The sequence below is a fragment of the Adiantum capillus-veneris genome, chromosome 11 (genome assembly GCF_014529385.1).
Source record: "Adiantum capillus-veneris isolate H3 chromosome 11, ASM1452938v2, whole genome shotgun sequence".
In the NCBI taxonomy this organism is placed as follows: domain Eukaryota; kingdom Viridiplantae; phylum Streptophyta; class Polypodiopsida; order Polypodiales; family Pteridaceae; genus Adiantum; species Adiantum capillus-veneris.
The window spans coordinates 151015695-151087783 of record NC_140941.1 but is presented as its reverse complement, the minus strand read 5'-3'; the positions used below and the strand labels follow the sequence as shown (position 1 = coordinate 151087783).

Genomic DNA, 72089 nt, shown 5'->3' with positions numbered 1-72089 from the left:
CAACTTGAAGACCCTATCCCTCCAATACCAAAAATCTCCCGTATATAAAATCTTTGTCTTTTTTTAATATACTAGTATGTAATGAGGGTGAAGGAATATGAGCTTGATAACATGCAAGTAAGTTGGATAATTATATGGCCTCATAGCCTCAATGCCAATATTGCCTTGACAGAAAGATCATAGCCATATGCATGTGTGGCAGAGAATTCTGGCATCATACTATTAAACAACTTTCGTTTGCAAGCCTTCTCATTTTGAAAGAACCATTTAAGCACATGCCAGGCAACATATTTGGTACTACCTTTTGTGAACAAGTTTAGAGCAGGGTCACACTATCAATTACTTCGTGTAATAATTATGTCTTGGTGGTTATGTGAGAAAAGGATTTGAGCATAATAGAATTGTGCAATGGCTTTTGGAACTATGCATTGCAATTAAATGGATTTGAGTGGTGCAGCTTTCATAAGATGTCAAATGCTGCGAGCATGATCTGGATTCCTAGAATTGGCTACAACATCACCTCCTTGCTCTCCTGTGTGCAGGCCAAGCCCCTCTCTCTCTCTCTCTCTCTCTCTCTCTCTCTCTCTCTCTCTCTCTCTCTCTCTCTCTCTCTCTCTCTCTCTCTCTCTCTCTCTCCATGTTAGTGTGAAGTCATGGAGAGTCCATTTTTTGCAAGAACAAAAATTTGATCAACTTGCCTCTTGCATTACTCAATTACATCCCACTTGGCTCCTCTCTCTCTCTCTCTCTCTCTCTCTCTCTCTCTCTCTCTCTCTCTCTCTCTCTCTCTCTCTCTCTCTCTCTCTCTCTCTCTCTCTCTCTCTCTCTCTCTCTCTCTCTACATTAGTGTGAAGTGCTAGAGAGGCCAATTTTTTTTATGAAAAACAACTTGATTGACCCGCCTCTTGCATTACTCAATTATATCCCGCTTGGCTCCTCTCTCTCTCTCTCTCTCTCTCTCTCTCTCTCTCTCTCTCTCTCTCTCTCTCTCTCTCTCTCTCTCTCTCTCTCTCTCTCTCTCTCTCTCTCTCTAAGAAGTTAGAGTTTCTCTTTTTTTTCTTTGGAGTCTTCTTCTCTCTCAATGAGTTAATGATCTTGAAACATCAAAAGCTAAACTTTCTCTAGCAGCACACACCAACGTGGATTGCTATAGAGAATGTTAACCTCTTCTCTCTCTCTTTCCCTCTACCCCTCAGGACTAGAAAAATACATTTTTCCTAACTAGTGAAAATAAGGGAAAACTTGAAATTCTCCTGGTTTTTAGGTCAAAATTTCAAGCTTTTAGCCATAATTACACTAAGACGTGTAAATTCCTCGATTTTCTCAAATGCAACCTCAAAATCTAACTAAGAGTGCCCACTACGCCTTAATAATCTTAGATTTCATACATAACTTGCCTACTATTTCTTCATACATCACCATTGTCAAGCCTGCAACATGCCACCATTGTCGGGTTGCAAGGGGACAAACAAAGAAATTGAGGGTTGCCCTCGTCATTTACACCAGCCTGATCAGAGATGAGGGTTGGCCCAGAGAGAGAGAGAGAGGAGGGGGGGGGGGCGGAGATTGTGAGGCTGCACTAGATGGATGCATGCATAGATCACCATGTAAATAGCGATGCATGCAAGGGATGATGTGGTAGTATGATCTTGCAAGATCGGGGGTGAGAGGCTTGTGGGGCAACGATAGCGCCGCCACACTCCCTGCTCCCGGAAGAATGCGCCTCAAAGCAAATACCTTGAAAGCAGCATCCTCTGCATAACCCTTCAGCAATACATTTTTCGTTGCCTCGTAGTATTGTGCTCATAGTGCCCTCGAGGTCCTATCCGCCCTTACGCAAGCCATCCACCATCACCCACAAATCTCTCTCTCTCTCTCTCTCTCTCTCTCTCTCTCTCTCTCTCTCTCTCTCTCTCTCTCTCTCTCTCTCTCTCTCTCTCTCTCTCTCTCTCTCTCTCTCTCTCTCTCTCTCTCTCTCTCTCTCTCTCTCCTGGTACCACAAGAAGTTTTAGACAAATTCTCACAATAATTCCCATATTGTGACTTACCTCAACGTCAATAGGGGACTGCCGGCCCAGTGGGGGGGCGACGGTCCTCTGACACCAATTGTACCTAGCTAGGTATGCGGTGCCTCTCGAGCAGAAGCTCATCATGTTATGTTTTGTATGAAAACACTGAAAAAGAGCTTAACCACATTAGTCAAAGACACTATTGAAGTATCATGCACATTCTTGTCCTCTAGTCTCACCTACATGAGAAAATCGCAATTTTCTCTCACAGATGTTGGTTAAGAGTTTTTTTGAGAATTTTGATGATGGCTGAGTAATCACACTATTTTTCATGCAAAGCATGCCCAAAATCTTTCAGTTCCTTGGATGCACTATCATTCCTCAAGCTTTCCCTACCTTTGGCAACAAGATCCCTTTAGTGACATGCAGATCCAGTGAGATGTAGAGATAACTTGTCAGGCTTGCTTACTTACTCTACTCCTAAAACAAACGAAATCAACCAAAAATGGATTCAAAATGCTTGACCTACAAATCCCTAATTGAACTCTAATTTTTTTCTATTTTCTTGCATTTTTCTCTCCTAGTGCAAGCTTTACCACTCTACCTATCGATAAAGCCTTGCACTAAGCTCCAATCATATCTAAAACATTGATCTTAACTTGTCAAACACTTTGGCATCAAGAAATTCACCACAATCACACATGAAACACAAAACATGGAAACCCCGGTCTCCTTTTCTAACCTATTTGACCTAAAAGTTTACTTGAGGCAACTCATCAGGCTCGGCTGTGTTCACTCTAGTCTAGGTACTCGTTCCCCAACAACGACGCCAATGTTTGGGTGTCCACACAGGGCAACACCTATCACATCTCTGAAAGAGACAGAATCAAGACGAAATGTCAATCTTGGGAAACAAGTGACTCGACAAGGGCATGGAGGCACACCAAATGGTTTTCAGGCTCTTGTTTGAACACAACACACTCCACTATCACACTCGATGTGCACTCAATCTACTAAAATATGTGATCCTCTTTTTTGGATCTCTCACCTATCCATATGCAAATCCTTGAGCAAATCCACTCCGATTGACTCCAAACTTCATAGGCATCATATTGGGACTCTATAGAACATCTCTTGGTTGTCAGACTTGCAATTTGACTCCAAACAAAATGCATTTTTCTTTTGGTATCCTGATGTAGGTTGGTTTTTTTAAACTCATACATGCCTAATTGGTTCTCCTAAGTGCCGCAAAACAAGTGCAATTGATGAAATCTCAAAACGGCCCTCGGATAGAGAGAAATGCCACTTGGAAGGTCGTAGACATAGTTGCTCCATTTTTGTGTGATGCTTGCAATGTCGATATCCACACAGAGATCTTGACAAGACAAACACAATGGTGCCCTTGGAATTCCAATATGGCAACCGTGGGTGCGATGTGAGCAATTCAAAAGCATAGTAGAAGAGAAGACACATGACGTATAGCGCAAAACATTATATGTTCATTCATTCATAATAATGATCATTCAAAAGAATTTACAAGGTTTCCTTTTATACCCTGGCTCCAGGTTTTATGATACAAAAGCGAGATTTTCCATAATCTCATCAATAATTACATTCTCGGCTTCACATTACATTCGGGTACAAACATAGATTGTGGGAGAAGTCAACATCACTTGAGATTACAATTACAGTGACATGAGAGATAGAATAAAAGGGAATCTGTGTTGGAATCTTCCAACAATCGTGAAAATCAAGTCACACGTATAGTAGATCAATCTATCGAGCCAAAAATCTCCCAAGGTCGTGATAGAATGCTCCAAGTGCTTCAGGAATTCCATGAGACCAACAATGCAATTCTCACTTTATAGCATCAAACCATCTTTGAGGAGATATCAAGGTTGAACAAAGGTCTACATATCATAACAGGTGCACTAGGGTGTGAAAAGATGTTCCTCATCAAATACTTGACTTCAACTCTGGTATGAGATAATAAAAATGTTATCCTCACTACATCCACATGCGTAGCAGCTACTCGCCTTAGTAGCATGGCAACACCGGTTCACTACCAATTCAAAATTCCATCATCAAAACAACATTTTCCACAAGCAATAGATCCCACCAATGATAGATTTACAGCCATACATGATGCCAACATCATTATCATTGATGAAATATCGATGTTGACAAGTACATTTTTTAGCATGATCGTTTGCCAGATAGTGAACATACATAAGCAATGGAACACTACTTGATCCATTCTATCAAAAGCTCATTCTATTGTTCCGTAATCTTGCAAAATTACCCTAGTATGCCACCACCTGTCACCATTGTGCCATGTATGCAACATTTAAATTTTGGCATACATTGCTACAACCACCGCACACAAACATGACTTTCTTAGTTCACCATGTAGTAGACCCCATTTACGTCTAGTTCTTGGACATAATCCGTGTTAATCAACCAACTAAGCAGCAAATAGTCGATATGTGATCACACTACATAATTGACGAGCATGAACTCCTCGGGACTGTTGATGAATCAAGTAAAATAATACATAAATACAACAACTTGATCTACAAAAATATTTCCCAACATGCAATTTGGTGATTGTTGCACCTAAGAACAATGTCTTTGACCAGGAATTGTTGCAACATTGGCTACATGATAAGGATTTTAATGAGTCGAACAAAGATTGCGATTGGTGCTAAGTGTACAATTACAGAGAACATTAACTTGACTATAGGTGTAACAAACAGCTCAATCTACTGAATACTATCTATATCATGTGATAGTACCAATCACATTGCTACAATACAAGTGCAAATACTTCCACTAGTGCCACCATGACCGTTCGAAGGACAAAGAATTCTATTTGGAAAAAGCAATCAACATCAAATAATACCACAAAAGAATATTTCCTCTGATGCTAGTACTCGCCACAAATAAAAAGGGGCCATGATATTGAGGAAAGCCATCCTCATCATAAAACAAGAATTTGCCCTAGGCTTGTCATACGTCACGTTCTCTCCTGTGACGGAAAGATGCCACCTCAAAATACTCAATATGCCAACCCCAAGAATGTTATGGGCTGCCAAGAGCATTCTCTCCCCATGGTCAGATATCTCCGCATGACTTCAATAAATAGATTTTGTATATTGTGCACGTTTGCCTTATATTGGCTACAGATTATGTAAATAGCCTATCAAGCCACCCGCATAATCTCACCTTATTTCATGTAGATTACATTGTCACTAGCCAAGTAGCCTTGAACAATTTATCATGGACACATAGAAGGTAAACAAAATTTGCACGCTATGAATTCATCACTTTGTTTCATAACTTTTAATGTATTGAATCCACTCTCACAATATACCTCCATCGTACACCAATTTAATATGGTCATGAAGAACGTCGTTGCCTCAAAAGCAACTAGCTCAAGACATGGTACATGTGTATACCCAACTTCAAATCAAATGAGACTAGCAAATATTGATGGTGAGTCCCCAAGTGCATTCATTGAGGGCTTCCGCACTACTCAACTTCTCCACTCATATATCAACAAATGCAACGACCAAAACAAAGAATACAAAGATAATGAATTGAAGTTGGCAACAGGTACTCCAACTTGTATGGTTTCTTACAACATTTTTCTACTTTATTGCCGCTCAATATTCAATCTAATAACTCTTACTTGCAGAACAAGATAGTAATGAATTTGAGCATTGACTTTGATGAGTCAACTAACAAAGTATTGGACATAGAACATAGGAATTGTTGACAACTAAGACCATTGGAATCTCAATGTATGCAATCAAGATGCTACACTATGGTTACATGATTATGCTTGACAAGTTGGCCTTCCTAGACAATACTATGTAAGGTGTGAGCTTTGTCCTAGAGTATTATGAAGTATGAATCATGGAGAGAAAAGAAGGAATTATCCCACATGTAGTGGTGGAAGGCTACAGAGCTACTTAAAGCTCATTTCATGAATGAGTAAACACAAGTCTACTGTGCATTACATCTCCCTTGTTTATGGTGAGCTTGTGATGGCTTAGCAAATGCTCAAGATCGTGTTTTTGAGTCCAAGTTAAGTGATCTTGGAACCTAAAATGCTTGAGTGATAATCTAGCCAACACACTCTCACTTGTGTGCACGATGTTTCTCTTTCATCCACCCTAGCTAGCACGATCGCATTCCCATCAAGTGGTATCAGAGCTTTAGGTTATGCTAGCTAGAGATGCCGTTATGCATTAGTGTATTACTGATTATCGTTACGGTCCATTGGCGTTTTCATAACTAGTTGCATATCTCACTAATTAACACTAGTTTGGTACCAAAAAGGACACCTTAGTGTCTTTTTTTTTGCGAATTTAAATGAAATGGTACATGAAATCTAGAACACATCTCAAGAAATGATTTTGCAAACTTATAAAATGTTATTCAAAGTACTCATAGAAATTATAATCACTCACTTTTGATCATAACCTCAATAGTAACTACATTCATGGAAAGAACTTACGTAAAACAGCATTCAATGTTTCATTAAAACTCGTACTCTAGCCTAAGAAAAAAATGAGTAGGGTGCATTCAATAATCCGTGGTAACAACTTTTATATGTGTTTGATATTTTTGCAATTGTCATGTGAGAAAAAAATCCTTTGTGACTAGAATTAAATATAGAAAGTCCTGTGGGTCAAATATGCAACATTCACAAATTTAATTAACCATCACAAAAAACATCTATTTTATCTAAATTTACAATGTCTTATGATGCATATATACTAGATCTATGACTCCATTACATAAGGTGATAATTTTTAATGGTTATGGAAGCCACATTTGGTGATTTATGGTGTATTTAAAATACTACGCATGTTGTAATTTTGATTTTTTATTTATAAAAGATAAGCCTTAAAATAAAGTCTACTTTTCGATTTTTTCTTTTATCTCACTTGTTTGTATACAAATACCTCATATGGACACAATTGGGAGATTCATAAACACACTTTCATTAGTTTTTCATAGCAATGCTTTTTTTGCAAAACATTCTGCACTACAATTTTTTTAAATGAGCTTAAATTACAAGATGCCTATAAGTTTGAACCCTTGAAAAATGCTTAGTTGATGGGTATTGACCTATAGATACATTATACACCTTAGGTTTTGTCCCATAACCTCATCATGTTAATGAAAGAGACCTTGAAAGACCAAAATTTTCCTCTTTGTCAGCATGTTCGAGATTTTGGTCTTTTGATTATAACAAAAATTTTCTTGCTATAATAAGTTTTTTCCTATCCATACACCTTGAAATCTATGCAAAATCCTACTTTGATGAGAAGTTATATTCAATTTGTGAAAATTTTATTAAAACTGCACTAAATTTCTATGATTTTTTCATCTTAAAACTTATCATTATAATCTTAATTTGGTATTAATTTTGGCAAAAGTAAAATTTGGCTATGTTCTTCACCTCATAGTTGACCTAAGATATGAACGTGACCTATGAATGTTATTTCAAGATTCACCAAATAATTATGACAAGTTGCTAGAAAAACAAGACACTTTAATGTCTCAGGACATTTGAGTGTCCGATTACAGGACTAGTGTTAAGTCCTAATCTAGCTATGTGTGGGCATGTCCTAGGAACACCCAAGAGGCCACTACCCTCCATGGCTAGGTAGGCTTGATTAGGGAGAGGTTTAGCACCCATTATAGCATTTTTATTCATTTTTTGTGTCAATGTTCTACTTGCTTGCATCTCCAATTAATCTCCGCAATTTTGCAATTACCATGCATTGCTCTCCTCATTCCGTAGTGCTCCTCACAAGGTTTCCATAGATCCTTGAAGCTTTGAAATCCGAGCTCAGGAGCTCCATTAATCCTATCTTTAATTTTCACCTATTATTATGGGGGGGTGTGTGTGTTTGAATTTAAAAATCCCATCATGCAGAACCATATACTGATAAACTTAAATACTGTTTGCAAAAGCACACTGTGTATAGAACAATTTCTAGATAATAAGTACATTACAAGATACTTTGATACATGACAAAGTAGGAGTTAAAGCCGGAACTCCTACCAGATGAGAGCAGGGATCTTTACCTGCCAACCAACCACAAGTACAATTAATTAGAATTAATTTTCACTAAATGGGTGACAAGTATATCAAGCAATCCCCACTTCTTGTTATTGTTGTCACACCCTGAACCCCAACCTTACTCCTATACATATTTTATGTTTTCTTTTGCTCGTCTATGTAAGTAGGGTCGATTGCAGTATGTGAAAGTTTTTATGGGTTTACATGGCTTAGAGATAGGGTCCCTAATTTCTATTAGCTTGGTTTTCTTTTTTCCATTATGTGCCACCATGAGCTTGTCCCGAATCTGCTGTAGCTTAAATATGTCCTGAGTGATGCTCATCCTAGCCGTCTGCCTGTATCCCTGTTTTCCAGCAATAATTACACACATGTGGTATATACTTATAGCTTTGTTTTTATGAGAAGGGTTTCTTTTAAAAAATTCGGCAGCATTTTGTTTGTAATAACACCCATTTTTCCAAAAAAAAAACCTTTTGTTTACCTCTGACTTATGCCCTCACAGGAGGTAGTCATAGACACTCTTTCATATCTTGCCTCATAATAAAATCCCTTCGGTACAATTAGAGGGAGATCTTTTTACTTCAAAAATTACTTTACTGGACCTTCATATACCAACTTGTTTGTAAACTGCTTTAAAAAAGGTAACTCTTAAGCCATTTATGTATCATTTTACCCGTTTACTGTTTTCCGTCGCTAATGTTATTTCTAAAACTTAAAAGTGTTTACTCTCTTATGTTGATACGTATTGCCATTCTAACTTGTGAAAAATTCGCAAGCATTTCCTTTGTACTATTACTCTTTTTTCAAAAAAATCTCAATAACTAGTCATTGTATCTTTTACCCTCACATGAGGTTTTCACAGCCCAATTGATATATCTTAATCCCTTATGTCTGCTATTCCTTCTATAATATATATCACAATGCTACCTTTTATTGAGAAATTAGCCTATATAGAGAACTTATGCATATACTCAAAGCAATGAGTGTCTTGTTACCTGAACCAAATTAGCCGTCGTCATTTGTATACGTGTACGCCTGTTTTATCACGGGAATGATTTCAACTTCGTTTCTGGACTGAAACTGGTAGCAATTATAGTACGTTGATTAGTAATGATGTGTTTAGCAGTACTCTATGCATATTATGCATATGGTTGTATCTACTTGGATATATGATATTGTGGTGTTTTTTCTTGCATTCCCTCTTTTTTGTAGTGATGGCTTGTATGCCCATGTGTATTTATACAGAAGCTATAATATGACCATGTTTTAGTCTACGATAAAAAACGGTTTTTGTGAGCCTTCATATGCTTGTACATATTGCTTTAAACTATACCTCTATGGAAGGAATATAGACTACAGAGAGTTCTTGATGCCTAGGACAAAGCCATCTATCTCAGCCACTCTTGGCGTATAGTCTTAAAACATGTAATTATGCGTAAGTGTGTATTAAATAAGTCATGCATTATGTAACCCAAAAAACAATTTTACCTTCTATATTTGCACAACCAGGTAGTCGGTTGTTAGCTTTGGCAATCCCCGAGTTTGTATTGCTTCCGTTGCTGTGGGTTTGTGAATATACGCCCGGCGTCACCCGAGGCTTAGTGTTGTTGCTTGTGCTGAGAGTTGTGTAGAGATGGAAACCATGCTTTAATTATTGCCTATGAGCACGAGGTGCTATGGAAACTCACACTATGTGTGTGTGTATGTGTTATGCGATGCTGCTATATGAGCGCAATAGAGAACTATAGAGATCTCCTTGCGGTTCTGAAACCTTGCGCAGGCTGTATAAATAGCCTAAGTGCCCATTCGGCGCATTCAATACTGGCAGCATGAGAATTTTTGGGCCAATTGTATGGCTCTTGATCTTATCAGATATGCTTTGAAGAGCTTTTTTAACTTTGGGAAGACTTAGTTATATTTAGGATTGAAAAGTTATAGAACCTCATGGTTAAGTTGTATTGTTTGGCATTTACCATCGAAACTTCATTTACTCACAGTTTTTTGGTTTAAAAAACAACCGGTATACTGTGGAATAAGCATTCATCTTGTGTTTATTGCATCCATCGAACAACCATACTCAGGGTTTAAATAAATTTACCAGATTATACTGGGAATGAGGATTTATTTATTCAGGGGTTTATTCCTTCATCTTCCACTGCCAATAAAAAATAATAGGAAAATGTTTCATGCCGGAGGTGTATAAGTTATAGATGCACGCTTATTTTACCTGGGCAATTTTGCTTACAGATATAATGGTATAAAATGCCAAAAAAAAGCGGTACCCTCCATAATTGATACTGAGAGAGTATTTTTTTATTAAAAACTGATTGTATATTTGTTGTTTTGAAACCTATACAACTGTTTCTTGTTGGAATCATTACACAAAGGATCAGTCTGGCTTGTAAATAAGCAAAACTGTATATCGCCTGGAGCCATACTCTGTCATCATTAGCATCCATCACTCCTCTGCAAGTGAAGTAGTTGCCTCCGTCATTTTTTTCTAATAAGCATCCCTCAAAACATAAGTATATCTTAAGTGTGTGTGTGTGTGTGTGTGTGTGTGTGTGTGTGTGTGTGTGTGTGTGTGTGTGTGTGTGTGTGTGTGTGTGTGCACGTGTGTGTAAGTTGTGGGATTCATCTAAATGTGGTCCATGTCAATATATTATGTGTGTGTGTGTGTGTGTGTGTGTGTGTGTGTGTGGAGCCCTGCTAACTCGGGTTTAACATTGTATTCTCAGGATATCCCTCACAAGCAAACAAGCTTGCCATGGTGGCTAATACTCTAAACATAGAGCATTGGTTGTAATTGTGGGGTTTCAAGTTGTCTTGCCTATTTTGGGAAGGAGGCAAGCTGGCCGGACTTCAACAAGGCGGCATATTGCAGTGAAAAATCCCAGCAGGTCCGTAGGCGGTGGTTCCTGCGCACCAAGCAATCAATCTTTTTGAAGCACCAAGAGAAAACGAACGTCCAAGTCAAAAGTAACTCATAAAGCATTGGCGGGTCCGCTAGCAAGCGATCTCACATTGGTTACTCGCGCCCGCACGTCAAATCCCTTCAGCTCCACACAAGGTGGCGCTCCCACACCGTTAGACATCTTGGGGCTCCAAGCCACTCAAACCCCTTTAGGGATCCATTCCCACCTGCAAAGTTCTCATGGTGTAGTCCCACAAGTAGAAGACCAGCACCAAGCAAGGCTTAAAGCACCACCTTGGCCTTCAACAAGCATATACAACAAATAGTACTACCCCTTTATGAAGAGGCTTCACAAAGTTTCAAAAATCTTCTCTCTCGAGCTTCAAAGAAAAATCTTTTCATGCTTGTAATTCAAAGATAAAATTCTTGCAATCAAAGCACCATTTGCAATGAATGTAATTATATTTTTCTACATGGATGGTATCGTAATTGTGCTAATGTACGGAGTCAAGACGCTGGCCTTGGAGAGTCTCCAAGTGCAAAGACCACTTCAAGGAACCATGGGGAAATTTCAAAACTCACTTCTAGGGGAGAGAAAAACCGGCAACACCATAATTAGCATCCGCGTTAGCAGTTGTGTTTCATTAGTATTTTTGCATTGCATTTGTTTTTCAATAAAGCCTGACTACACAACAAAAGTGGGAAAGAAACACTTGTTCTCTTGGATTAGAGCGTTGTTTTTGCTCCTAGATTGGAGTGTTATGTGTTAAGTATGGAACCCGATTTACCCCTTCTAATTATTTGTATTAAAAACGCACATTTATAAGGCCCCCGTTATGAGGAGAAGCCATCGTGCATGAAGAAAACTCACCTGCTGAAAATTTAAAATTTCCACGGTGCCAAAATATTCCTTTTTGCTGGAATATTAAGGTCGGATGGCGATCGAAAAGTGGTTGAAAAACAGCAACTGATCGAAAGTCCATGACCGGTAGCCGAATTCAATGTTCAGTGGCCGATTTCAAATCGGATTTGTCTTCTCAAGGGCAGCCACATATGGGTGCATGGGAGAATTAAACTCGGACTTATCTACACAAGGGCGTCTACACATGGTTGCCTCTCATGAGAGAGGGCATCCCTTTTGGCCTATAAAAGGAGGCCTTTTCTAGACACAAAAACGGATTGAAGAGGTGAAGCAGTGTGAAGTTGATGCAACAAGATGGACGTGAGGTGGTGAGAGTGAAGCATGGCGGGAGCTCCAAAAGGGTATAATCCCTTTGTAATCTAGTTCTTATTTTGAAGTACTAAAGCCATTGAGTGGCTGCTTTCTCGTGGATGTAGCCCACATTGGATGAACCACGTATATCATGTGTGCTCTCTCTCTACTCTATAATCTCTCATGTGTGAAAAATTCTCTCTCCATTAAGTAAACTACTCAAATATCTACTTAGCTACGCCATATTCCCTAATAGCTGGTATCAAAGCAAGGTTTGCTCATAGCTAAAGTATCTCAAGGAAAGGATTCCTCAAATTGAGTGGGAGTAATGGCGGAGGAAGGGAAGCTCAAAATCAAGAAGTTCAACGGCAAGAACTACCAACACTAGAAGATGCAAATTGAAGACTATCTCTATCGACGACCTCTATTTGCCACTAGGTGGTCTTGCAAAGAAGGATGCAACGATGGCATATGAAAAATGGATTGTCCTTGACTAAAAGGAATTAGGAACTATCTGGTTAAGCTTGGCGTCAACGGTGGCCTTCAACGTTTCAGAGATGAAGACCGCGGAGGACTTGATGAAGTCACTTGAACATCCAATAAGGTATTTCTTATGAAGCGCTTGTTCAATCTAAAGATGGCACAGAATGGTTCAGTTGCAAAATACCTAATTGAATTTAACACCAACATAAGTCAAAGTCAATCAATGAAAGTCAATTTCGATGATAAAGTGCAAGCTCTCCTTATACTATCGTCTCTACCGGATAGTTGGGACAACTTTATGATGGCCGTACAAATCTATTAAGTTTGATGATGTTGTGGGTGTTCTCCTAAGCAAGGAAATGAGAAGGAGTAGCACAAGTGAATCATCAAGTGCTGCATTGTCAGTGGAAACAAGAGGAAGGCCTAAGGAGACGTTCAAAAACCAAAAGGGTCGTAATTGCTGAAGGCGGAGCAAGTCACGTACAAAGTCAGTACTTGAATGTTGGAACTGCGGAAAGAAGGGCCACGTCAAGAAGGATTGCTGGTCCAAGAAGAAGCAGGAGTCAGAATCTCAAGAAAATAAGCCAATGTGGCAGGTAAGATAAAGCAAGACGCTCTAATTCTCTCATTAGACAATGTGTCTAATTCCTAGATAGTAGATTTCGAGGCTCATTCCATGCGACACTGCACAAGCTTCCAAGATTACACCAAAGGTAATTTTGAGTACGTATACTTGGGAGATGATGAAGCTTGTGAAATTGTCAGTAAAGGTACATTTTGTGTCAAATTTGCTAACAAAAATGAATGGAAGCTTAAAGATGTTAGGCATGTTCCTTCTCTTTGCAAGAATTTAATCTCTATAGGACAATTGGATGATGAAGGTCACAACATTGCATTCAGAAACAAACATTGGAAGATCTCAAAGGGATTTTTGGTGGTTTCCAAAGGAGAAAAGGTTGGTACACTTTACTTGTGTACTATCAGGACAAAACGTTCAGCTTGTGCAACAACTATAAAAGTTGACAGTGCGGGGTGGCACTACCGACTTGGGCAGGTGAGTGCTAAAGGAATGCAAATCCTTCAATCAAAGAAGCTTCTACTAGGTTTGTAAGAAGTGGACTTACAGTTCTGTGAAGGTTGTGTTTATGGTAAACAAAAGAGGATAAAATTCCTAAAAGCAAGAAATGAAAGGAAAAATAAAAAACTTGAATTGGTTCATTCTGATGTTTTGGGTCCTCCAAGTACACCATCCCTTGGTGGCTCATTGTACTATGTAACATTCATAGACGATGCAACTAGAAAAACATGGGTTTATGTAATGAAGAATAAATCCGATGTGTTTTCCATATTTCAAAGGTGGAAAGCTTTTGTGGAGAATGAAGCAAGTACCGTGGTTAAGGGCCTCAGTTGTTTCGACAATGGAGGCAAGTATTGTAGCCAAGCTTTTGAAAGATTTTGTGCTGGCAATGGCATTCGGAGACAAAGGACAACCCCAAGGACACCTCAGCAAAATGGAATTTGGAAAAGGATAAATAGAAAAATCATGGAGCTAGCACAAAGCATGCGGCTACAAATAGGCCTACCGCTTGAGCTTTGGGCGAAAGCAGTAAGTACGTCTGTGTACTTAATCAACCGGTCACCCTCAACGACATTGGATGGGGGAGTTCCAGAAGAGGCATGGACAGGTAAACCGGTGAATTATTCATTTCTCAAAGTGTTTGGGTGCGAGGCTTTCATGCACATAGATAGAAGCCTAAGGTCAAAGCTAAATGCAAAGTCCAAAAAATGTTTCTTCATTGGCTATGGAGAATGTGACTTTGGGTATCGCCTATGGAATCATGAAGATGGTAAAATCTTTAGGAGTAGGGTTGTAATTTTCAATGAACAAAATATGTACAAAGATTACTTGGAAAGAAAACAAACAAAAGAAACAGGTGATCAGTACATGGAGCTTGAGGACGATGAAGACTCAAGGAGTGCAAACGGTGACAATGTGCAACAACATCAACCAAATGAGGAGTCTCAACCTATTCCCTAAAGATCTACAAGAGCAAGTAGACCTCCAGAAAGGTTCGTTCCTTGCTTCAACCATCTTTTGATCTATGATTCTGGAGAGCCGGAATCATACAAAGAAGCTATGCATCACGAATCCAAAGAAGAATGGATAAAAAGCATGCAAGTGGAGATGGACTCATTACATTGCAACCAAACAAGGGAGTTGGTTGAGTTGCCTAAAGGTAAGTGGGCACTGCAGAACAAATGGGTGTATAAGCTGAAGAAAGAAGAAGGTGGAAAGAAATGGTACAAGTCAAGGCTTGTGGTAAAAGGGTTTTCTCAAAAGAAAGATATTGATTTCAATGAAATATTTTCTCATGTTGTAAAAATGAACACAATTAGACTTGTGTTAATCCTTGTGGTTTCTCATGATTTAAATCTTGAGCAAATGGAAGTAAACACGGCATTCCCTCACAGGTGACTTAGAGGAGGAAATTTACATCCTTCAACCAAAAGGGGTATGAAGTAAAAGGTAAGGAGAAAATGGTTTGCAGATTAAAGAAGAGCTTGTATGGTTTAAAGCAAGCACCAAGATAGTGGTACTTGAAGTTTGATGAATGGATGTTGGATCATGGATTCAAAAGATGCAACTTAGATCACTGCGTCTAAACAAAGAATTTGGGAGATGGGAAGTTCATCATTCTAATGTTGTATGTTGATGACATGTTGACTGCAAGTGCTAACATGCAAGACATCAAAGACCTAAAAGAGGAGCTCTCTAAATTTTTTTCAATGAATGATTTAGGTGCTGCAAAGAAGATACTTGGTATGAAGATATCAAGGGACAGGATGAAGAAGACAATAAAGCTACCTCAGGAGGATTACATCAAGAAGGTACTAGAAAGGTTTGCAATGCAAAATGCAAAAACGGTTTCTACACCTTTGGCTGGTCAATTTGAACTAACCAAGGATATGTGTCCAAAGACACAAGAGGAGATAGCCTATATGTCTAAAGTTCCATATGCTACAACAATAGGTTCTCTTATGTATGCTATGGTATGGACAAGGCCAAACATTGGACATGCATTGGGAGTTGTAAGTAGGTTCATGCACAACCTAAGTAAAGAGCATTGGCAAGCTATGAAGTGGATACTTAGGTATCTCAAAGGAACAACAACAAATGCTTTGTATTTTGGAGGAGCTGATATTTTTTTGCAAGGGTATGTTGATGCAGATATGGCCGGTGACAAAGATACTCGAAGGAGCACTACTGGCTATGTCTTCACAGCTGGAGGCACAATAAGAAGCTGGGCTTCAAAGCTGCAGAAAGTGGTCTTGCTTTCTACCACGAAAGCAGAGTATGTAGCAATGACAGAGGTAAGCGAAGAAATTATGTGGCTTTACATATTCTTAGAAGAGCTTGGATTCAAAATAAGACAATTGTGTCTTGTACAGTGATAGCCAAAGCACTATCCATCTTACAAAGAACTCATCCTTTCACTCAAGGAAAAAGCACATTGAGGTGAGATATCACTCCATACACACTCTTTTGGAAGAGGGACAACTAAAGCTAGGAAAGGTGCATACAAGTGAAAGTCATGTAGATATGTTTACAAAGGTAGTTAACAAGGACAAGTTGAGATGTTGCTCATCTTCAATCGACATTCAAGGATAAGAAGCCAGGATGGAAAGCAGTCACAGGTTTGGTTTGGAGATCAGTCTCCCTGTGGGAGATTGTTAAGCATGGAGCCTAATTTACCCCTTATAAACTTTTTTATTAAAAACGCACATTTGTAAGGCCCCCGTTATGACGAGAAGCCATCGTGCGTGAAGAAAAATCCCTCATCAAAAACCCAAAATTTCCACGACCCCTGAATATTCATTTTCATCAAAATATTATGGCTGAATGGCGGCCGAAAAGTGGTCAAAAAACAGCCGGTGGTCGGTAGTCGATGGCCGGTGGTCGATTTCAAATCGGACTTGTCTTCTCAAGGGCGACCATACATGGGCACATGGGAGAATTCAACTCGGACTTGTCAACACAAGGGCGGCTACACACGACTGCCTCTCATGAGAGTGGGCAACCCTTTTGGCCTTTAAAATGAGGTCTTTTCTACACACAAAAAAGGATTGAAAAGGTGAAGCATTGTGTTGCATTGTGAAGTTGATACAACAAGGTAGATGTGAGATGGTGAGAGTGAAGCACAACAGGAGCTCCAAAAGGGTATAATCCCTTTGTAATCTACTTCTTGTTTTGAAGTACTAAAGCCATTGAGTGGCTGCTTTCCCATGGACGTAGCCCACATTGGCTAAACCACGTATATCGTGTGTACTCTCTCTCTACACTATAATCTCTCGTGTGTGAAAAAAATATCTCTCTCCATTAAGTAAACTATTCAAATATCTACTTAGCTACATCATATTCCCTAACATTATGTTGATTGTCTCCTCGATTGGGGATGTATGTAGTTTGTGCTCTTGGATTGGAGTGTTGTCTTTCTTCATCAAGTTGTAGCCTAAAGTTCAAGGGGAGGATTCCTCTTGTATTGACATTCTTAGTGGATAAAGAATCTTCTATGTATTCCTCCTAGTCCAAACCTCAAGGGGAGGATTGTAAGGTGTGAGCTTTTTCCCAGAGTACTCTGAAGTATGAATCAAGGAGAGAAGAGAAGGAATTATCCCACATGCAGTGGTGCAAGGCTATAGAGCTACTTAAAGCTCATTTCATGAACGAATAAACACAAGTCTATTTTGCATTACATCTCCCTTGTTTATGGTGATCTTGTGATGGCTTAACAAATACTCAAGATCGTTTTTATGAGTCCAAGTTAATTGATCTTGGAACTTAATTCGCTTGAGTGATAATCTAGCCAACACACGCTCACTTGTGTGCACAATGTTTCTCTTTCATCCACCCTAGCTAGCACGATCGCATTTTCAAACATGGTGAAATAGCGTGGCAATGAATTTAGAGGGAACGACATAGCCATCTTAACCGACAAGAAGTTCACATGACATATCTCGATAGGAAAAATTTGAAGGCTCTATTTGGAGAATCCACCAAACCTTTCAGAAAATCTAAACCACTAAGTGGTGAGCAATTAATTGAATTTACTAGAATAACAATCAATATTAAATAATAACTTAGCACACACCACTGCAGTTCAAGACAACAAAGTAGATTCCAACAAGGAGCAAGTCAATCAAGCAAAAAGTTTGCAAGACCAAATCATCGACATCGTACCCCCTCCAAAGAAACGAAGACAAATGAAGAGAGCTACATACTCTACTCCATAAAGTGCAAAATCAACAATCATATTTACATAGGTATGAAAATTGATTATGAAGCCAAGAAAAGAGCACGCATCACCAATCCTCCAAAATGAATGAGAGATGATGTGTCAACCTTCCCTTCGTTCTCACAAAACTTTGAGTTCTAGATTTTGCACGAAACTAACAATAGGACTACTACAATTGTATTAGAAACATGAGAAATTATTTCTCATCATGCACCTCTAGCAAGGGATACAATAATTTAAAGGGACATCCCCCTAAGTGCTCCAAATAGTATTACTGAAAGTACCACAAAAAGATATAATATGTAGTCATTTGCTCCATTTGTTGTAGGGTAATTTCTCTAGTTTCTGATTCTACTCTTTGTCGAACATTTCTTCACCTCTCGTGTAAGTAGTTTTTGAGAGTGTCCATTTTGTTATATGGTCCACATCAATAACCTCATCATACATTTACATTTACCGATTAAACAATTCCACTCACTGTCATAGAAAGAATCCTAACTGTGTGCGCTTCTACATTATTTAGGAAATTAACATCAACGCCTATGGAACTGGATGATCCATTCCACCAGGCAATTCACTTGCTGCAATACCATTTGCCAACACAAGTCCAAATTCTCATACTCAAGAAATACATGTACTTATGGGTACAAGAACAAGCCTTGTGACTTGACAAGAGTGATTGGCTCATGACATACTACCATTACAAGTTTTGAGTCCCTTACTATGCTACGTGGAATGAAGTCACTGGGAAGATACATATAAAGGTCAATCGTTTGTAGCATTGCTCCTCTAAAGGACACCTTTTATTGTTCGTAGGCATATTGGCAAAGCTACATATCCTTAAGCACATCAGCTTTCACTTCCACAACCTAACTCCACAAGACATCATTGATTTCACACTATTTATAAAAAGGCACTGTAATTATGAAGAGCTCAAATCAACAACAACCGTCAACTTCATTTATGAGTAATAAATACTTCCATTCTTTACATATCTCTACTACCCTATTCAATTACACACTCCCAACAATTACTCCATCACAATGGTCCTCCTTGCCAATATCAGTGTACAAAGTTTTTTCCTTGCCTATTGTTACCTTGATTGTCTAATACTGATTTTGACAATGAGCAAAGGAGAGCAATGCCATGTGGTAGCAAGTGATTGGTTTTTTAGAAAATGCTTCAAATCAAGCAGTTCACCTTCGATAAACCTTGCTTGTCTTCCTTTCTATTGCATTTCACTACCTTCTCTAGCAGCCACATTCCCTTCCATTTATGTTCTACATCGATAAATTTTAAGACATTGCAACTTTTGCCTTCCATCTTGCACTTTCACAAGAGCTACTTGCTTCCACCTTCTCCTTTATTTTTCCATTCATTACTTTCACTAACATCCATTATCCCAATCAAGACTTGGCAAGTAAACTAGTGTGCCTTGAATGCTTCACTATGTATATGGTAAGAAGTAAAAAAGTGATAGTGGTGTGGATTTTTCCGTGTGGCATAGTTTGTGATGATGGCTTTATAGAATCTCTCCTCGAAGCTTTCGCCAGAAACTCCATGATCTCGCATTAGAAATGAGATTTTGCATTAAAAGATGTATGTGTGTAAACATTTTCACATTATAATAAAAATGAAATGAGATGCATTTTGTGCATTTGCGATGCTTGTGCTTGAAAAAAAAGAGCAAAAACCATACGTATTTATAGTGTGAAGTTGGCACGATTCTCCACATTTATAAAGATTTCATAGGAAACATGCCCTTCCCTTGCCACTTTTATCCCCTCTATTGTTGAAGGGGGACTTATGCTTCTCCTCCAATGTTGGAGGGACTTTTTATTGTAAAAATATTATAATTGTACAAGGAGGAACTTATTACCGATGTTTTATAAGACATGTATCATTCCACTTTGCCATGTCTTGGTGTATTGTCCGTGTGTCCCTTTGTTGGGCATAACGAGTCCTTGTCACCTTCATCTGAAATCTTTTCATCAATAAAAATGATATAAATTCATTGATTTATTGTATACATGATGTAATCTAAGAACTTTGGAGATCACATAGAGGAAATCAAACACGGAATATAAGTGTACCTTTGCTATTGGTCGTCTGCATCGAAGCACAATCTTGGATGGATCGGCTGCTAGACCTCCCTTGCATTGTTCCATCACCTTCCCACCAGTATGCGTTGTGTAATCGTCATCCCTTCCGCGACTTCTGCCAACATGTCGACTATCACATTTTTTTCTTTTATCATACCTACCATTACCTGCATTACTTTTGATGTTCGTGGTTCTTTCAACATTCATGATATTGTATACTTTTTCTCATTAACCAAACATATAATGAAACACGAATTAATATGCACGAATATTGGCCAACAGTCGTTAACTTGATCTTGGAGCAAAGATGGAGTCTTCCTATTTACAAGATAAAAAATTGAGATCTCTTGCAATTAGTGCACCTCTCTCTCTCTCTCTCTCTCTCTCTCTCTCTCAGTCATTAAATTGATGTTGGAGCAAAAACAGAGTCTTCCTATTTACAGGATACAAAATTGAGATCTCTTGCAATTAGTGCACCTCCCTCCGTCCCCCTCTCTCTCCCTCTCTCTCTCTCTCTCTCTCTCCACCATAGACACATACGCACATACATTGCCCACCACAGACAGAGCCATTGTGCTCTGGAGAGCTAGATGCCCACATCTAGGAGGGCGACCATGACATCGATGGAGGTTCCATCGGAGGATGATGACCATACTAGCACGGTATGGGAGACATCCAGTACGGCTCTTCAACGACCGATGCAATACTTTCTAGGACAAGACCTGGTCCAGGGCATCCTTAGACATCGATGGAGGCTCCATTGGAGGATGATGACCATCTAGCACAATATGTGAAACACCTAGTACGGCTCTTCAACGATCAATGCAATACTTTCTAGGACAAGACCTGGTGCATGCATCCTTAGACATCAAGGAGGATGAGGACTATTCTAGCACGATATTAAAGACACCTAGTACGGCTCTTCAATGATCGATGCAATACTTTATAGGACAAGACCTGGTGCAGGGCATCCTTAGATATCGACGGAGGCTCCATCGAAGGATGAGGACTATTTGACTATTCTAGCACAATAGGATTTCAGTCTAACGATTTTTGTCTTTTAGTTTAATCTTTCATTTTACTTCCTTTTTTTTTTGGGTGCAACGATTTTTGTCTTTTAGTTTAGTCTTTCATTTTACTTTGGGCACCGAGACATTGGATTACATCCACAAAGACTGTATTAGTTTGGTCTCATAGGCCTTTTCAAGACGTTTAACATAACATCTCTCTCTCACAGAGGAGTTCGAGGAGCCCCCACAGCATAACAACACCAGAGGCACAAGAGGCATATTGCTTGATCGGGCGATAGAGTTGGGGTGGTCCCGTCACCCACGGATGAGAGGGCCCACTCGATATCGACACAGATTGCGATAGAAGATCCATACCATACTAGCGTGACATAGGAGCCGTCCCGGATACTGATGTATATGTATATGATGCCTCGACGACTGTCAGAGAGCTCCATTGTATCAACTCACCCTTTGTCTTCCCTTTGTATCAGCTTTCATCCCACCCCTACCCACTATTTTCTTTTCAGTTCTTTGTACTTTTTGTACCCAGACCTGGTATTAGATTCACCACATGTAACCTTTTGGTCTCATAGGTCATTTTGGACTTTTAAAGACGTTAATATTACATTTCATTTCTCTATCTCTCTCTCTCTCTCTCTTTCTCTCTCTATTTTGCACTTGCTGAAAACGTCCCAGAGTGTAGAGCTGTAAGCTATCTCTTTCTATACCCTTTTGCACCTATTGAAAACGACACAGAGCCTTCATAGCTTCCTGTCTATTGCCGTTCCTAGATTCTCTCTCTACCTCCCTCGCCCTCTCTCTCACCGGCTAAAAACGCTACAGAGCGCTTCTCTCTACCCTTTTGCACCTGTAGAGCTGTAAGTTCTCTCTCTCTCTCTCTCTCTCTCTCTCTCTCTCTCTCTCTCTCTCTCTCTCTCTCTCTCGTATAAGCTGTGTGTGTGTGTGTGTGTGTGTGTTCAACCTACAGTGAGCCGAGGCAAGATGGAAGATGATGACAAAACAAGGAAGGGAAAAAAAAGTAAAATTGAAAAAATACCTCTGCAAGTGCTCTGTGTCTGCGGCAATAGCTCTCTCTCTCTCTCTCTCTCTCTCTCTCTCTCTCTCTCTCTCTCTCTCTCTCTCTCTCTCTCTCTCTTTCTCTCTCGTTCTCAGAAACACACACACAATTTCTGCGCAGTCGATTGACGAACGCTCTATGCACCCTATATGCTTCACTAAGGTAATTGGAGCCACTACTTTTATCACCTACTGGGTCTACATTTGATCCGTTAATTAATTTTCTAAGAAGATTCCTTCGGCCCTTAGTCTTTAAAAGCAAACAGCGAGTTCGAGGCGCTGCACACGCTGTGCTATATCCTCCCCCCCCCCACGCCATCCTCTGCAGACTAGTCCATCGAAGCCTGTGTTGCTCTGATCGTCCTATCTGCCACACAGCTGCAACTGCACAGGAGAATTTATCCTCCGTGCACATCCTCGGTCGTCCCTCACACAGAGTGGTCTCTGCGCGTCCTGCTTGCCTCATGCATTTCAGTCTAGCCATGACTGTTCTGTTGCTGCGTACATGCGTCCATGGCTCGAGGGCCTTGCGATTCACAACAGGAAGCAACGAGAGAAAAGCCACAGCACCCTCTCGATCTACCCCGACCCTTCTGCAACAGGAAATCTTCGAGCAGACGAACTCTGCGTCCTGCTGAGCTGCAAGGCTGTCGGCTCAGGGCGTTCAAACCACGGGGGGAGAGAGAGGGACAGAGGAGACAGAGAGATCTGTCCGCCAAAGACATGCGCACGTCTTCGCAATGCACCGTGCACTTTCCAAAAAATCATGTCTCTGGCCTCTCTCTTGTCCACACGTGCTAGAAAACGCACTTTTCTCCTGAAAGCCACCAAAGGATCTATGATGATTCTCCTTAACGAGACATGCTTCGAAGATTGCGGCCACATACTCACCAACTTTTCCAATGCTTATCCACCCGTTTTTTTCAAAACAATAGCTTCTATAGCTTTACTAACTTTTCTAACTCTATTTCTGCTCCTTCCCTTTTCCCACTTCTGTGTCCAATGAAAAACAGCCAGGTGGAGTGCAGCGTTTCCAAAATCGCTCCTAGATAATCAAGGTAAACGATCCAGTAGCTTATCCTCGCGGAGGAGCAAAACTAAATTGTATAAGCTGGAGACGGATGGTGGCCATGGCGACTGCCTTCACGGTTGCTGTTGCCAGCAGCCGCGAGGCCGGTATCGAGCTCTCCTCTCGGTTCTACTCCTTTTCATCATCTCTCCCTGTTCCGCGTAAATGCAGGCTATGGCGGCAAAATGAAACAATTTCGTCTCTGTCCCCATACATCCATCATAAGCCTCTACAGAGAACTGGAGTGCCAACCCTCTGCTTACCTGCGTCGGCTCCTATTTTGACCCCCCTATCAGATCTATACGATTTTATCTGCAGTGGCCCCCTCCTCTCCAAAGCGGGCCTTGACCCGAATGCTGTGAAGGACTCTCTCGATGAATGGCTCGAACTTGGACTTCGCTTATCCCGCAACCTTGGTTTCAACGAGCTCTTCTTGACACCCGAGGAGAAAATCAGGGTTTATCATTACTACATTCCAGTCTTCATGTGGTGTAAGCAGCAGCTAGCTCATCATCAAGCTCAATTCAAAGAGGGGGAGGACGTCCCTGCACTGGTGGTAAGAGTTGCCATAACTAATTATTCTCTGTGTGACCCAAACTGTATATCTTCAGAAAAACAGATATAACAGTCACTTGCAGGATGTGCCATTATAATTTAGGCAATCATAGTAAAGCTTGAAAAATCAGATTTTTAGGGTAAGGGTTTGCACTTAAGACAAGATCTTTTGTTCAAAATCTGGAGGGTTGTCACAACATTAGTTTTGGTGACCTCATTGTCTAGTCTTGAAACTAGTAGGTCACCTGACAAGGCGGTAAAATAATGCAACAATACCACAAGCGAGGGAAAACTCTTCAATCAGAACACACAAAGTGGTGGAGTTGCACTCTAAAGAGAGATTGGCCCCTCAAGAGGCACTTCTTGCGGTGTTTCTCTTTATATCGATTATCCATCGTGGTTACAATTGTTCTCTGTGATCCCACTCACATGATTCAAGTGCTAATGGGACTGTTGCCTCTAATTTATAGGGTTGGGGTTTGCACTTAAGATCTTTTATACAAAGTCTGGATGGTGGTGTCACCACAATAGTTTTGATGACCTAAGTGTCTAGTCTTGAAACTGGTAAGTCACCTGACAAGGTGATAATATAATGCAACAATACCATAAGTGACGGAAAATAGCAAAGCAACTCTTCGGTCAGGAAACACAGTGGTGTAGTTGCACTCTAAGAGAGATTGGCCCCTCAAGAGGCACCCCTTGCGGTATTTGTTTTTATAGATGAACCCACTCCCATGATCTAAGTGCTAATGAGACCGTTGCCTCTAATTTATAGGCACCTAACCTTAATAGCAACTCAACTCATTTTCTTTTACAATTGTGGACCAAAAGAACATAAATATATGTTGCTATTGGCCAAAAGCAGCCCATAGTAATAATCTGCATAAAAACTTGTACACCAACAGTTGTCACATCGGTAGGCCACATAGATGTCACGCCACCGTACAAAGTGTAAATTGTGGCGTGTTTTTGGGCCGCTCCAATCAGCTCTAGCCTCTAGGTTTGCTCGAGTCGAGTGTGTACGGTATGCGCATCCTCCCCCCCCCCCCCCCCCACACACACACACACACACACACACACACACACAAACAAACACACACACACACACACACACACAACCCACACATACATACTCAAACACCCTCCCAACATAAAAGACGAGTAATCACGCTCACTTAAGCTTGCAAAACGACATAGCACCTAAGATCAATAGACTTTGCTTCACGCAGACATACCAATGACATCCACTCCAAATAGTACAGTCACACAACATGGACTGGTAGAAAACCTAATCCCATTGGTTTTAGGTAATAAACGTCAGCCACATTTACATCATGGTCAGCATGGACTTGTGTACACCGAAGCTTTGGACCTGTTACAAAGTGATGATGTGGCATGGCCAATTGGAAGAGAAATGGCCAAGAGGACCAAAGAATCTGAACCCTGAAGAAAAAAAGAAGAAAGAACCGAGAAAGTTTGGCCAAGAGGTTTAAAAGGGGTTCCTTAGGGACTTAAAGAACTTATGGAACACCAGCCGTGGGGCCGAAACCCATAATATATTAAAAGCTTGACATTTGAGATGGATTTTTGTAAATCGCGCAAACTGTCACATGGCATTGCTGTATGGATTTTTGCGTTTTGTGAGCTGATTGGTTCGCAGTTTTGTGTGGGCTTTTGAGTGTAGATGCTTTTGGGCCTTGCTTTTGGGCAACCCTTGTACTCTTTATACGAGCCCCTGGGGCCTCACTCTGTAGAGCATTTGGACGCAAAGCACATAAAGTCGGGCAACGCTGCTCCATATGGGCCAAAGCCACGTGCTCCGTATAAACTCTGCTCCATAGGGGCTGAATCCCTTGGAGGTGTGCCGAGAAAGATAGTATGTTGGTTGGATAAGTCCTATTCATTTAGCTCCTAAGCTACACCTGATCTGGCATTTATCACATTTGATCACATAGCCAAAGACATCCTTGAACATTCTGAACAATCAAATGCTCTTTTAACAAAGCTGCAGGCTTGTCGAAGGCATACTGTTCTGCGTTGATGTGTAATAACACTTACAGCTTCTGCCGGTGCCAAGAGTGTCAGTCACAGTACCATTATGGAAGAAATATCTGCCATCTTTAAGTACTGTTTTAGTGGAGTTCTGTTAGAGCCATACCAGAAATTGAGTATATAGACCTTTGTATTGACCTATTCTGAGTTCTCATGTGTATGTGACTCACGAGTGTGAGAGAATATATTGATACTTGTACACCAGGCACTCACTATTGGGTACCGACGATTTTAGTATGGATGTCTTCATATTTAACAGTGCTATGCATGATGGAGCTGATAGAACTATTGAATCTAGGATTTTCTTGAATTCACGACGTGTATGCTATAAATGTATAGCTATCACGAGACGGGCACCACGTGCCAACGGAAAAGAACAGACTGAACAGACTTATAGCACTTCAACAACAACTGAACTGAAAGAGCACACGCGACACAGAGTGGCGGAATTCCACCCAAGAGAGTACTGTCCCCAAACCTTGGCGCCCTTTCGACATTTCTCTATATTACTTGAACTTAGTACAATGCCGGTACTCGCGCTCTGCACCTTCACCCGGAAGAGTGCCAGAGACTAAGCCCTCTGCACTTGTTCAAAGGCCCTTGGCCTTGAAGTAGTTTACATGAAAAGCTTGAAACTCAAAAGCAACTGGCTAAAAAGCTGGTGCCCAAAAACAAGCAGTGCGTTTTGCGGAAATCGTACAGTTGCCACATCATCAGCCTTTACGTAGGTGAGTGTGTGCATGTGGTCCAGCATTATTTTTATGCCTCTAGGTCCTTTGGGCCCCATCGGACGGGTCCCCAAAGGTTGGTGGAGCTTTTACTTCTTCTGTTGCTTCTTTTTAGGGTTTAGGCCTCTCGGCCGGGATTTGCAGGCTGGCTCTGTTCTTTAGTGGCTTGACACGTTAGCAATTTGTGACGATAGCGAACTTGCAGATTTGACATTGTTAAGTTTTCATTCGAGTTTCGACCAATTGATATTGTGGGAATTCTTTCTATCTTTAGTGGTGTATAGACTACTTTTCCACGTTGGTAATCTTTCCTTTGTAATGCTCCTTCTAGTGCTAGGCTTCTTTATGGCTGAATCTACCTGCATCTATAGACTCTTTCCTTTGCAGGTGAATATGAGCTTTCCCTGGATTTATATTCTTTTATACATGGAGTGAGCATCTTGTAACATTCCCCTCTTAGTAAGTTTAGTAGGATTAGTGAAGTTCTCCACAAGCTCTCTGGAGGAATTTATTGGAAAGGGCCTTTAAAGTTCAAAGTTTGCATGGAGAATGCTAGTTATAGATCTTTTGTTTAATTAAATCAGATTTATTTGTTTGTTCAATGCTGCCATGTTTCATTAATTATTGAAAAAAGGTTATTAAGTGACGAAGAGTCAGCAAGTTGTAAATTTTCTACATGAAGTAGAAAATTCTTGCTATATTTAATACTATTTAACTATGCCAATTGAGCTATATATGTATTCAATTGAGACACAGTTTGAGGAACTTATCAGTAAATTTCATGAAACCAATTTACTCCAGTAGTGTGGTAAAGAGCAGGGAAAAAAATAATGCAGTGTATTACTTACTCCACTGTATTTCTGTGATGTTTGTAGTTTGTTTCTGTAATGTGAAGCTTTGCGACAATGGCTGGAAGAACAATCTGCACTTCTCTTATGTCTGGATATTGCATGTACAGATGGGAATTACAGCGCCGCAAGGCTGTGGCAAAAGCACTTTAGTTTATTCTTTAGACTACCTCTTCAACTCTCTTGGCAGGTTTGTGGTACTCTTTTAATTTGTTTCTTAAAATTGATACTGAGTACTATTGTTCAATGACATGCTTATGTTCTTACTTGTCATGGCATCAGCCGGGCTGTGTCAGTGTCCATTGACGATTTTTACTTAACGGGGCAGGATCAGGTGTGTTGTGAGAAATCTCTCTCTCTCTCTCTCTCTCTCTCTCTCTCTCTCTCTCTCTCAGTTCTTTTTGATTCCGGACATGGTATCAGATTCACTATGTTGTAACAGCTTGGTCTTATAGGTCCTTTTGGCCTTTTGAAGAAGTTAAAATATCATTTCATTTCATTTCTCTCTCTCTCTCTCTCTCTCTCTCTCTCTCTCTCTCTCTCTCTCTCTCTCTCTCTCTCTCTCTCTATGTGTGTGTGTGTGTGTGTGTGCGCGCTTGCGCGTGCAAGTAAAGGAGGGGCTTGGTACCGTTTGTATTTTATAATTTATTGCAAAAGCCCGAAGGCAATAGATCAGCCCATTGGCATAACAAAATAAACAGATGTGGAAATGAAAAAACCTGGGATATACAATAACAACAAACCATAGTGGAAAGACTACCAGTGATACAAAGTTACAAAAGATAGGTACTTCAAAAGCTAGGAGCAAGGGAGAAAGAGAAGAAATTAGCAGAGAGCTGAAGCAGAAACAGGCCAATATTAGACTCTGAGTCTCTCTCTCTCTCTCTCTCAAAACTAGTCTGAAGGCAAAGAACGGGAAAAACTATCACAGCTGAGCCACCTGGGCGTATTCAGCAGAACCTGTAAAAAGCTGTAAAAGGCGGCCAGGGGAAGAAACCTCTTTAAAAGAGAGTAAAAATTTCTCTGGCTACCTAGGAAGGAGAGAGGAAGATGGTTGCCTCTGAAAGATCGGCACTCCTCAGCAGAAGTACTCCTGCATTTGTAGTCCTAAAACTCAAGAGGAACATAAGGCACCAGCAGCCTGCGATAAATGAATGTAGCTGCTCAAAGGCGGGCCGAAACCCACCAACCCACCAATCCACCAACTGGTTTAACCAGTACATCTGCAACCAAGGTTCCCAGGAAAAACAGGAGGGGTAGCAATCGATACAAGATGAGAGGGAAGAAGCAATATTTATCACCAAATGATCTGCAAAGAGAGCTCCAAACGAGAACCAACAAGAAAACTTAACTGCAACATCCTTGGAGGACTTTGGCGCTGCCGAGAATAGTCCACTTGCTGAGAGTGGCTTCTCTAATCTGTAGATGCCGAGGCTCTCTCTCCAAGGAGACAAGTAGAGATAATTTATGGCTATCTAGGCAGGTTCCGTGTCACAAGACGGGCATCACGTGCCAATAGAAAAGAATAGATTGAACAAACTTTTAGCACTTCAATAACAATTGAACTGAGAGAGACGACAGGCGACACGGAGTGGCAGAATTCCATCCCAGAGAGTATTGGCCCCAAACCTTGGCGCCCCTTTCGGTATTTCTTTATATTGCATCAACTCAGTACAAGACGGTACTCTAGACTCTACACCTTCTCCACAGGAAGCATGCCAGAGAATGAGCCCTAACCTCATATTTAAAGGCCCTTGGCGTGAAAAGCAATTACAATGAAGAGCCTTCAAAAATCAAAAGCTTCTAGTGCAAAGCAATGCCAAAAAGCTGCCAGTGCGTTTTGCGGAATTCCGTACAACCTGCCATGTCAGTGATCAGCGCAAAACGCGGAGCGTCCGTACAGTTGCCACGTCATCAGTTTTTGCGTGTGTGTGTATGTGGGTCCTGTTTTAAAACTCAAAAGCTTCTAGTCCAAAAGCAATGCCAAAAAGCTGCCAGTGCGTTTTGCGGAATTCCGTACAACTGCCGCGTCGGTGATCAGCGCAAAACGCCGAGCGTCCGTACAGTTGCCATGTCATCAGTTTTTGCATGTGTGTGTATGTGGGTCCTGTTTTATTTTACTTCCTTTATGTCACTAGGGCCCCATCGGACGGGGTCCTTATAGTTGGTAGGACTTCTTTTTTTGTTACTTGTTCTTCTTAGGGTTTAGGCCCCTCGGCCAAGATCTGCAAGCTGGCTCCATTCTTCAGGGCTTTGACACGTCAGCAGTTTGTGACATCTCCCCTTGTTGAAAGAAAGTAATCGTCCGCGATTACAGGATATCTACAAAACAACTCAAGTTAGCTCAAAAATTTCCAAGGGACATTTTGAGGGACAATCAGTTTGCTCTTTTTGTTAAGGATTTAGCTTCTTCTTTCGGCTCTTTTGATCAAGGAGTTGGCTTCTCCTTTCGTCCAGATCGAAACTCTTGATATTCCGGCATAGTAAAATTAGCCATCACACCCACACCGCATTGATCTTCCACAGGTGTCTTGATGCACTAAAATTACATACCAAACAATCTCATCCAATTAGGAATATTCAGTGGTTGGCACATCACAATGCAACACAAATGCTCACATATACATGTTACAAGACATAGAAACATAAAGTCGTCGATGAACACTCCTCCCGCATAACCTAACAAGGTCCGGGCTGGGAGATATTCAACGACTCCATCATCACTCCTCCCGCATAACCTAAAAAGGTCCGAGCCGGGAGATATAGAGGCCTTTTACAACCAAATGCCCCCCAGACCGCAGCCTATGTGTTTGGAGGTGCTGAGAGTAACCACTGCTCATACTTTTTAATACTCCTCTCGCATAACCATCCAGGTCCGGGCCGGGAGTCACAACAACAATTATTTTACATGCATACAACCAAACGCTCCCCAGGCATCAACCTGCGTCGTTTGGAGGTTTTCTAGCATACAATGGAACGCTCCCCAGACATCGGCCTGCGTCGTTCCGAGGTTCAAACAATACCAAAACAGTATTTCTCACTTCTCCACCCGGGAGTAAAATCACCAATCATTGAAACCGGTATGAAAACCAGAGTCAAACAATTCAATTCGGCACCAAGACAAGTTCAAAACAAATACCATCCATTTCAAACAAATTCCAAACAGGATCACCAAACAAGTTCTCAAATAGATTTCAAACTTAAAAAGCAATTTCGACATCAGCCGAGCTCGAAAAGTCGACTGGCTTTCCATCCTGAAACTTGCACCAAAAATTGGGGTTAGATTCCTTCCATAAGATCGTAGCCAACCACAGCATGGTCCATCAGCTCTTGGACAGGCAATGTTCTTCTGGCGGTGATGGTAGTCCGAAGACATAGCAATCACATTGGACCTCCAAGTTTACCAGCTCGAGAAGAGACATCTACTGAGAGATGTCAAGAAATTTCAAGATATAATCTGCAAGGGTTTCCATGGCAAGCATTTGAGGATACCCCACTCTGCCAGAAGTTGCACTCCGAAGGAAGATGTGAGAAACCATACAACTTCGGGTAAAATTTTTCTTGAAAGCTTGCCAAGTCCTTGGTAGCTGTAGACATCAACATCTGCATGGCACTGCTTTTGAGAAAAACAGTGACTCGAAACAAATCTTGGATCCTTCTCTTGCAAGTGATCTTTATGGCTTATGCCCTGTAAGACATGAGCGGTGAAGATGGGAGCGTGCCCGATGCGCGATGAAGTAAGGGTGGGAGTGGCTAATAAGTCCGGGGTTGGGACCTGAAGATACTTCAAATAAAATTCCATTTGTCTCTGGTTTGCTTTGTCTGCTCTTTGGTAGGATCGGTATGCTTTCAGAAAAGCACACGATTGATGCTCTGATACCACTGTCACAAGACGGGCACCACGTGCCAATAGAAAAGAACAGATTGAACAGACTTTTAGCACTGCAATAACAATTGAACTAAGAGAGACGACACGCGACACGGAGTGGCGGAATTCCACCCTATAGAGTATTGGCCCCAAACCTTGGCGCCCCTTTCGGCATCAACTCAATACAAGCCGGTACTCCAGACTTTGCATCTTCTCCACGGGAAGCATGCCAGAGAATGAGCCCTAACCTCATATTTAAAGGCCCTTGGCCTGAAAAGCAATTACAGTGAAAAGCCTTCAAAACTCAAAAGCTTCTGGTCCAAAAGCAATGCCAAAAAGCTGCAGCACGTTTTGCAGAATTCCGTACAATTGCCACGTCAGTAGCTAGAGCAAAGCACGGAGCGTCCATACAGTTGCCACGTCATCAGTTTGTGTGTGTGTGTGTGTGTGTGTGGGTCCTGCTTTATTTTACTTCCTTTATGTCACTTGGGCCCCATTGGACGGGGTCCCCATAAGTTGGTAGAACTTCTTCTTCTGTTACTTGTTCTTCTTAGGGTTTAGGCCCCTCGGCCAGGATCTGCAAATTGGCTCCATTCTTCAGGGCTTTGACACGTCAGCAGTTTGTGACATTCTGTGCCAGTGCCACATCAGCAGATTGTCACATCGAGAAATTTTTTCTGTTTACATTTTACGCTGCACCAACCAGCCCAGAGCCAATGGGCAATAGCAATAAGCAGGTGACAAGGGCGGCGGCTTGTACAACGAGCAAGGGTTGTTGATTGAAGCAGTTGTGGCTGGTGTGCATGATGAGGGTGGTGGCTTGTATGGGATCGAGGGTGACAGGCTATAGGGGATACGGCTGGTGGCAAATAGCAATTTAATGGGCACGGGCAGATGGGGAGGGTATGCAGAAGCAGAGTGGGGCAATGGAGGTGGGCTACACGTACATAAATACATAAATACATATATATTAAGATGAACCACCCCGCCCTTTGTTTCTGCCATCGCATTGCATAATCGCTTTGCTCATCAGACGGTTGTGTAAGGCGATTGAACTTGTTTTCGAATTATATTGATAAGATTAGTGCCTGTGCTTAGCTGTATGGTAAGTCTATTCAATCATAAAGCCGCTAAGATAAGCCTGTAATAGTATATCAGATTTTGAATAATCAAGCTGAATCTTGCTCAATTTGTATTAAGTCTCGAGTTTAACATTGCTCAAATGCAACAAAAGAAAATATGGTGAAATTGACTTGGGGATTGCCTCAAATTCTCAGTGAAACGATTTTAGCAAAGGGAATGCTGTGTTACAATTACCTCCAGTGGTTACACTAACCTGCTGCCAGCTTATTTGAACAGGAAAAGTTGGCTGCAGAGAACCCTGGAAATTCTCTTTTGGAGGTATGCCAAATTGCTTACAATTGGTCAGGCCCTATGTCTTTTAAAGCAAAAGCATGAAGAACTGAAAAACTGTTTCCAGCTCAGGGGTAATGCAGGAAGCCACGATCTGAAACTTGGGATGCAAACATTGGAGGCCTTGCGCCATTTGTCATCTCCAGGTAGGTCTTAGTCAATTTTTGTTGACTCTGAACTTGAAATATGTTTAGCTTTTCCTCATTTTTAAGTCAATTCCTTGGCATAGGCAGGAAAGCAAAGGTGCCTCGTTATGATAAGGTGTGTGATGCTGGGTTGTCCCAATCCATGCAGCCTTTTTGTTCTCTTTGATGCTTATGTGTACTTTCCTTTTGCTTTCTTGCTTTGCAGTCAGCGCGCAGTGGTCGAGGCGATAGAGCAGACCCTTCGTTGTGGCCAGAGATTGAAGGGCCACTGAAGGTGATGAGGTTACTCACTTGAATCTTTGCTTTGAAGCTCTCTAGCTGCAAAAGATTGTTCTAACTCGAGCCATGGGCTGCCTTCAGATTTTGCTGTTTGAAGGATGGATGCTTGGTTTTGTACCTGTTGCTGCATCAGCTTATCAAGCTATAGACCCACAGGTATTTCATGCAAATGAGTTTGTGTAAAGTTATATTTCTGAGTGTTCTTAGCCTATCGATTCTTTTCGGTTTCCTGTGAAAGTTTTAGTTGGGAGTTCTGCACAGAAAGAGGGCATTATGCTGCTGCTTAAAACGTGATTGCTGGACTAGGTTCTTGTTGATGGTTTATTATGGGCGTAACACCCATGTGATACTGTTCCGTTGCGGTTCCGCTGCGGTGTGTTAGAAATGGCTAGCCTTGAGGCTTCTACTTGGTTTGTAAGGTTGTGTGCTAGAGCTTTTCTGGTAGATGGCGGAAGAATTGCCTCTTGGCATTCTTTGGCAGCATGTTTATCGATTGTCTCCCTTTTGTGGAAAGGCTATGTAGAGTTTAGTTCGAGACATTGAATCAGGCAGGAGAGTCTCTGGCAGCTAATCCTTCTGATTTTTTGTAGAGCTTTTTACTTTTGTACAGATGAAGACATGCTTTGATTCTTTCCTTGGGAAGGGTTCGTGAGATTGCCTGGACTTCTCCCAGATTAAAGATTGAGAGGAGTCTTGAGAACCCTTTGTAGAGAAGCTACTTTAGGTTTTAGTTTGAGACATTGAATCAGGCAGAAGAGGCCTGGCAGAGAACCCTTCTGATTTTATAAGAGCTTTTTGCTACTTGCAAGATGGAGACATGCTATGAATCTTTCCTTGGGAGGGGTCCGTGAGATGGCCTGGACTTATTCTAGATTTTCATACGCAGGCTGCCCCATCAATTTGCTGAACCTTAATCTTTCAGGCCGTTATTACTGAATTTCCTGCGCTATTGTGTTTACTCAGCAGGCTGGTAACTAGAACACCTAGGTGCTCGCTGGCTCCATCCAAAGTCGTGAGTGCAGGTGCTAGCAACCTCTATCATCAGTGAGTGCTCGCTGGCTCCATCCCTAAGTCCTTTGTGCAGGTGCTGAGCACCATTTAGCTTGGCTGCCTGCAGTATACCACCATCCTGCCCGCTCACAGCCCGTTACGTTGCCCCGTCCGCCTGCCCGCCCGCAGCTGCCCTGCCATCCCACCAGTCACTGCCATCCATTTGCCACCTGCCTTTATCCATTCCACCAGCCTTAGCCGTCCCTGCTCCTCTACTGCTAAGTGAGACTGCCAACCATCACTTATTATCCGTTGCCTTAACTGCTCGTTCCTGAGCATATCTGCCACCATAATCTGTTCTCAGTGTGCCACCTACACTCCATGGAGTCGGGAGTAGCAGCCAAAGCTACTATGCCGTCGGTACCCAAATTGGATGCATGTAAGATGGATGTGAATTGCAGGCTGTTCCTCGATGACAATCGATGGAACACTCTGCTGCTCCTCGAGCATGAGGACGGGCGTGCGACCCAACAATGCTATGACAAGTTTGTTTCTGTTGCTACATTGATAGCCAAGTAGGCTGGAGCTCTTGCCATGAAGCCCCCGCCGAGGCCAAGGTCAGGTTGTCGACTCGATCCTCGGGCTCGGAGACTCATTCATGCACGCCGGAAAGCCTGGAATAAGGTGAGGAACAAATCTGCAAAAACTAGGGTCGCGTGGAAAAAGGGAATGAGGTCCTGAGGGAGGGTCAAATGAAGAAATTCTTTACCCACCTCAAGAAAATAGTTGGGAAGGGGCAAGGAACTGTTGCCAATCAACTTTGAACGCAAACGGGGAGCTAGTAACGGAACTAGAGAGGCAATTACAAGTATGGGAGGGTCACTACTCCAAGGTATTCGCCGATACGGACGGTACCAGCAAGGATCCGCTTGCATGGTATGACAAACACCTACGCATCTGGCCTGGTATACCTGAGGTATGTGACCTGTTGAACTGGTACGAAGTACGGGAGGCCTGTTGGCGATTGAAGAGGCACAAGGAAGCGGGTGGCGATGGTTTACCACCCGAATTCTTTAAGCTGCTTGTGAAGGATAAGGGGCTAAGATCGGATCCGCGTAAGCCACGATCGGAAATGGGCAAGGCATACTTGTACATGATCGAGGGTATTTATGACACTGGAGATATCCCGGCCGGCGCTAGCGACGCAGTGATTGTGTCAATCCCCAAGAAGGGCGATTTGACCAACACTGATAACTATCGCGAGATCGCGTTAATATCCGTTGCCATAAAAATCCTCACTACGGTCGTGATTAGGCGGATCACTAAGATACTTGAAAAGAGGAACTTCTTCAACCTCGGCCAAGCAGGATTCCGTACTAATGAGGAATGCATAGGGCAAGTTGCATGTCTGAAGGAGATCGTGAAACTCCGTCATAAGGATGGGAAACCAACCTATGCGGCCTACATTCATTTCAAGAAGGCGTACGACAGAGTACCGCATGAGGCGTTGTTCCTATAGCTCGCTACGGCGGGCCTGCAAGGTCGAGCACTTAGATTTTTCCAAGCGCTCTATAGGTTCACTCTGTTCAAGTCAAACACATGGAACAACTGTCGGATTCGATTCCGGTGCAGCGGGGAGTCCGCCAAGGATGCCCGGGATCCCCCTGTCTATTCAATATATATATCAACGATAATTTAGACGCAGATGGAGAAAGATGGGGCCTGGAAGTACCTAACCTCCTGAAGAGAATTAAAGGACTCTTTTTTGCTGATGACCTGGTTCTACTTGCTGACTCTCGTGAAAGCCTACAAACGAGCCTTGACAAGGTAAGTGAATGGGCAAGGAGACCTGCAGGATCTTTCTATGAGGATCTTTATTCTGGGTGGTGAGATGGTTGCAATAGGTGAAACGTACAAGTACCGTGGCATCGATGTAGACTCGACCTTTTCCATTGAACGCATCGTGAAGGAGCGAGCGGACAAGGGGAGAAAAAGCCTATTCACATGTCAGCACCTGCTGGCAAACCGAGCCATCCCAATATGGTCTCGACTGACTGTTTTTAAGGTGTGCATGTATCCAGCAATTTGTTATGGCGCGGAAATTATGGTTGCCAAAGATCAACGTGTCCTTCACTCTTTGTAGCGCCTCGTCGCCACCGGGATGCGAATGTTACTCAGAAAGGGAGCAAGGTCAACCTCTGTAGGGACGACAGCTCTCCATCACGAGTTTAACATACCACCCGTACCTGCCTTTTGTGGGGGACAATGAGCAAGGGCTTTTGACAAGTACCGCTCGGTTTCATCTACCTGGATAGGCTCCTTGGTAAACAAGAAGCCTAAGAACCAACCGTTCAAGAAGTGGACTTGGACGACAAGAACCCAGAATTGGATGAATAAGTATATCCCAACGGAATTGGATGAATAAGTATATCCCAACGGCTGACTTTAGCTCAGTTCGCTACCACACATGGGACAACTGGTACGAGAGGCATTCGTGCCTGGCATTGGAGCCCTATAAGACGGCCGGCTTTGAACAAACTCGTGGATACCTGCTGCAGCTCAATAGGAGCACTATAGTGAATAGGAAAGAGGAGAGAGTGTTGGCTCTCACGAGAGTAGGTGGGCTCAAACTGGCTGATAGTTATATGCGCGGACACAGCATTTGCACGTTGTGCTCCCAGTTAGAGGGTCGTTCGCTTTCGCATTTGCTGATGAACTGTTCGGCGGGTGATGACTCTAGGGGGCGCTGGCTAAACCGATTCAACTCCACCTTCAACGTTATCGACCCTTCATTGGACCCTGAAGAAAGGACCATTATCCTCCTTGGTGGGGAGGCTCGCGGGAAGCGGATGCCCTTTTGGGTACGCCGTGATCCGCACTCGAGGGAACGGAACCGCAGGGCACGTGCCTGTGGCAAAGTTCCTCGGTAAAGTTGTACCTCGGTACTTAGGTGCTCTGCATAGGTGGATGGGGAGATAATGCTCCCCTTCCTATGTTGTTATTTTGAATCCGATCCCTTCCGGGGGGAATGACGTAATTCTCCCCAAAAGAAGCCAGATGAGCTACAAGAGCGCCCAGGTGCCATTCCCCCCCGGGGGGTTCAACTTCACCAAATAAGGGGTTGGAAGGTGCAAAAGGGAGACATCACCAATTTTAGCGGACGCCACCTGTGAGCCGACGCCCTTCCAAGCAGGTATGGCATTTCCTAGGGGGAAACCTTCGGGTTACAAAGGCAGTTTAGTGAGGTGAGCGATAAGTTACCTGGAGGAGGCAACTCCAAAGGGAAGACCGAAGCAAGTCCCGTAGTACCTGGGCCTCTAAACAGAGGTACTTGGTCGCTGTCACGCTCGTATCAAGTTGGCGAAATGGGTCTCTCAAGGGAATAGTCATGGCCCTAAGAGTGTAAATAATTCTGGCCTCTCGTAGTCCAGAGGAAACTAGTGAGACGCCTTAGGATTCTGGGTGTTCTTCTTGTGCACTTTTCTGGTGTATGAGGAGAGCGGCCGGGAGTGCCCTACCCGACTCCTAAAACAAAACAAAAAAATCTACTCTTAGAGTTGTCCACCCCGGTGCTGTACAGGCTCCCGAGGCACACCCTGATTTGGGTAGGATTGGGTTTCAAGGGGCGAGGGTGGTATAATGTGTGTTCCTAGGGTTTTGGGATTTCTCGATTGGCTCTACTCTCTCCAATATTATGGCGCCTTCTTTGGTTATTTCAGAAGACGTGCAACAGAAAATCGGCGACCATGTTGAGGCTCTCTCAACAAAGCATGGTCGGCTGCCTAGTTGGATGTTGTCATACTCAGGTTAAAATCTGCGAGTCACTCATGTGGTGTTTAGCCGTTGTAGATGATGGTCAGGTGGAGGACGTCATCTTGCTTGGCAGAGGTACTTTCATTGCTATTTTCTAATCATAGAAGCTTACCTCTAAAGTCGTCATTCGCTCTCCTCTCACTATTGGGGACATATCGTTTTTTTTGCATTCGTGGTATGAGGATTTTATAGTAGCCGTTTTTGAGAACAGATGCCAGTCTTGAAGTATCCAGTAGAAGTTGCTTTTCTAGAGCAGTTTTGGTTACCGGACATGTTGAGGCAGAGGGATTTTATTTTTGACATACTTTTCATGTGCTTAGTATGAATCGAGACATCTGTGCGATCTATTAAGGTGGTAGCATAGAGTTTCCAGATATCATCACTTCTGCGTGGTTACAGACAAACCGAACCAATGCCTTCAGTGTCATGAGATGGGGCATTTGGTGAGAGATTGCCCTAGAGGGCGACAACTGTCACAAAGTGATGATGTGGCATGGCGTAAAGGACAAAAGGGCCACCAACTTATGGAACTTGTTAATAAAGTTGTCCCAATTCATGCTACCGTGGTCAAAGGGCCTATAACTTATAAAAATAAAGCTGGACACCCAAAACTGCGTGCAACTGATGACATGATAGGCTGTATGGACTTTCGCGATTTGCGGCGCAAATCGCACTAACATGTTGACGTGTACGAACAACCCAAGAGGGCACTAGCTTTTGGGACTTAGACTTGATGCTTTTCATGTACTGCTTTTGGCCAGTGGCCTTTATTAGTGCACCAAGGCCTTCTTCTCTGGCAGTCTTACGTGGGAGCGTTGTAGAGAGAGCAAGGACCCTCTAGCATGGTATCTTATGAAGTATAATAATAAAGGAATACCGAGAAGGAGCACCAGTCTTTGGAGCCAGCTCTTCTGGGCGCGGAACTCCGCAGTGCCATGTCGTGTCTCTCTCTCTCTCTCTCTCTGTTCTGTTCAATTCTGTGAGTTTCTCTTGCGTGTGTTGCACTAGATTTTTGGCTTGGAGTGTCCAAGTCTATTAGAGTGGTATCAGAGCTCAGACGATTCTTCTTCTACGAAGGATCCGATCCCTTTACTTGCAGCACACATGGATTCAGTTGATGAATCCCACGAGGAGGAAACTGTTGCACTCCACTACTTGGGTACATGAGAAAACAATGGAGATTCGAACGGACATCGACCACCTTCCGACGACTCGGGAGAAGAGTATGGTCCTTCTCCACCCACAAAATATGAAAGAATTGAGGTGCAGCGTCAGCAGCAGGTTGACGCGTATGCTCAACAGACGCTTCAGTACTCCAAGGACCCCCCATATGCGAAATTTTTGGCAAAACACCCACTTGATGAGGTGCACTCAATGGCATGCCGCCATCCGTTTGCCTCTCAAGTCAGCCTTGAAATAAAAATCTACACTAGCGATACCGAGGCAAAAGGTGTATTCAGAGGATGAATTTGATGAAGCTGTAGAGCACGAGTCAGCAGACTCATGAAGACCAAGGGGGATCCGTGGAAGAAGAGTTGGGAAACAAACGATCCCGGCTACTTGGGTCGAAAATCTTTTTTTGAGGCCGCCAGTATGCCAAAGAAACGTGTTCGATTTGAGGGTGTTTCTAGTTCATCCTCATCCTCTTCGAATTGTTCGGATAGTTCTTCTTCCTTGACTCCAGCGAGGAGGATAGAAAGCACAAGAAGAGGACAAAGGCTCAAAGACATAACAAAGGCAAGAAGACGGGAAAGAAGAGGAGATCCAGCAGAAGATCTCAGAAGCACTTTGACAGTTTGGATGAGGACTCTTGTCCTTCGAGAGCTCAGATTCCGATGAGCGGATGTACACAACGAAGAGAAAGTACGTATATTGAGCCAACTAGTACGACTACCTCGAGGACAAGGGCAAGAAGCCCAAGGATTTTAAGGAGGTTGGGTAGGCTTTAAAGTTTCATACGTTTTCCAGCTTTCAAGATATCCACAAAGCCCTCACTCAGAGCACTCCAAGGTACGTAGAGTGGCGTCCTATCTCAAAGGGAATGCCCAAACATGGTGGTCTACTATATTGCTACGCAGAGAAGCACGAACGAAGTGGCTACAGTTCAAGTGGGTTTTTACTTCCTCATGGCTCACTCAGGAATATGAGCAAGAATCATCTGAGGATGACCAAGGAAGACACACTGGATGTCTATTGTCAGAGATTTTGGGATACTTTTCTACCCGTCTCTTCTTTTAAGAAAATCACCTTCAAGCAACAAATTGAGCGATTCTGCTGTGGACTACCCAAAGAGATACGGAGTTATTGTCTGCAAAAGAAGTCCGAGTCCATGTAACAAACTTGGACACTCCAAGGTTAAGATTCTACCGCAACACAGCAGAGATTCACTTCAAAACAATTCACAGTTCACAATTGATTCGACATGGCCCGACGGAGTTCCGTGCCTAGAGATATTGGCCCCAAAGATTGGCGCCCCTTTCGGTATTTCTTTTTGTATCAAATTTGTGCTCAAAAGTACAAGACAGTGGGAGGGTCTCACTCTCAGACTCTGCGTCCAGATGCTCTGCAAAGTGGGAGCCCTGCCCACACTTATAAAGGTTTACAAGGGATGCCAAAAGCAGAGCCCCAAAAGCTGCCCATAAAAAGCATTCAAAAATAAAGCCATTCATCTTACAAGGCTTGCTCGATAAAGCAACTCAAAATAAAGCTCTCTTTGCGTAGGAATTTTTCAGCCATTGCGTAGAAAATGCAGCCCCTTTTGTGTAAAGAACTGTCCGTACAGCCTGCCGTACGCATCTGCCACGTCAGCTTGATTTCCCGCCACAATGCCTTACAGTTGACACGCTAGCCAGCCTGCGGATGTTCCGGGGACCAGCTTGCCAGGGAGAGGGGGTGTGTGTGCTCTGCTCTGCTGCCCCCATGTCCAGGGCCATGCCATGCCACCCATTTGTGACATACCCCCCTCTTGAAAGCATTGTAATCGCCCTCGATTATGCCTGCAAAACAGGCAGAGGCCATAAACTGTCTCAGCAGACACTGACTGTTAGTATCGACGCACTAGGAACACACATCTAGCACATGTACCAATCGACAGTCACCTCACACGACATCACAGGACATCACTTGACATCACATGACAAATCACATTCCAAATTCATTCGGATCTCAGACCATGATTAATCGGCAACGTATTTAGCAATCGCATCTAGATTTACTCGGGACCTCATAGATGCCCGATTGACTAATCCTTATTGCAACCATGTCTATCGAGACCGTTCAGACCAAAAGGCTGCAGTCATTTCGTCTATCAATTCTTGCACTTAGACACGTCAAGAACAAATCAGTATCATATTATCGGGAATTCCAGTTCATAAAGTCATACAACAGAATACTGTCAGCTCACAGTATCCCTGAAACTCAAAAGAGACATCAGTGACTTTAGTATCAAAATCGGGGCAATTTGTTGACAAAGGAGTGGAGCGACTCCCCTCTTGTGCATACCCACTGCACCAGATTCCGCCCAAGCTGAGTTCAAGGTTCCATTTGGAATAGACTATGCTAAACCAAATGCTTCAAGGTAAAGATTCACAATCTGAGGAGTATCTGCCAGGTCCTCCTTCTTTATTCACTTCGCATCCAATGCGGAATAGGTCTTTAATTTAACCAAGAACTGTCTTATTGCTTTACCTTCTATCTTTCTGTGCCCATATCTGTTGTGGAACGAGTATCTGCTCGTTTTTCTCCACTTCGGGTTGCTCATCTGGCTCCCTATCATTGGGCACATCACCTTGAAATTGCTTCAAGAGACTCACATAAAAAACATTGTGAATTGTACAAGTATCGGGCAACTTCAGTCCAAAGGAGACATCATTTATCTTTTCGGAACATTTGGAAAGGTCCACAGTATCTCATGCTAAGCTTTCAAAAAAGCCGCTCCTTTCCCTTTTTCTTTTTCAGGCGTTCTCAAAACGTAAGAGTACCCAATCGTTCTTCTTCAATTTCAAATCACGACGATGTCGATCTGCTGCCTTTTTCTAGATTTCTCCAAAGCCTTTTGGACCAAGTCCAAGTCCCTCGTGAATTGGTCGGCTTCAAAAGAAAATCGTATCTTTCGTGCTAAGGAAGGATGAAACCTTCATAGCAAATTCAATAATCTCAAATGGCACCTTCCCTATCAAAGAGTTAATCGTGTTATTGTAGGCATATTCCACCAAAGGTAAAAACTTTTTCCCATGTAGTCTTCTGATCCAAAGAAGAAGACTTAAACTAATCTAGTGTGACTGAATTTGCAATCCCAGATTGCTCATCTATCTGCGGGTGGAAAGATGACGAGAACTGCAACCGCGTGCCAAAGTTCTCCCAAATAGCCTTCCAAAACAAACTCGTAAATCGGGGATCTCTGTCGGAGAAAATTGTCTCTGGCATGCCATGTAATCTGAAGATTTGGGCCACAAACAGTCTCGCCAAGTGATCCAGCTTGACTGTTTTCTTCACTGGAGTGAAATGAGCTTGCTTACTAAATCTGTCAATAACAATGCAGACTCAAGATACCATCGTGCGCACTCTGTGTCTCGGGAGATAAAAAATGAGATCCATTGCAATACTTTCCTAGGAGCAGTTGGGTATGGGTAAAGGCTGTAACAATCCCTCTTCTTTATGCCTGTCAAACTTGACCTTCTGGCATACCAAGCAACTGCGTACAAAATCGTCGTCCACGTCCTTCTTGAGTCTCGGCCAAAAGAAGTATCTCTCGACACCTTTCAAGGTGGTAGCAATGCCGCGGTGACCGGTAAATAGTCGACAGTGGCATTCGGTTAGAACCTTTTCCCTCAATGGGTGTGTAACGCACAACATCGTTTTCTTCATCAAGTAGCCATCCCGAATGAAATATCTCGCTACGACTTCCCCGTTTCGTATCCGAGTTAAATTATTTGCAAAATCTGTATCTGTGGCATACTGATCGACCATATCCTCGAAGCTCCTATGATGTATCGCGGAAATAGCCAGAACCAACGGCTTCCGGGACAAAGCATTTGCCACCAAATTCTTCAGTCCCTGCACATGACAATCTGGAAGTGAAACTGTGACAAGATGTTTGCCCACCGCATCTGCTTTTCCGATAGCTGCTTCTGTGACGAGAAGTAGCGTAAACTCTGATGATCTGTGAAGACCGTAAAATCCGCTCCGAGTAGGTAATGTCGCCACTGAGTAAGAGCATGGATAAATGCCAAAAGCTCTTTCTCATAAATCTATGCTGTCAATTCTGGCCTTGAAAACAATCGCCTCTCATAGGCAATGACATGGCCTTCTTGCATTAAGACCGCACCTAGACTACGACCACAAGCATCACAATATACTTCAAATGACTTCTGCAAGTCCGACAAAGTCATAACTGGTCCTGTAATCAATATCTCTTTCAATGTCTGAAAGGCAGTCACCTCTGTGGATCCCCACGAGAAAGGGACTCCTTTCTGTGTCAACATATGCAAAAGGGAAGCAACCTCTGCGAACTTTCTAACGAACGGCTGGTAGTAAAAACATAAGCCCAAGAAGCTTCTTACTTCATGGACATTCTTCAAATCGGGCCAATCACGGATAGTCTCTATCTTGGCCGGGTCCATCTGCACTCCTGCTGCTGAGACAATGTGTCCCAAAAAGTGTATCTTTGGTAGGAAAAATTCACTTTTCTTTGCATTAATCACCAACTTGTGATCTCGTAATGCTTGAAAGATCTGTAGTAGATGTGCTCTATGTTCTGCCTCATCCTTGGAGAAGAAATGATGTCGTCAAAGAAAGTGCCAACAAATAGTCTGTACTCTCGTTAAATCCTGTCCATCATTTGGTTAAATGTCGTTGGAGCATTGGTTAGGCCAAAAGGCATCATCAAAAACTCAAATAAACCAAAAGTCGTTCGAAAAGCTGTCTTGTAGACATCCCCCGGCGTGATTCGGATATGATGATATCGGCTCTTCAAATCGATCCTGCTGACACATGAGGGTCCCTGTAGTCGGTCAAGAATATCATCGATCCTAGGAATTGGAAATCTGTTCTTGATGGTGATTTTATTGAGAGCTCTATAATTGATGCACATTCTCCAAGATCCGTCTTTCTTCCAAACCAACAACACTGGAGAGCACTACTGTGAAGTATACGGCTGGACAAGACCCTTTTCCAAGAGGTCTTTCACTTGGTTCATAATTTCTTCATTCTGGGGTCGGCTCACACGGTAAGGTGGCCGGTTTGGTCGTGTGCTTCTAGGTATCAGATCAATGGTATGATCCTCAGGATGAGCTGGTGGCAACTCGCCTGGCAGGCCCTCAGAAAAGCAATTGGCATGAGTGTGGAGAAAATCTAGGCGTTCTTTTTCTAGGTCAAAACATATTCGACCTTCAATCATCATTCAGTTCTCTCCAGAAAATTAAGGAATGAAACTGAATTTCATCAAGTACAATCTCTGTGCCCTTCATTTGTCAAAGTCGCTTTCGTAGCTTGAGAGTCAACCAAGGGATTGTTCGTATGTACCAAGGGATTTCGAGGAGGACGCCAAAACCTCCCAAGGGCATTACGTAGAAGTCCTCGTGCCCTAAACACCCCTGACATTGCAAACGAAGCTTGCCAATGATCGGTGTAATGGCATCATCCCGTCCGGGTGCCGCTATAACTACCTCCGCCTGTGGCCTCAGCCTGTCAGGCGTAATCCCAAATCGAGCCGCCAATTGAAGTGAAAAGAAGTTGGCCTTGACTCCTCCATCAAAGAAAATAAGGGCTTCCTGTTCTTTCACTTTGCCCTAGGTGCGACAAAGTTTGTACTTTCGTTCATCTGATTCGGTTCGGGCCCCACGCAATGTGGCACATGTTCTGTTTTCATCTGCCTTTTCTGGCACATTCCTCTGCTGCTCTAGAACTCTCTGGCTTGTCTGTAGTCTATTCTTGCTGTGCCTTTTTGGGGCACTTTGCGGAGATGTGCCCATGTTCCCCGCATCCAAAACAATTGAGATAGATAACCCTTTCTCTAAGAGTCTGTCGGGGACGTATATCATTCTTTTCGCTGTTCTGGGAACTCTTTCTCTTTCTACTCTCATTGTGAGAGCTCTGCTGGGTTCTCCGAGCCAAGATCTCATCAACTGAGGTAAGTCAAATTTCCCGAATGTATTGCAAAAACCCCGTTTCACATGACCCATCAATTCTTCAAAAGAATTCAACTTCTGTTCCAAGCAGTAGTCTCTGATCTCTGTAGGAAGTACGCAACAAAACTGCTCAATCTACTCCTTAAACAAGACCTTCATAAATGAAGAGGCTGGTAGAAAAGAGTTCCAAAGTCTCTCGCAATAAGCGTCCAAAGAATCTACCTTGGTCATCCGAAGATGATTCCAAGCAGTTCGTATATCTCGTTCGTACTCGCGAGTAAGCCAATAAGAAATAAGAAGCCTTTCAACCATTTAACCGGAGCTTCCTTTCTTGGTAGAAGAGTGAACTGCCATGTTCGAGCATCACGGAACCCAGAAAAGGATTCAAATCAACCACCTTCTTTAAATTCTTTGACCTTCTTGCTTTTATCTTCGAGGAAGTCATATTGGTTGGCTTTTAAAAAAAAATGTTTCTTCTTTGCATAAAACATTGATCGTCGGAGTCCGAAGTATCTGAGGATGAGTCCTCGATAGAACTGTGAGAAACTGGGCGGAACCTAGGCTTCTTTGCCTTTTTTCTTGCCCTTTCCGAAGCTTTTCTTTGTGCTTCGCTTGTCCACGTCTTTCTGCGAGTATAGGTTTTGCTTTTGTGCACTCGTCTGTCTTTTCGACTTTACTCCCTTCCTGAGAGTAAAAGCAATGGCCACATGTCGTCTCGAGTAAATCGTATCAATCGGATAATTCTTCAGGTGTATTACCAATCTCGAGTTCCTGGAGTACTTAATCAATGTGTTCACACATATGCCAATCTGCAGTTGACGTTTGTTACTCCTTTTCTGGCAAACTTGTCCGTTTTTTTTTTTGGGGCCCAAATCTTCATTCTTTTCTTCAATTCCCGCGCTGGATCTTCAACTTTTCTTTGCCTTCCCATTGAGAGGTGTCATCTTTGTCATATTCTTCATCAGAACCCATGTGTAATCTGTGATTTTTAATGGCTTTATGCCCTGTAAGACAGAGCGATGAAGATGGGAGCGCGCCCGATGCGGGATATATGAAGGGTGGGAGTTGCTAAGTCCGGGGTCGGGTCACGAAGATTCTTTCCCAAAAGCTGCGCTGTAAAAAGGATCGGATCTTTCGTAGAAGAAGAATCTTTCTGCGCTCTGATACCACTGTAACAAACTTGGACACTCCAAGTCGAGATTCTACCGCAACACAGGAGAGATTCACTTCAAAACAGTTCACAGTTCACAATTGATTCGACACGACCCGCCGGAGTTCCGTGCCTAGAGATATTGGCCCCAAAGACTGGCGCCCCTTTCGGTATTTCTTTTTGTATTAGATCTGTGCTCAAAAGTACAAGGGAGTGGGAGGGTCTCACTCTCAGACTCTGCGTCCAGATGCTCTGCAGAGCGGGAGCCCTGTCCACACTTATAAAGGTTTACAAGGGATCCCAAAAGCAAAACCCCAAAAGCTGCCCATAAAAAGCATTAAAAAATAAAGCCATTCATCTTACAAGGCTTGCTCGATAAAGCAACTCAAAATAAAGCTCTCTTTGCGTAGGAATTTTTCAGCCATTGCGTAGAAAAAGCAGCCCCTTTTGCGTAGAGAAATGTCCGTACAGCCTGTCGTACGCATCTGCCACGTCAGCCTGATTTCCTGCCGCAAAACGCAGAAATGCCGTACGGTTGACACGTTAGCTAACCTGCGGATTTTCCGAGGATCAGCTTGCTAGGGAGAGGGTGTGTGTGTGCTCTGCTCTGCTGCCCCCATGTCCAGGGCCATGCCATGCCACCCATTTGTGACAGTCCATGTAGCTGCTAACGGGACATGCCTAACAATGGTTTTCAATGCACGCAGGCACTCTTGACTTACCCTATGGATACGCTTGTGGCAGTTTGGACTGTGCAAGAATCGAACAACGGTAACAGAAGGAAGGGAAAAGCAATAGAAAAAGAAACCTTCGGACCCTTGATTGTCAGTAGAGGAGGCGGGTCAAGTACTACAAAGATTGTAAATGCTACGAATGCTGGGAGCAAGGGCATGTGCTTGCGAAATGCCCCAACAAAGTGTCTAATGATCAGGCAGAGGACAAGCCAGAGAGTTCCAGAGCAGCGGAGGAGCGAGCAAAGAAAGGCAAGAATGGTAGTGGATTTTGTGGGGACCGACCAAGACAAATGGATGAAAGTACGGAGCTCTGCAGGGTGTGGGGCAAAGTATGAGATCAAGAAGCCCTCATCTTCTTTGACAGAGGAGCCAAGGCCAAATTCATGTCAACCGAATCGACGGCTCGACTTGGGATTTTGCCACAGTAAATGGGATCACTGGCGGTTGAGGTAGTTCTAGCAGCACCAAGAGGGATGTTGCCATTGTACTTGTCATAGGCAAACTTCGGTTGCATTGTCAGGGGTATCTAGGGAACGAGGGCTTCTACATCATGCCGTTGGAAGTGTGTGACATCCTTTTGGGAATCCCCTGGTTCCACAAGAACAGTCCTGTGGTTGACTACAGGGCGAGGAAAGCGATATTGAAGAATGAGAAGTGTAGAGGAAGTGTGTGACATCCTTTTGGGAATCCCCTGGTTCCACAAGAACAGTGCTGTGGTTAACTACAGGGCGAGGAAAGCGATATTGAAGAATGAGAAGGGTAGAGATATAGTACTTGATGTAAAATCAAACGACAAGTCCGTCCTACTTGTATCGGCTTCGGCCATTTCCAAATTAATGAAATCCAGTCTGTTTGTGTACTCGAGATACTTAAATGAGTTAGATGATAATAAACATAAAATTTGTCTGACCTGGAGAAGGAATGACAAGTTTTTCTGCAAGCTCAAGCTGATTATTTCTCTAAGGCTTATCAGGAGAGTTGCCTCTCGCAACTGCTGACGTGTCAAAGCCCTGAAGAAGGGGGCCACTTGCAAATGTCGGCCGAGGGGCTTAAACCCTAAGAAGAACAAGTAACAGAAGAAGAAGTCCTACCAACTTATGGGGACCCTGTTCGATGGGGCCCCAAGTGACATAAAGGATTAAAATAAAACAGGACCCGCACACACCCAAAAATTGATGACGTGGCAGATTTCCAAAAATTGCGCTGGCATGATGATGTGGCAGGTTGTACGGATTTTCGCGTTTTGCGCTGGCTGATGACGTGGCAGGTGTATGGATTTTCGTGATTTACGCTGGCAGCTTTTTGGCTTTGCTTTTTGAACGAGAAGCTTTTGAGTTTTGAAGGCTTTTCACTGTAATTGCTTTTTAGGCCAAGGGCCTTTAAATATGAGGTTAGGGCTCATTCTTTGGCATGCTTCCTGGAGAAGGTGCAGAGTCTGGAGTACCGGCTTGTACTTTGATGATGCAATATAAAGAAATACCGAAAGGGGCGCCAAGGTTTGGGGCCAATACTCTTTGGGGTGGAATTCTACCACTCCGTGTCACAAAAATACCGAAGCGAAAACTGACTGTTAAATGCAATGTATATACTCAAGAGACTTTGGAGAGAAAGAGAGAAAGCTCGACACATCATTGGGGACCAGAAGATGGGCTGGTCCCCCGCATAAAGAGAATATATTTATTACTAAGGGAGAATCTTCACAAGCACAGGAACGGGGCAAAAGCCCGTCCTTTATTCTTTCTTGTCCTTTTTCTACTTCTGATTGAGAGAGTAGAAGAATTGCTCTCTGACTAGTGAGAGGATCTTTCCTCTTTATCTTCCGTTAACTGTGTCTCTTCGGACATAATCATTCCTGCAGTCAACCCGCGAAAGAAACATGCAAAACGCACGCACACACGCTTGCTGTAATTTTTGCACATAACCAGAAATTGTTACCTGAGCGCGTTCCAATGCCGAAATGGAGGTCCTTTTCGCGATGGAAACGCTCCAAACTTTGTGTATGTGTAGAGTAGGTAGAGAGGGATAAGATTCTATTAAGACTTTGCTGAAATTCACCCTAATACAGGTTATTAGGGGCTGAAAACAGAGAATTTGCAGCAGCTAGATGAGGGAGAAAGAGAGTTTTTTACTACTTTACGCGATGAAACTTCTCCCACAGCTGCCTACAACCATGAGAGGCCTTGTTCTAGGTGATGGGCGCTCAGAGGCTCCACATACACCACAAGGTGCTGCTCTCAAGCTTCAATGGAGAGCTTCACTGCGTAGAGGACGTTCAATGTAGGGGGGGGGGGGTAGTGCACTGCCAACTTGGCAAGAGGGGGAGGGGCTGCTCTCATATAGCCAGCCAGAATAGGGGGGGCTAGCTGGAGAGAGAGAGAGAGAGAGAGAGAGAGAGAGAGAGAGAGAGAGAGAGAGAGAGAGAGAGAGAGATTGCATAGGTAAGTGTGCCAAGTGGCACACTTAATAATTTAAAAATCATTCAACTTTTGACTTTAAAAGTCCTATGCGAATTAATGAAATGTACAATTATGTGCACAACTACACACATAGATGCAACCAATAAAAATGTTAGCTGCTCCCCAGCGCAATGCCGTACTAGCACTGCTCTGGCATTACCTGTTCGCACTTGCCCGGCCATTTCGTCCAACATAAACAATTTAAAATAATATAATTGACTTATCCTAAGGTCGTAAAAATAATTCAGGCATTAAGGTTACTGTTGTTCTAAGGACCCCATCTCATTCTTGTGCTTGCATTGACGCGCGTAATTTTTTGAGCTTGAAATGTGAGGCTACTATCTACCCCTTCATTGAAGACCCAATTTCTCAATCACTAGGGCTTCAAGGTATTTTCTGCTAGTGTCTCCCTGAGGTGCTCTGGCCCAAACTTGGGCGCACCTGAGGCCCCAAAACTGCTAGATCTATTCTGATGTGCAGACAACTAATTAGATAATTCTTTTCATTTACAAAGTCTGACATAGTTACATCCCTCTTGGTTCTAAACAATTGACCTCAAATGTAGAGCGTCAACATAACTGTGCAAGATGTCTGGGTAGTCCTTAAGATCGGACTCAGTCATCCACTTTGCATCTAAAGGGGTGTAATTCTTGAACTTGACTAAATACTTTCGATGTAGGCTCCCTGACTTTAGTTGTCTCTCAGAGTGGTGTATTATCTGTTCAGGTTGAAGGATTTCCTCAGTCTCTTCGACTTCTGGAGGATCTTCTTGTACTGGCGCCACTGGAGGAGGTCCAACATATGATCGGAGGAGACTTACATGAAAAGCATTATGGATACGCCAGTGAGAAGGCAAATCCAATCTAAAAGTCAAGTCATTGACTTTATCTGTAATTTTGAAGGGGCCGTAAAATCTATGGGAAAGTTTTACAACTTTCCCTTTTCGGACCCGCTTTTTCAATCTAGCTTTCTCAAACCGAAGCAGGACATATTGTCCTTTTTCAAGATTGAGATTTTTTTTGTGCTTGTCTGCTTTTCTCTTCTGTTGCTCTTGAGTACGAAGAATCGTTTGCTTTACTTGTTGATAGGCAATATCAATATTGCGCACAAATTTATCTGCGGCGAAGCTGTTTTCTTTGGTAACTATAATAAAAAGTAAGAGTGGCTTCGTATAAATAATTTCGAAGGGAGCTTTACCAGTTGAGGAATGTATGGTATTATTATACGCAAACTCACCTATCGGTAAGTACTGTTCCCATTCGGATTGTGGTTTCGAAACATAGCACTTGAGGAGGTCTAAAACAATGGCATTAGCGATTTCGCTTTGACCATCTGTTTGAGGATGATAAGCTGATGAAAAATCAAGCTTAGTTCCCAAGTTTTCGAACAATGTTTGCCAAAATAGACTAGTAATGCGAGGATCTCTATCGCTGACAATAGTCTTTGGCAGTCCATGGTGTTTAAAAATCTGAGCTAGAAATATTCTAGCCATGATATCAACCTTGATCGTCTTCTTTACTGGAAGGAAATGTGCTTGCTTACTGAATCTGTCTACTATAGTCCAGATTGCATCATTTCCATTCTTGGATCTAGGAAGATTGTAATAAAATCCATGGCAATACTTTCCCATGGCGTGTTAGGCACAGGGAGTGGCTGAAGCTTGCATAAACTTTGTCTGTCATATTTTACTTTTTGGCAGACTAAACACTCACGTACATATTTTTTAATGTCCGCACGGAGTGTTGGCCAAAAGAAATATCTTTCGAGGGCACTAGTGGTAGCAGCAATTCCTCGATGCCCGGCATAAGGAGAATTATGTGCTTCATCCATCACCTTTTGTCGTAAGGCTTGAGCTATGCATATTGCTTGTTGATGATAGAGCGTATTATCCCTAATGAAATAAGGTGGCCTTGAGTGACCAGCTTGACGATCTGCCCAAATTGTAGCGAAGGCTGGATCTTGAGGATACATCTCACTGAGAGATTCTAGTTCCTCATGATAAATTGTTGTCAGCGCATTGGTCTTTGGACGCATGGAGAGAGCATCTGCAACTGCATTCTTTGTTCCAAAAGTGTGTAAAATCTGAAAATAGAACATTGAAAGAAAGTTGGCCCATCTCATCTGCTTTTTTGATAACTTTCTTTGTGTGAGAAAGTAGCGAAGACTCTGATGATCTGTTTTGATAATAAAATCAGCTCCTAACAGATAATGTTTCCAAATGGAAAGAGCATGAATTACTGCCATTAGCTCTTTCTCATATATGGAAGCATGCAACTCTGCATCTATAAGGTGCTGACTTTCGTAGGCTATGGCGTGACCCTCTTGGTTGAAGACTGCTCCTACACAATCTCCAGATGCATCGCAGTATACCTTGAAAGTTTTGCGAAGATCAGGGACGGTGAGAACAGGTCCGTGACTGAGTAGATACTTAAGCTTTTCAAAAGCTTGTTTTTGTCCAGGCCCCCAATGGAATGGAATCCGCTTCTTTGTCAGATCATGGAGGGGACCTGCTATAGCGGCAAAGGCTCGAATGAAACGCCGATAATAGGAACAGAGGCCGAGAAAACTTCGTACATCATGTACTATAGTTGGCGTAGGCCATTCTACAACTGCTTGAATCTTATCAGGGTCCATCCTCACTTGGTTGTGAGATACTATATGGCCCAAATAATGGATTTCTTTTAGAAAGAACTCACTCTTCTTAGCATTCACAAATAATTTGTGTTTGCATAATTCTTCAAACACTAATGCCAGATGCTTATAGTGTTCGTCTTCCGTCTCTGAGAAGATTAAGACATCATCGAAGAAAATGCCTGTAAATCTTCTATATGAGTGAAAGATTCTATCCATCATTCTGTTGAATGTGGCTGGTGCATTAGTGAGTCCAAAAGGCATCACTAAGAATTCATATAACCCGAAGGTTGTTCTAAATGAAGTCTTATGCACATCCTGAGGAGCTATGCGGATTTGATGATACCCGCTCTTCAAGTCTATACGACTAAAGAGACTTGCTCCTTGTAACTTATCAAGAATGTCATTAATTCGAGGGATTGGAAATCGATTCTTGATTGTGATCTTGTTTAAAGATCTATAGTCTATGCACATGTGGAATGTGCCATCCTTTTTCTGTACTAGCAAGACAGGTGAACAATATGGAGAAGTACTAGGCCTTATTAAGCCCTTCTCCAAAAGTTCGTTAACCTGGTTGAGGATTTCCTCTTGCTGCATTAGACTAACTCGATAAGGGGACTGATTTGGAGGAGAACTTCCTGGGATCAAATCAATTGTATGATCCTCAGGTCGAGAAGGTGGGAGTTCATTTGGAAGTTCATCTGCAAAACAGTCTTTAACTTTCTAATAACTTACGTCTTTTTTGCTCTAAAGAGGAAGAAAGTTGTGAAGCAGACACATCTCTCTCTTGCAAAAATCAAGTACGCTGAAACACACTTTTTCATTGCTTTCTTGATTGCAATGTGATTGGCGATGGGGATACGCCAATCACCTGCATCCGCAAGTACAAGATATTCCTTTCCTTTATGATCAAAGAATAAAGTTTTCTGAACATAGTCAGGAATGGGATGCATCTTGTCCAAGGTATTCCCAAGATAACATCACACCCTTCAAGGGAAGCTAGTAAGAAAGACTCTTGATCTTTATAGTTGTCGACCTTTAAATTCAACTTCCCTATGATTGGAGTAGAGTTGGAGTTCTGCCCTTTGAAAGCAGATTGTGCTTGAATAGAAACTCCAAAACGGTTGGATTGTAAATTCAGGTCATCGACTAGCTTTGTAGAGATGGAGTAGTCTGTACTACCAGGATCAAACAGAATAAGAGCCCGTTGGTTGTTGATGCTACCCCATGCTTTGAGAAGTGCTCTTTCTTTTCCATCCTTGGTTGTATTTCCCTGTAAATTTGGGACTGCACTAGAAGAGGGTGGTTGCGGGGTTTTGGTAGGACAATCACCCTTCATATGTCCAATTTGTCCACACTTAGAAGCATCTTCCTTCGTTGATGTAGGTTCTCAATTCAGCAGGAGAGAGATACTTCCCTTTCTTGGGCTGATTTGGCTTTGCTTCTGCATCGGATGCGGTTCTTTTCTTCTTTTGAGAAGAAGAAGTAGAGGTAGGCTGCTCATGGAGAGCCTTCTGCTTGGCATGATAGGTGCTTTGCTCCATCTTCCTGGGAGTACCCTTATCATGTATTCCATCAGCTATGCGAGCTGATTCCATAAGTATCTGCAAGTTACCTCAAGGGTAGAGCTTCATAGCCTTTTGCAAGGCTTCATGCAATGCTGCTTCAAAGTTGCGCATCTTCTCCGAATCTTCAATCTTCTTGAATGGAGTGACTTTCAAGAGAACGTCCCAAAACCTATCCATATAGCGCGGTACAGTTTCGTTCTCTGACTGTGAGAGTCGATCCCATTCTTTCTTTACCTCTTCCTCATAGTTTGGAGGAAGGAACTGTGCGTAGAACTCCTTCTTGAAAACAGTCCGATCTTGGGGTTTGCGATTTTCTAAGATCAGGGTTAACCACCAACTGCTGGCGGTGCCTTTTAGGTACATACTGACATGGCGAAGCTTGGATCTTTCTTTAAAGTTCCCTTTTGCAAATGCAACTTCAAATTGACGAATAAAAGCCAAAGCTTTTGTCATTATCACACCGTCCATTGTAGGTGTCGAATTTTACATCTTTGTCTCGTGACTTGAATGTTTTTTGCCTGTGGTGCTTCCTCTTATGGTGCTCCTTCTTTCTATGCTTAGACTCCTTGTGGACAGGAGTCCTTTCCCTTGAATGCACTTCTTGCTGCACGACGGATCGTCAAGAAACATGTTTTCTGGAGCGACTATGTCATCCAGATCCTTCATGAAAGAAAACTGAGGAGAATCAGGAAGATCCTGCTCTTGAACCTTTGGATTAAACCGCACATGACGTTCTGGAGGTTTCCTTTGCCTCTTGTGCATGCGGGAGGTTCCAATTAAAGGATCTTTCTTTGGTTCCGGTGCCTTTGGGTTCTGCGGGATTTCTCTCGACCTGATCGGCACTTTCTCCTTCCCTTTCTCAAGAGTATGGAGAATCTTTTGGACTTCTGGATGGGAGAGAGCTTTTTGCAACTCTATCACCTACTGTTGAAGGAGAGAGAACTCTGTCCTCCCATTTTTGCAGTCTGCAAAGAGTCGTCAATCCCTTAAGGAAGAGAGAGATGACCTTGCTTTGACACCACTGTCACAAAAATACGGAAGTGAAAATTGACTGTTAAATGCAATTTATGTACTCAAGAGACTTTGGAGAGAAAGAGAGAAAGCTTGACACATCATTGGGGACCAGAAGATGGGCTGGTCCCCCCCCCCATAAAGAGAATATCTTTATTACTAAGGGAGAATCTTTACAAGCACAAGAACGGAGCAAAAGCCCGTCCTCTATTCTTTCTTGTCCTTTTTCTACTTCTGACTGAGAGAGTAGAAGAACTGCTCTCTGACTCCTGAGAGGATCTTTCCTCTTCTGTGAAATTTTGGGAAGCTCTCGTAGGTGAGAGTCTAACTTCCACAAAACTCATCGGAAGCTCTCATAAATGAGAGTCTATCTTCCACTAACTGTGTCTCTTCAGACATAATCATTCCTGCAGTCAATCCACGAAAGAAACATGCAAAACGCACGCACACACGCTTGTTGTAATTTTCTGCACAAAAACAGAAAATGTTACCTGAGCGCGTTCCAATGCCGAAATGGAGGTCCTTTTCGCGATGGGAACGCTCCAAACTTTGTGTATGTGTAGAGTAGGTAGAGAGGAATAAGATTCTATTAAGACTTTGCTGAAATTCACCCTAATACAGGTGATTAGGGGCTGAAAACAGAGAATTTGCAGCAGCTAGACGAGGGAGAAAGAGAGTTTTCTACTACTTTACGCGATGAAACTTCTCCAACAGCTGCCTACAACCATGAGAGGCCTTGTTCTAGGTGATGGGTGCTCAGAGGCTCCACGTACACCACAAGGTGCTGCTCTCAAGCTTCAATGGAGAGCTTCGATGCGTAGAGGACGTTCAACAGGGGGGGGGGAGGGGCTGCTCTCATATAGCCAGCGTGAAGAGGGGGCGCTAGCTAGAAAAGAGAGAGAGAGAGAGAGAGAGAGAGAGAGAGAGAGAGAGAGAGAGAGAGAGATTGATTGCATGGGTAAGTGTGCCAAGTGGCACACTTAATAATTTAAAAACCATTCAACCTTTGACTTTAAAAGTCCTATGCTAATTAATGAAATGTGCAATTAAGTGCACAATTGCACACATAGATGCAACCAATGAAAATGTTAGTTACTCCCCAGCGCAATGCCGTACCAGCACTGCTCTGGCATTACCTGTTCGCACTTGTGCGACCATTTGGTCCAACATAGACAATTCAAAATAATTTAATGACTTATCCTAAGGCCGTAAAAATAATTGAGGCCTTAAGGTTACTGTTGTTCTAAGGACCCCATCTCATTCATGTGCTTGCACTGACGCGCGTAATTTTCTGAGCCTGAAATCTGAGGCTACTATCTACCCCTTCATTGAAAACCCGATTTCTCAATCACTAAGGCTTCATGGTATTTTCTGCTAGGGTCTCCCTGAAGTACTCTGGCCCAAACTTGGGCGTACCTGAGGGCCCATAACTGCTAGATCTATTTTGATGTGCACAACTAATTAGATAATTCTTTTCTCGTAAATACATTAATTATTTACAAAGTCTGACATAGTTACACTCCGTGTTGCGTGTCGTTTCTCTCTTTCAGTTCAGTTGCTATTGAAGTGATAAAAGTCGATTTAGTCTATTCTTTTCTATTGGCATGTGGTGCCCGTCTTGTGACATACTACTACTAAAGGTTGCCCAAAAGGCCTTTAAGTGGGAGGTTGTTGGGGTAAAGTTCTTTTGACCCCTTATAGTGCGTACAGACTCATTATACTTCTCGTAAATGAGCCGTTCATTATTTTCTACAATTGGTTGTCCGCCCGGCCATATAAAAAGATCAACCACTGTAACGAGACAGGCACCACGTGCCAACGGGAAAGAATAAATGAGACAACTTTAAACACTTCAAAACAACTGAATTGAGAGAGAGTGCACGACACACGAGATGGGGAATGGCGGAGTTCCACCCCAAGAGAGCACTGGCCCCAAACCCTGGCACCCCTTACGTTATTTCTTTTTATTGCTTGAACTCAGTACAACCGTGCGGGACTCTGGCACTCTGCTCTGCTTCACCTTCCTGGTCGAGTGCCAGAGGAAGAGCCCAACCCACGTTTATAAAGACTCTTGGCCTCTCTAAAAAGCAGAACATGAAAAGCAGTAATTCTAAAAGCATCTAGTAAAAAACTACTAGTGTTGAAATGTGGAATTCCATACAGTCTGCCACGTCAACAACCATCCGCATAAATCATGGCGGTCCGTACAGTGCCATGTGACAGCCAACGCATTTTGCCGGTGTAGTCCGTACAGCCAACCGTGTCATCTTTTCTTATGCTGGGAAACTGTGTGCGCACGAGGATGGGTCCTACTTTATTTAAATATAGGTCCCATTGGACGGGGTCCCATAATAAGTCGGCAAGACTTCTACTTCTCCTGTTGCTCCTCTTAGGATTTAGGCCCCTCGGCCGAGATGTGCAAATCAGCTCAGGTCTTCAATGGCTTGACACGTTAGCAGTGTGTGACAATGTAAATCCACAAAGAGATCCAAACCCAAATCCAAGAATCGTTATAGAGGGGGCTTATTAGGCCTTGTAGTTCACCATATGGAACGCTTGTTTTTTTTTGTCAAGAAGAAGGATGGAATTTTTCGTATCATGTATGTGTATAGATTATAGAGCCTTGAATAAGATCACAATCAAAAACAAATTCCCTATTTTTCGGATAGATAACTTTTTAGACAAATTGCTTCAGTAAACTTGACCTCAAATCGGAATATCACGAAGTCAAAATGGTACAGGAGGACATTTACAAAACTGCATTTATAGCTGAAACAAGGCACTATGAATTTCTTGTTATGATGTTCAAGCTAACTGCTACTTTTACATATATGACGTACTGCATTTTCATAGAGTACTAAATTTTGTATTTGTTTTCTTTGTGGATTTTAGTAAGTTTGTGGATGAACACAACGAGCACTTCACACATGTTTTTGATTTGTTGCCAAAGAATAAGCTGTATTTGAATCTTAAAAAGAGCTCTTTCTTTGAATATGGCATCGAGCATTTAAAACACAGAGTCTTTAAGGTAGACCCTAAGAAAATTGAGGCTATCAAAATATAGCCAATTCCTAGAAATCTGCATGAAAAATCATTTCTTGTCTTATGTAGTTATCATAGGAAGTTTGTTAGGAATTTTGCAGATAAGGCACATTACTTCACATTGCTTTTGAAGAAAACCACACCTTATGTTTGGATTGAATTGCACGACCAATCCTTTCAAGCTTTGAAAAATCATTGACCGATGCAATTTTTTGATTTTTCTCACATGTTCTTTGTCGTTGTAAGGGATGCTAGGGGTACAGGCATAGGTGCTGCACTTATACAAGACTATCACCCAATTGCTTTTGAAAGTCAAAAATCTAAACCTTTTGAAATAAAATACATCACTTATGACGTAGAACTCACAGCCATTTTACATGCACTTAAAATTTGGAAACATTATTTGACGGGTTTCGACTTTGTCATTGAAACAAACAAACAAAGCATCAAGTATCCGCTTTCTCAGTTCTTAGTTTTTGATAGATACATTAAGCGGATCTCTTTTATTCAGAACTTTTAGCTTAGTATTTAATACCAACGTGGTAAAGAAAATGCGGTGGGTGATGCTTGAAGTAGAAGGCCCTCTCTTCATAATTTGTCCGTCATTGGAAATACATCATTTGCATCCATGCCTAACATATATGCACAAGATGAAGATTTTAAGACTACATGGTTGTATATGAATGAACATTCTAGAGATTCATTTTTTGAGGACACCATTCGAGACCAATTTTTGTATTTCAAGCAAAAACTTTGAGCTACACAACCATTTTGTCTCATGAACAGCTTTATGTCGGTCATGGAGGTTTCGCTACCACTTACCAGTATTTATGTCGTGATTTCTTTTGGCTTACTGTTGTGCATTGATGTTAAAAAGTACGCTGCTTGTTTTGTTTGTCAAAAGATTAAGTCAACCATAGGTAAGAGATTAGGTCTTTTGCATCCACTGCCTATTTTTGAAATACCTCAGGGAACATATTTTAATGGATTTCATCACTGGTTTCCCTCTTACTATACGTAAGCATGATATGGTTTGGATAGTGATTGATCGTTTGAGTAAACAAGTATATTTTATTCCATGTCTCACGTCATATTAAGCTGTACTCTTATATTTGTAAATTTTTTTTCCACATACAAACGTTACGATTTTTGATCGAGTTTTAAAGTTTTGTGGTTCATTTTGGATAATCTTTTTTTTGAAAATTTGGGTACTTTACTGGATTTCACAAGATCTTTTTACCCTGAATCTAATGGACAAATTGAAGTGTCCAATTTTTTGAAAGCAATGTGCATTCACGACAAAAAAGTAAGATGATCACTTACATAGTTTGCGATTTGCATACAACAACACTAGAGAGAGCACCTATGATGAAAAATAGAGTAGAGGTTTTACATGATATCACTTTGACCAAGGAGATCGTCTATGATATCTGAGAGCAGCAAAGGATGTTTGAGGCAGCTATTATATGAATATTAGACACTTTACAGGGTTGTTTGAAAGAGAGTTTAGTGATGCTTTGGGGAAGTTTGCATGGAGTTAGTGTGTACTCAAGATGTGGACTATGTTAGTTTTGCAGGCGTAATCGATGGTGACTACTCCTCTTTTGGGGGCGGGGTAATATTCTAAGTGATGATGTGGCATGGCGCCGCATGCTAGCAATGGACTAGAAATTGGATGACCCAAACCCCATAGGTAAAGTACCATGAACCTTGGAAAACGTGGCATGTTTCATGGGTGTTGATGTGGTGGCAGTGTGGATTGACATGGCAGCTCAAGACATGGGGACCTTTATCTTGGTTTGTGACTTTGGGTTGACTAATCCGTATTCATCGGTTGAGCCTTCATATGTTTCGTATATCGAGGATCTTGTGAATAATGAAGTGCATGCTCCATGAGAAATCCAACATTCTCTTGGCACTCATCTGGAGAATGAGGTTGTGCATTGTAGGACGGGTCTTGTCACTTTCCTCTTCGTGCCATCTCCTCATCTTAAATGGGATTGAATTCTCTGTAGAAGAAGAATCGATTGGTGTTTTGACACCGCTATAACAGTCATTGACAAGATGGTAAAACAAAAGAACAACACCACAAATTGAATTTGAAACAATTGAATGGTTACTTGAAAAAAGAAATGAATACTTCAAGCAAGACACAGTGGGCAAAGTCTCCCACTCGTATGTAGTGGCATTTCAACTTAAAAAGACATGTTTTGGGAATCGAAACTCCGCCGCTTCGTGTCGACTCTCTCTCTCTCTCTCTCTCTCTCTCTCTCTCTCTCTCTCTCTCTCTCTCTCTCTCTTCAAGTTCAATTGTTGCAATTTCTATTCGCGTGTTGCTATTGAATTTTCACGTGGGTGTCCAAGCGTGTTACTGTTGTATCGTAGCTCAATTGTTGCAATTTCTATTTGCGTGTTGCTATTGAATCCTTGCGTGAGTGGCCAAGCGTGTTACTGTTGTATCATAGCTCATACGATTTTCCTCCTAGGAAGGATCCGATTTGTTTTCTGCAGCACACATGGGTTCTAGCAATAAATCCAATAGCATCTCACCAACTATAAGTTTGTAGGGGGATGAAGAGCACTTCACTCCTAGTGGAGAAGCAGAGAGAGGCAACAAAGATTTCAACGGAGGAATCGGGAGAGGACCATGACAAGTTTTTGGGGAGGGAGCAGGTTACAAGCACTAATTGCAGGTTGACACTTGTGCAAAGTGTCTGATCAAATGCATTAAGGACTCAAGCTACTTGAAATATTTGAAGAAACATTCGCTTGATGAGGTCCACATGAGATGGAAAAGGCCATCTACACACCAGTCAAATCGGCAATGAAGACAAAAGCAAAGTCGGGTGCGAAAAGCAAAAATTGTACTCGCAACAAGAGTTTGATAAAGCTTTTGAACATAAAGGCAACTCAGCTGTTGAAAGCGAAAAAGCACTCTCGGAATTGTAGTAGGTCCAAGGATTATGCAGGCTATCTAGGTTGAAAAGAGTGGATCAAAGAAGCGTTTCGCTTCGAGGATGGTTCGAGTTCTTCTTCATCTTCTTATAGTTCCGACAGTTCTTCTTCATCTAGTTCTAGCGAGGATGAGAAGAAGGGAAGGAAAGACGAGAAAAGCAAGTCGAAGAAAAGCAAATTGAAGGAGGAGTCTAGAAAGCATAGAAAGCAATCCAGCAATTCAGAGGAGGAAACCACTTCCACCTCTGACAGTTGAGATAGTGATGTCCATACTTTTGGTACAGTTTATGGTAAGAAAAATAAGAATCATTTGTTACGAGCCACTCAGTACGACAACCTGGAAAAGAAGAAGAAGAAGACTAAGGAGTTCAAGGATGGGATCCAAGAATTAAGATTTGACACCTTATCTGGCTTTAAGGATTCCCATCGAGTCCTTTCTTTCATACAGTAGTTTGACACGGCTTTCTCCAGAGGCAACTTCTGGGAAGCCTCTAAAGTATGAAAGGTGGCATCTTTTCTAAAAGGGAATCCTCGGATATGGCGGCCGACTCTTCTTCTCTAAAGCAAAGTATCGACCAAGTGGGTGAAATCTAAGAACTTGTTTTCTTCGGTATGGTTAACAAAACAATATGAATAGGATGTGATTACAGCATGGAACCATCTGAAGATGCGGGAAGGTGACACTTTGGAAACTTATAGTCAACGTTTTGGGACACCTTTTTGCTAGTTGCTAGATATGTGTAGTTTGGTGCATGGGTACATAGAGTCGAGCTAGTTTTTGTGCTTTGTCTGTTATGTAGGTATAATCGAGGGCGATTACTCTTCTTTCAAGAGGGGGGAAATGTGACAAATGTGATGACATGGCATTTGAACTTAAAAGGATCTGTTTAAGTACCTAAAAGTGGTTGAAAATGATCGGAACCAATTTTTTCATAAAAATTGATGATGTGGCATGCAATATGTATATCTCGGAATTTGTGGCGGATTTTTAGGGAATCTTTGATTTTTTTGGGGGATTTTCCTTGTGTGTCAGCTTTTCATATTTGATGCTTTTTGCATAGCTACCCAGAACGGGGAATTGGAACGGGAAACGCGGAACGACAACATGCATGAAATGCCATTCCCTGTTTCGGATACTTATGTCTGAAACATGAAACGCAGATGTGGAACGGGAAATTGGGATGGGAACGAGGAACGGAGACCTGAAAATGACTTGCTTGTAACTATGGCTTTTTGGCCTTGGGCCTTTAAATACGAGCCTTGGGGGCCCTCTCTGGCAGTTTGAAGCGCACAAATTGCAGAGGAGGTGCTTGTCGGACGTTGTATTTTTGCGAACCATCAGTAAAGTAAGAAATACCGAAAGGGATGCCGGTCGTTGGGCTAGTGCATCTGGAAGTGGATCTCCACCGCTTCGTGTCCATTCTTCTCTCTTCTCTCTCTCTATTTAAATTTACTTATTTGACTTTCTATTCGTTTGTTGCTATTGAATTGTCGCTTGAGTGTCCAAGCCTATTGTAGGTGCCCATTTGGTACTTCTTTATTGATTGAATCTTCACAACTCCAATTTTCCAGAGAGCCTCTCTGCAATTGTACAACTCGCAAGTCTATAGAGCCTCCGCTAAGGTCTCTTATTCAAAGGCACTATGGCCCAACATTTACAAATCGCCCCCAAAAGCAACTGCTAAGAATAACTTGCACTCAAAATCGTGAGAGTTAACTTCTTTTATAATTGTACAGTAAACGCACGGGTGTCCAATTGCCACGTCACCACACCCGTATGATTGCCACACTAGCAGTCAATAAATCGCGCCACAAATCCCATTGCGTTTCACGTGTTAGTCAACTCAGATTTTGGTCTTCTCATCTGGTCATAGCTGCAGTTCAACTCTTGCTCCTTTCTTCTAATTCAGTCAGGCCATGGCACATGATCACTTTATAAGAGAACCTACAAATTGAGAACAGATTGGACCATATGAATGCTAAAAGGCATCACCTACTCAACAATTCACCAGATAGCAGTTCCTGAGGAAATGAGATTAAAAATGATTTGAGCCATTTTTGAGCAATTTAGGGAAGGGAGAAGAAAATTAATGGTACAAACAATGGCCCAAGGCTAGAGGGACACTTTTAGGTAGACAACAAGGAAAACTATTTGAAACCAGATGAGAGTCAAAGGAGGTTTCAGGGATTTGAAATTTGAATGACATTAAAAATGTGATCCAAGGTGTCGTGAGCTTGAGGTGCTGGGAATCATTATATTGAGAAATCTTAACAGATGATTCAAAAATGGTATGGGTTGGAAGGAATGATAGGAGCCAAATCTGGGAAAAACTGACCTCGCCAGCATACTCAGAGGGGTCATTTTTATTCTTAGGGGTGGTGTCAGAGTGCAATTACAATTGTGGTCACTCCTTGTGAAAATTTTGGTCATTTATAGACTGTTGCAAGTGCTTAAAGAGAACAAATGCTAACATGGCGAGTTGTAAGAGCTTTAGCCAGATAATTAGTGGAAGTTGGATAAGAACAAGTTTCATGCTTGGCGTAAGGCTATTGGAACTCCATAAAATGGAGAAAATGATAGGGGTCAATGATTCCTGAGAATCTTGAGCCGATTTTAAATAAGAAAACACTCTTGAAGATTGGAACGTGGGAGCACGGAAGGTTATGTACTTGTTGTTTGGAAGTGTACAAGACACCATGATTAGGGTTGCACAGGATGCCAATTTTCCGAAGGAGACTTGGAAAAGTATGGTTGTATTGTATCAGACCAACGTATGCAAGGAAGGTGCAGTTGAAAATGAGTTGCTCATAGTTGGAGACTAAATGCATCTTTAAATTCCTTGCGTTCGAGGTTTTAGGGATTTGAATGACATAAAAAATTTGATCCAAGGTGTCGTGAGCTTGAGGTGCTGGGAATCATTATATTGAGAAATCTTAACAGGTGATTCAAAAATGGTATGGGTTGGAAGGAATGATAGGAGCCAAATCTGGGAAAAACTGACCTCACCAGCATACTCAGAGGGGTCATTTTTAATCTTAGGGGTGGTGTCAGAGTGCAATTACAATTGTGGTCACTCCTTGTGAAATTTTTGGTCATTTATAGACTGTTGCAAGTGCTTAAAGAGAACAATTGCAAACATGGCGAGTTGTAAGAGCTTTAGCCAGATAATTAGTGGAAGTTGGATAAGAACAAGTTCCATGCTTGGCATAAGGCTATTGGAACTGCATAAAATGGAGAAAATGAAAGGGGTCAATGATTCCTGAGAATCTTGAGCCGATTTTAAATAAGAAAACACTCTTGAAGATTGGAGCGTGGGAGCACGGAAGGTTATGTATGTCACGTGACACATCCAACCCTATGTGTCCGTGGACAAGCTACAACACGACAAGGGTTCAGTCAGTCCAGTCAGTCTAGATTTAGAAGTCAGTCCAGTCAGTCTAGATTTAGAAGTGTTCTGGCACTTTTGTGAGTCTGTTCGCAGATCGTGCATGTCCAGACACTTAGTGTAGATGCATATCCTCTGGTTGTACACAACATGATCATAAGCATTCCCATCAGAATCCATCAGAATCCTTCAGGGGAATTTTCCAGTGCATTTAGCCTATTTTCCCTATTTTTGACATTTTTCACTTATTATTTTTAAGTGACTTTTGTTGGAAGTAGGGAAGGCAATTTTGCTAAGTTTGTATATAAGCAAACCAGAGTTAGCACTTTCTGGCAGAAGAGGCAGCAGGAGCACCATTGCTCAATAGGCAACTTCTCAGCAGAACCCCAAGCCCTAGCGTTTTTGCTCCATTGCAACCACCTAGCATTTTTGGACGAGATCAGCCAGCGTTTTTGCTTTTGCAGATCCCTGGGACAGAAGACTCATCAAGAGACCTAGCGTTTTGCAGTTGCAGGCCATCCGGCGACAGCAGAGCCGTTTTGAGCCCTAGCGTTTTGATTTGCAGATCAGCCCTAGCGTTTTGCAGATTTACCGCGACGGATCATCAAGAACCACCAGCGTTTTCAGTTTTCAGCCCTTAGACACCGCAGATCAAGTCCCGAACCTCGCAGATCTCACCTTCCCGCAGCAGTTCCTCGCCGCACGGTCAGTTTCCGCAAGGTTTATAGTTTCAGCCCGGAAAACGCAGATTTCAGCATCTGCTTTTTCAGCGCGTCGTCGTCGCATCGTCGCCATCGACATCGTCACCGACATAGAGTCAGAATTCAGCAGATAAAGATTTGCAGATTTCAGCGCTTAAGAGTTTTCAGATTTCAGCCGTCTCGTTGTCGTCCTTATTGTCGTCGACATCGTCGGCAAGTCCAAACATTGTAGAGATTTGTGCAATCATAAGTAGACCACTCTCGCCATAGAGAGTGGGGCCTTCGGAGGAGGGTTTTACAACGTCTCTGTTGTCGTATTCTCTTCTCTCTCTATCTCTCAGTCTCATACACTTGTACGCACAGTGTCCATTCACTTTGTTGTGATCATTGCACTCTATCATTAAGAACAGAAGGCTATCTCTTCCATAAGAACAAAAGGAACCTTGAGCACAGTTCGGAGCACTCATCTTGAGCAAAGTTCAAACATTCATTCCGCTACACCTTACATTGGTATCAGAGCTTTGGTAGTGTTTTGTATCACTCAAGGAAAGAACCACAAGAACCACATAATTGTTTTTGCTTGTTGAGGTCGCACGAACCCAAGTTCGCTTGGGCGTGTCGATTCCTAATCGTGTTTTTGAAGAGTGATAGGAAACCCAAGAAAGAAGGGCTTGTCCAGCCTCCCCTTGTGCCTCTTTTCACTCGTTTCGAGCGGACCGTGCACTTAGCGGCCGGCCAATCGACGTGAGGTGGGAAAAAGCAACCTTGGTGTGAACGCAAGGCCGCCAAGGGGTGCGCCCGCGGAAAAGAGTAGAACTCGGGTGAAGAGAAGATCCTTCTCGAACATAGATTGCAAGCGAAAGAAAACCCTCGAGAACCCAAGAACCCAAGATCCTCAAGAACCCAAGTTCCTCGTGAACTTAAGAACCTAAGATCACAAGATCCCACAAGAACCCACGACTTCAGTGGATGGTCATCACTCGAAGCGGAATGGATACTTCGCTCGGAGGTGATGAGCATGAGAGAGGCGAAGAAGAATTTTCCTCACCAAGAGGTTTTTCCGACCCTCCCCCTTCCCCATCTACGCCAAGGATTGCACTAACTCCTATGGAGGAGTTGATGCAGTTGTTTATGGACAACAAGTTCGAAAGCGAAGGAAGAGAAGCAGAGAGAAAGGCCTACGAAGAAGAAATGACAGACAGATCGTGAATACGAAGAAAGCATGGCAGCCATAGAGCGTAAGTACGACTTGGAAGACAAAGAAAGACAAGCCAAATTAGATCGCGAGAACAAAGAAAGACAAGCCAAATTGGATCGCGAGAACAAAGCAAGACAAGTAGAATTTGATCGCGAGAACAAAGCCATAAAAGAAAAGAGCGACCAACACATGAAAGAATTCTTGTGACTCTTTTCTATTGTACAGACACAGATGCAAGAGATTTGGGAAAAGGAGACTCTCTCAGTCTTGTATTCTCCAAAGCATAATACACGGGATTTGCATGATGATTTGGATGACACTGACAAGCATGATGATTTGCATTATCAAGATGTGATTTCTCACAAGCATGATGATTTGCATGATCAAGATGTGATTTCTCACAAGCATGATGAGTTGCATGAAGAAGATGTGATTGTTCACAAGAAGGATGATGAGTGGGGCCTTTGGAGGAGGGTTTTACAACGTCTTTGGTAACGTATTCTCTTCTCTCTCTATCTCTCAGTCTCATACACTTGCACGCATAGTGTCCATTCACTTTGTTGTGATCATTGCACTCTATCATTAAGAACGGAAGGCTCTCTCTTCCATAAGAACAAAAGGAACCTTGAGCACAATTCGGAGTACTCATCTTGAGCAAAGTTCGAACATTCATTCCGTTGCACCTTACAATATACTTGTTGTTTGGAAAGTATACAAGACACCATGATTAGGGTTACATAGGATGCCAATTTCCCGAAGGAGACTTGGAAAAGTATGGTTGCGTTGTATCAGATCAACATATGCAAGGAAGGTGCAGTAGAAAATGAGTTGCTCATAGTTGGAGACTAAATGTATCTTTGAATTCCTCGCGTTCTTAGGTCTTTTAGTTGATGATGAGAATGCAAGGTGGAAGTATGCTTGCATGGATTAGGGCTAGCGCATTAGCATAGTAGGATAGATTTAGGTGTCACAACTCCAATTGTAAACAAATTTTGTATTATTTTCCAAGTGTTCTCTATAGTATCTAGTCCCAAATTGTTTTCCTCTTTGATTTCAAGATATGAAGAATAATGCATTTAGGATGGCCACCGATGAGTAGTCATAGGTTAAGGTGGATCCACGCAGTGGGCTAGAACATTGATAATGCACACTTCCACTGAGATAACTTAAAGACGCCTGTGACATATAGACCATGCATATCGGGGTCCTACTTGCACACACAAAGGATTGATGCCTTGAAGTGTTGGCTATATCCACCGGAAACGTCAGTTACAATGGCATGATCATGAAAGATTGCTTGTTGTGCATGTGTGGGTTGAATGCTTATGTTTTCACTAGCATCTTGGATTTATGTTTTGAAGCTAGAATCATGATCTACACAAAAAGAGCTTTCATTTGATACCCATATTGATATTTCTTTTCGTTAACAATTTAAGGTTCTAGAAGATCCTAGAGGAGGTCTTACAGATTTCGGAGGCGGCTTCACGGATTTCGAGGTGTTCCAAAGCTCAAAGGAGACGTTAGATTTCAAAGAAGGCCTTAAATTTCAAAGGCCTTAGATTTTAAAGAAGGCCCTAGATTTCAAAGGAGGCCATTTCTACTATAAATACAACCCTTTCCTTTCACTTTGGGAACTTGAAGACTAGTACCCTTGTGACTATGGGATTTAGGTACATCTGCTGATTGCTACTTTTTAAAACAACCTCAATAATATACCATTGGTATGGAACCCCTGTATTTTAAGCGAGGACGAAGCATTTGAGGTGCACTACCATAAAGAGGGTCTCGGCTAGCAACATCTAGCTTGTCTATATGAGGACAGACGCGTAGATTGCAGATATCTTCATGAACGCGCCTGGAGTTGAGAAACTGTTATGATCTAGAGGGATGCTTGGAGTACGTTGGTGGAGTTAAGCTTGAGGGGTTGTTGAGATTTCAAGATCAACACCTGGTAGGCTTGGATCATGGATGGCTTCTCACCAACATTTATCACTAGCCTGTGGTAGCTTATACGAGGATCTCTCATCTTGGTGAGTGATAACAGAACTGAACTTCATCAACCTTCTCTATCTAGTGAGAGTGATAACACTCTTCTCTTACCAGGCACTCCTAAGCAGGTTTACATTTCCCACTGTACATTGTTATATTTACGCTATATGCTCTCTCACTTATTTTATGTAGACCTCCCCTGTCATTTTTTGTAGTGAAGAAGACTTAGCCTCCATCTTTGTGTGTCCTTGCTTGTCTCTCCTTCTCTCTCTCTTGATATTGGATAGTCGTGTCGTTAAGCTAGATCATAGAACACTGGCCTACAAGTTTCAGCACCATAAGTAGCGCTTATATGGTTTTAACGCTTAGCCTTCATTTTGGTGCTCTCCCCCAGGTAGCAGACCATTCTCGGCTAACTAGCAAAGAGTGCTGCGAACCAAACTTGTTGCTACTTCTCCAGCTCTGTCATCACCTAATGTTTCTTAATCTTGTTTTTAGTATGTTGGTGAGTTGTTTGTATAAGCTGAAGGTTGTGTGGACACTGTTGTGCAGCTTGAAAAAGTGAATCGGAACCTTGCAGCTTATCATGATGCCTGGGACAAGTATGTAGATTCCTGGATTGTTATCAAAGTGAGCAATTTAGAAGCAATCTACAAATGGCGTCTGCAGGTAGTTGAAATACTGTTTTCTAATCGAATGAAGTGTATACAACATGAAATGTCTCTTCTAACTTCGTCACATATGGCAGGCTGAGATTGGGATGAGAATGACAGGAAGGCCAGGCATGACTGACGAGGAGGTGTCGTGCCTTTCCTTCACTTTGGTGGTTATGCTTGTACATAATGCTAATTTTGTGTTTTGGCACTTCGTACAGGTAAAAGATTTTGTTTCGCGCTATATGCCTGCATATAAAGCATATTTACCTGGGCTATATGCCTCTGGACCAACGGATGCATTGCCTGGGAGGACACTGCAATTAGACATAGATGACAATAGGAACCCCATTGGTTGATTGCCTTCCCTTGGATCATATAAGGCTACGGTAAGATGATGCTCATTTTATTCCAACGAATGGGTCGAAGCTATTTTTGTGATACTATTGTGAACTTTGAAGTTCAAGGCTTAAATGTGTGCTAGTGCATGATATGCTGCTTACCTGCACACCTATCTTATGATCAAGTAAGGATGTCATGTTGTTTGAGTGCAATCCTCAAGTTGTAAATCGATGACTATCATAATCTTCGATGTAATAATGTCCTCTGAAAAAAAGTAATATAGAGAAAGTCATTTTGTCTACTTTGATCGTTAGCATGATGGACTCTCCTCAAGTTCTGGTCTATGGGAATTTAGTTTTTGCCTGCCATAAGAGTTGTAGTTTCTGTATCAATTTGCATAATATCCCATGGTAAAATGTATCCGGAGCCTATCCGAGCTGTGACTAATCCCTTGAACAATTGATGGGAAGGGAGTACAAACAAGCACTTGCTGGTGATGGTAGCAAGCTTCCCCTCGCTTAGCTGTAGAAGGTGCAATTAGAGCTTGGCCCTAGTGGGCAATGCATCCCTTAGGGTGCTTTTGGATGGTGGCTATGTTTTGAGGGGCCGGGACCAAACACACTAGGTTTTTAAATGATTCTTTGGAAACATGGTGAGGAATCACAAAGGCCTTCAAAATAAAAGGAATTGATTTACTCGTAAAAATAAACTAATGTTGCGTTAGAGTCTAGTAGTTTATTGATAAAAATTGATAAAGAGGTCTTTACTTTCAACCTGTGAGCAATAATAAACAAACAAAGAAAACTAATCTTTAAATGTGATAAGATCACAAAGCTTGCGAAACGTAATATTGGGGAAACAAACTTTTCTTCATATTGCCTTTTAAGCTTAAAAATAAGGTGTGCTAACATGCTTAGGTTCCCTTAAATTGTACGTCTTGTAAGAATTAGTTCTAGGTGAACAATTCAACCTTAGCATAACAAGATAAGCTAATGGCAAAATCATTAATTTTTCCTATCGGACGCATAGCATTTAGGATTAGGAATTTGCGAAAGAGAGAGAGAGCTCCGAAAAGTGCTTGAGGATGCGAGATAAGTAAAAGGTGGAATTAGGAACCAGTGGAAAGTGCATCCATTAGTGTGCTTTTGGATGGTGGTTATGCTTCGAGGGGCCCGGGCCAAATACACTAGATTTTTAAAAGATGCTTTGGAAACATGGTGAGGAATCACAAAGGCCTTCCAAATAAAAGGAATTGATTTACTGGTAAAAATAAACTAATATTGCATTATAGTCTAGTAGTTTATTGATAAGCTAATAGAGCGCTCTTTTCTTTCAACCCAATGAAATAGCAATAACAAACAAGCAAAGAAGGTTCATCTTTGAAAGTGATAAGATCACTTTCAAAGAAGGTTCATCTTTGAAAGTGATAAGATCACAAGGTGTGCGTAACAACCAATGCAGTAATATTGAGGAACCAAATGCTACAAATTTTTATATATATTGCCTATGAAGCTTGAAAGTATGGTTTGCCAACATGCTTATGTTCTCTTGAATTTTACTTCTTCTAAGAAATAGTTCTAGGTGAACAACTCCACCTCAGCATAACAAGCAAAGCTAATGGCAAAATCATTAAGTTTTCCTATTAGACATATAGTACATAAGATTAGGAATTTGCTAAAGAGTGAAAGCTCCGAGGAGTGCTTGAGGATGCGAAATAAGTAAAAGGTGCAATTGGGTCCCAATGGGAAGTGTATCCATTAGGGGATGGTGGCTATGCTTCGAGGGGCCAAGGCCAAATACACTAGGTTTTTAAATGATTCTTTGGAAACATGGTGAGGAATCACAAAGGCCTTCCAAATAAAAGGAATTAATTTATTGGTAAAACTAAACTAATATTATATAAGAGTCTAGTAGTTTATTGATAAGATGATAGAGATCTCTTCTCTTTCAAGCTATTAAAATAAAAATAACAAACAAGCAAAGAAAATTAATCTTTAAAAGTGATAAGATCACAAGACCTGCGTAACTGGTAATGGAGTAATAGTGGGGAACGAAAGGCTACAAATCTTTTCTTCATATTGCCTTTGAAACCTGAAAGTATGGTGTGCCAACATGCTTAGGTTCTCTTGAATTTTAAGTCTTGTAAGAAATAGTTCTAGGTGAACAACTCAATTTGAGCATAACAAGCAAATCCAATTGCAAAATCACTTATTTTTCCTATCAAACATATAGCACATGGGATTAGGAATCTGCTAAAGAGTGAAAGCTCCGAGATGTAGTGCTTGAGGATGTGAGATACATAAAAGATGCAATTAGGCCTTAGTGGGACGTGCATCCATCATAGTGCTTTTGGACGGTGGCTATGCTTCGAGGGGCTGGGCCAAATGCGATAGGTTTGTAAATGATTCTTTGGCAACATGGTGAGGAATCAGAAAGGCCTTCCAAATAAAAGGAATTGATTTACTGGTAAAAATAAACTAATATTGCATAAGAGTCTAGTAGTTTATTGAAAAGATGATAGAGACCTCTTTTCTTTCAACCTATTGAAATAGCAATAACAAACTAGCAAAGAAAGTTCATCTTTAAAAGTGATAAGATCACAAGGTCTGCATAACTGGTAATGGAGGAGTAATATTGGGGAACCAAATGCTACAAAACTTTTCTTCATATTTCCTTTAAAGCCTAAAAGGATGGCGTGCCAACATGCTTAGGTTCTCTTAAAATTTACTTCTTGTAAGAAATAGTTATATGTGAACACTCAACCTAAGCTAAACAAGCAAAGCTAATGGCAAAATCATTAGTTTTTCCTATTAGACGTATAGCACATAAGAGGAGGAATTTGCTAAAGAGTGAATGCTCCGAGGAGAAGTGCTTGAGGATGCAAGATAAGTAAAAGGTGCAATTAGGCCTCGGTGGGAAGTCCCATCCATCAAGGTGCTTTTGGATAGTGGCTATGCTTCGAGGGGTTGGGGCCAAATACACTAGGTTTTTAAGTGATTCTTTGGAAAAATGGTAAGGAATCACAAAGGCCTTCCAAATAAAACGAATTGATTTACGGGAATAAATAAACTAATATTGCATAAGAGCCTAGTTGTTTATTAATAAGCTGATAGAGAGCTCTTTTACTTCAACCTAATGAAATAGCAATAACAAACAAGCAAAGAAAATTATACTTTAAAAGAG

The 72089-nt window shown here is 42.2% G+C and overlaps 1 protein-coding gene across 1 annotated transcript; it reads left to right on the top strand.

Annotated features, from left to right (window-relative positions):
* The first annotated feature begins 23265 nt into the window (after nucleotides 1-23265).
* On the top strand, nucleotides 23266-69207 carry LOC147448226 (P-loop containing nucleoside triphosphate hydrolases superfamily protein). Its single transcript, XM_086524103.1, has 11 exons — nucleotides 23266-23827; nucleotides 27565-27644; nucleotides 27737-27788; nucleotides 32682-32723; nucleotides 32803-32881; nucleotides 32965-32996; nucleotides 33087-33155; nucleotides 33242-33316; nucleotides 68464-68580; nucleotides 68660-68710; nucleotides 68786-69207. Exons 1-11 carry the CDS (start codon nucleotides 23324-23326, stop codon nucleotides 68921-68923), a joined length of 1239 nt encoding a protein of 412 aa, XP_086380229.1. The 5' UTR covers nucleotides 23266-23323; the 3' UTR covers nucleotides 68924-69207.
* Nucleotides 69208-72089: the final 2882 nt, after the last annotated feature.

Bases quoted from the DNA above. Each gene is read 5' to 3' on its own strand.
- LOC147448226 (XM_086524103.1), top strand. From the start codon at position 23,324: ATGGTGGCCATGGCGACTGCCTTCACGGTTGCTGTTGCCAGCAGCCGC. The intron at 32,997-33,086 runs GTGTGTGATGCT...CTTGCTTTGCAG, and splicing joins AGGTGCCTCGTTATGATAAG to TCAGCGCGCAGTGGTCGAGG. The intron at 33,317-68,463 runs GTATTTCATGCA...ACTGTTGTGCAG, and splicing joins ATCAAGCTATAGACCCACAG to CTTGAAAAAGTGAATCGGAA.